The sequence below is a fragment of the Nomascus leucogenys genome, chromosome 3 (genome assembly GCF_006542625.1).
Source record: "Nomascus leucogenys isolate Asia chromosome 3, Asia_NLE_v1, whole genome shotgun sequence".
In the NCBI taxonomy this organism is placed as follows: Eukaryota; Metazoa; Chordata; class Mammalia; order Primates; family Hylobatidae; genus Nomascus; species Nomascus leucogenys.
The window spans coordinates 112,676,105-112,748,193 of NC_044383.1; positions in this window are offsets into that span (position 1 = coordinate 112,676,105).

A 72,089-nucleotide genomic window follows, 5' to 3' on the forward strand; every position below is an offset into this window, starting at 1 on the left:
AAGCTATAAAATCTAAGTTCTGGAGGAGACATCAAGATCAATGATCAAATGCCCAGGCTTTATTTAGCAAAGGTAGAGCCAAGTCATTCAACATGAATTGCTGTCTATTCTATTCCTATTTCTAAAGATCCAGATTATGCCATTTCTTCCTTGTCTGTTTCAGTGCCTAACCACATAATGAAAAATTATACAATAATTATGGCCCCTCCTGCTAAGGTTTAAAAATATTCCTTGTAATGTTTTTAAAATCTTTCATCTTGTCATGATGTAGAACAATTGGTTAACATTCTCCTTGTAACAGCCTTCCACTCAAAGACAGTAGGTAAAGCATCCACTTCTTTGTCTTAAAACATCCAACTTCTTTAACGGTATGTTGTAATAATTGTTTTTCCTCTTTTTAATAGTTATTTCTTGGCCTCTGGAAATTTCATTTTAATAACTCTTTCAAAAGTGGGAAAAATATTTTATAATGCTCTTGAATGAAAATGTGAAAAATGGCAGGTACACTATTTTCTGTCCTCTTTACATAAATCTGTACATTTATGGTTATATTATGCTTACTTTTTTCTATTAAAAGGTTATTTAGTCTCTCAGCCATTGTGATTGACATATGTTTTGTTTTTTCTGCCTTTCTGGTGGTCTACTAGACTTCATCCATCTTATATCTGTTTATATAGAAGGAGAAATTCTGGACGCTTTAGTACAACTTTGTGACTTATCAGTATCCTACGTCTGTTGTGAAACTTAGGTAATTTAAGGCTCATATCCTGCTGTTAAGTAAAAAGATGAATTTAGCATCTTTGTAAGTCCTGCAATCTATGTTACTTATGTAATTAATTTTCTCAGATAACCATTATTATTCCAATTTTACTGCTTGAAAATATTAAATGAGAGGCTGAGTCACTTGCCCAGTGTAATGTCTTATTAGATAGAGGCATCTGAAAACCTTTGGACCACTGCCCTTCCCACAAGACCACATTGCTAATATTTCACTTTATTTGTGTAGATAAAGCCTTGGACTCTTAATGCTTCACTGTTTGTTTTTTGAAAAAGTATGCTATCAAATGCAGTGCAAATTTTGGAGAAATAAATACTATACTGTATTTTTTAATGAAGTAAAAATAATGTTTCAATGCTGTTATGCTTTCATTTAAAGCTTGGCCTATAAATGATTGCATACAGTCAATTGAGATGATACCTTTGAGAACCAACCTTATTATCCAGAGTTTAGCGTTCTGGGTCAGTGTGGGTAAGAAGGTTTATAATGACATAAAAATATTTCCTGGCAATGAAATCTCTGGGACTAGAGCTTATCATAATCAATTTGATGTATTTTCTATATTTTTCTCCCACCAATTACATTTACTAGATAATCTAGGTGCAATCCTACCTAGAATCAGGCAGGTGTACTAATCACCTTTGAAAGACTTTTTTGCCTATGGTTTTGTAAAGCTGAGTAATCAAGGAAATGATAATTTTAACAAAATGCTTTTCAGTCCACCAAAGTTATTTGTTTCCAGGATGTTACTGTTATGCTACATGATGATAAAAGAAAATGATCACAAATCTGTTAGTTGAGACATCACTTCTATGGAATCTATAGTGTCTTTTGAGGTCCCAGCTTTAGTGATGACCTTGGACACAACTCTACTTATTAATATCACCCAGATATGATATTTCCTTCTAAATATAAGACATTGATTGGCATTGCAGGGAAATCTATTTTAAATACTTCCATGATGTTAAGGACACAGTTTAGGGTTGAAGCTCCTGAAATATGAAGCACAATATCAAGGATGAAAACTTACAAATATTTTAGATCAATGACCTCACAAAAGTTTTCACTTTCCTTTAGAATGTTTAAAATCTATTTATTTTTAATAATATCTAATCATAACTCCCCTTTTCACCATGTGTCATTAGCCTAAATAAATAAAAATAAATCAGCTGAATTTTGTTTGCTAATAGAAATAAAAGAAAAATAGAACTTACACATATGCCATCTGATTTCTTTGATTTCTTTTAGGCATATGGCCTGCTTTCTTTCTGGCCCTAGATTAATGTATTAATTCACATGGCTGTTTTTTATTAAGATGTATGAATTGATAGTTTACATTGGAGAGTTAGTTACATTGGAGAGTTATAGTTTGCATTAGATTGTCACATGATGCAAAGGTCTGTAATGGGCATTGAAGCTTTTTTTTTTTTCATTCATAGGGTGTGACTTGCTAATTGGTAAACTACATTCAGTCAACCTGTATATGAGTCATTTAAAAATTTTCATTGATTACGCACAACAGAAAGAGGTCTGTAGATAGTAATTTTTATTTTAATGCCAAACTAAATGGCTCATTTCTTTGAAGCAAAGTTTCTTAAACAAACGTGTTTAAAATTGCCTGGCATGAAAAAAGGAAGCTAAATTTGTCAGAAAATTAAAATATAAAGTAAAGCCAGTTTACACTTAGGTATTTCTCAAAATTAATCTTTCCATACCATATGTTCTTACATAAAACAATCAGATATATCTGTATTATGCTCATTTTTGACTCTGGCCCAGTTGAAGTTGGTTTTCCACCAACTCTGCTGAAGGCCAAGGCCATGGCCCTTATAACTTAAGCCAAATCAGACAACAAGCAGCCTCTTTGGCTCCTTGGTTGGTGGAAAGACTTTGTAATGTTATAACCTCAGTTTGAGCAAAAATACAGCTTGAAATTATAGTGTCTTCTGGATTTCTTCACCCAGTTTTGTCTACAAATGGAAATAAGTTTATATACTTACTGAGTAATGGAGACATACTTTAAGAAAGTGCTTTTTAATGTTTCCAAGAATAAAAAAAATTAATAATTGTGTGGAAGTTACCATAACAATTTTAAGCTCCATGACCTTTTATTTTTTTCAAATTATCAATTTTGCTTTTGTTCTACTCTCATTTTATTCGCATATGAGAGCTAGAGCCTGAAATGCACATTTTCTAGTGTTGCGTGTTTGGTTTATAATGCTAATATTTCTGCAGGACCCAAAACAAAATGAAATCAGTTGATAGTAGAAGGTTAGCTTTAGAAAACATTGTGCCAATTGTCTCTATTTAAGCAGCTATATAGCACTGGAGTATAGACTCTGTAAATAAAATTATAATTAAAATATAAAAACACTTTTATATAACGAATATTTATTGATCGATCGGAAAACCATGGGAGATTGGCTTTTTTTTTCTTCCAACAGAGAGACCTTTAAAATTGCCATGATTTTGTATTTTTCTCTCATTATTAGTAATTACCCTGGAAGAAAATGTGATGTTAATGCCCAGTAAAATGTAGTCTCTCTCTCTCTCTCCCCTCTTCAGACATTCTCTTTGTATTTACTTTTCACATTTTTTTTATAAATTGCAAATTAAATACCTTTCTTAAGGGCTTCTCTTATTATATAAGCCTAAATTGGGCTTAACAAATTAAGAAACATATATCAAGTATTTCATTTGGATATAAACCTTAAATAAAAATGTAGCTGAATGATATGTGACCTATTGAAAACTAAATAAAGTAAGGGCTCCTAATGACTAAAAGTATAGAAAGGGAATTATCTGATCTCAACATGACACAGAAAGAAATCTATTTGTTGATAGAAAATATTAATCACATATTAACATCTGGACTTCATGTGGATACAGTGTTTGTTTAACAATTAGCAGCAGTGCATTTTCAGCTACATTCCTACATCTGGGAACAAAACATCATAGGAACTAAAAATAAAGACAAGGAGAAAATTAAAAATTGCCTGCTGTAAAATAGCACAGTTACTCTACATTATAAATTAAAGGGATCTTGTCACCCTCTTTGGGAGTACACACTTTCTGCAATAGATATACCCCAGATACTACCCAGAGATGCCCTGTAAACTGATATTTTATTGTATATTCAGGGGAAAAGATTATAATTTTATATCATGACGAAATGAGATAGGACTTAAAAGATTCACTGAAAATATTTTAAAGTACTTGCACACTGATACACTTTTAATTAAACAAAATAGAGCAATATCAATTGATAGAATAATTATCTTATGTTTCTTTAAGACATAATACACAAGAACTGTTTAAACTGTATTACATCTTTGAAGAAGATAGCTTACATAGATACAAAAGAGTATATATATTGGTAATTTATGGCTAGCAAAGGTATGTATTTTTGTTATGCTTACAAGGAGAAAAATTCTAGAATACCAACTACATCGGATGATCTGGATTTTTTTTCTCCTATTAAGAAGGGCAAAATAAATATTTACTTATGCCTAAGAACAATCTGATACTGGCAGTTTTCCTGAGACTGTAATGCAGGTTTGTTTTCTCTGTTAAACTGTAGATTCTATGGAAGATACATTCTATAGTTTCTCCAAAGTATTGTAGAATATGTACCACATGTTTTCTGATGCTGCTTATCTTTTAATTGGCTGCATAATAAGCCCATATAGTAAACACAAGCATGGCCTGTAGTTGATCGTAGGGATGAAAATATTCTCCAGAGATTTGAACTTTGCTTGTCAGATCTCTCTGGGCCCACTTGAAAGAGGTTGGTTATTGCCTCTGACATTGGACTGATAACCCTAGAGCAAGAAGGAAGCCTGAAAACTTTGGCCTATCAGACTTGGTTATGCATGTATGAGGGTTTTCTCTGGGACTTCTCAGGGAAAGAGGGGTTTTTTCCTCTTCCTTGGTTTTAGCTATTATTTCTTTATTATATTGAAAAGTTTCAGTCTATCAATCAATTGCTACTGTTCTGAACAACTGACCATTAATATTTGTACATGAATGTTTGTACCAAATTGATTATTTTGGCCACTTGAAGACGGCTATAGTTTATCAAAGCTAAAAAACTTTGAAATATACCTGCTTTAGGCCAATGAAGCCAAAGATTTCTAACCACTCTCTCTAGGCCTTCTTATACTTCAGGCCATTTCCAAATTCTATAGCCAAGATCATGGTATTCCCCTGGAATCATTAAACTATTTGTTCTTCATGACTTTCCATATCATATTTAAACCATTCATCCATAACTTCAAGTAATTCCTAACCTCTACCTTCATCTCTTTCCATACTTCCCTATTCTTCAGCTCATAGGCTTTCACAAATTTTATTTTTCCATTTGATTTCTTTACCATTTTGATTGCAAACAGAATTATGAAATGTCTAAGTTAGATCATTTTTGGTAGTCAACCTTTGATGAGCAGATGCATTTATTAACACATCTACTTCTAGAAGACAAAGTCTCTCGCTCTTCATTGGGTCTACTTATATTTAAATGATTTTACATGTATGTATGTATGGCTGCCTAGGAAGAAGGAAGAAGAGTTTTAAAGAAGGGGATTCATTCATAGGTGAGAGCATGAATAAATATAGTTTGTATAATTTCTTAAGCTCTAAAAGTAGCCATAAGCAATATATAGTTTGTATAATTCCTTAAACTCCAAAAGTAGCCATAAGCAATGAACATTGAACTAGAAAGAGAAAAGACAGTATACCTTCCATCTCAAAGAATGGGAATTTCAGAATCTGACTTTATTGTATTGCAGTTGCCACTAGGGGTTATTATTTTGTTAAAAAGTAATTTAGTAACATTTATGTTGTTTTACCCTTTTTAAAAGTAGCATCTAACATATTCTAAATATTCATCAAAAGATAATTATTTTTCTTAATTTTAATAAATTTAAAAGATAATCTAGAATTCAACTATAGATCTAATTAAAGAAGTATATGCTAATATATAGAGAACATGTTATAGATGTCTACAGAAGAAAAAAGGATCATATCAAACAAACTGAACATGTATCTGCAAAATCAACTTATTTTCATAAAGGTCAGAATATAGTGGGGTATTTTAGCAGATATATACCTTCTAAAAAAGTCATCCTTCTGCTATATTTGGCATTAATTAGATAAATTAGATTATAGGGCCTAGCTTAATAACGTTTTAATAGAGGATTTGAAAGGACTGGAGAAGCCTAGTAAAGATGATTAAAGGTATTCAGAAAGAATGGTCCATTTGAGGAGGGTCAGAAGTGTTAGCTGTGTTTGTATTAGAGAGGGAAAACATAGGTTGCTTTTAAGTACTTTAGACCACAACGGAGGATATTTATTTGAGTTTACCTAGTAAGAATTTGACTCCCTTCTAACATAATTTTTGTACAATAGAAACTAGATTGTATGTCACACTTCTCAGAATCCTTTGTAGTATGGCAGATTCTGCTCACAGTCTACAGTCTACCAAGCAGATATACCCAGTTGAGATTGGCAGGTGGAAGTGAGCAGTAGTGGTTATGTAAATGAGATTTGGTCAGCTGGCAATCCTGATAGTGGAGGCAATTAGTTCTGTTATGGCTAGCAACGATCTAAGTTTCTGGTAACCAGTCCCTGGTGTCTTAGGTGTTAAGCAGCAAGATGATAGCTGTTTAGCTGTCATGTGGACACTAGAATATCATATAGAAATTTGGGCAGTTTCCTTGGATGCTCTGTTCCTGACTCTAGTAACCAAACAGAATTTTTTGTTCTCCTAGAGATTCTGTAAACTACCTAACTTCTCTCCATTTCCTGCTACAATAATCCCCTTTCTTCTAAAACTAGGACAGTGGATTACTTTAAAAAAAGTTTAAAAATTTGTATAGGTTTTCGGGGAACAGGGGGTGTTTGGTTACATGAATAAGTTTAGTGGTGATTTCTGAGAGTTTGGTGCACCCATCATCCGAGCAGTGTACACTGTGCCCAAAGTTTAGTCTTTTGTCCCTCACCCCCTCCCACCGTTTCCCCCAAGTTCCTAAAGTCCCTTTTATCGTTCTCATGCCTTTGCGTCCTCATAGTTTAGCTCCCACTTATAAGTGAGAAAATACAATGTGTCGTTTTCCATTCCTGAGTTACTTCACTTATAATAATTGCTTCCAATTCCATCCATGTTGCTGTGAATGCCATTATTTCGTTCCTTTCAGGGCTGAGTAGTATTCCAGGGTGTATATATGCCACGTTTTCTTTATCCACTCATTGATTAATGGGTATTCGGGCTAATTCCATATTTTTGCCGTTGTGAATTGTGCTGCTATAAACATGCGTGTGCAAGTATCTTTTTCATATAATGACTTCTTTTCCTCTGGGTAATACCCAGTAGTGGGACTGCTGGATCAAATAGTAGTTCTACTTTGAGTTCTGTAAGGAATCTCCACACTGTTTTCCATAGCGGTTGTACTAGTTTACATTCCCACTAACAGTGTAAAAGTGTTCACTTTTTACCGCTTCCATGCCAACATCTATTATTTTTTTATTTTTTGGTTATGTCCACTCTTGCAGGAGTAAGTGGAATCACATTGTGGTTTTGATTTGCATTCCTCTGATAATTAGAGACGTTGAGCATTTTTTCATATGTTTGTTGGCCATTTGTATAGCTTCTTTTGAGAGTTGTCTATTCATGATCTTAGCCCTTTTTTTGATGGGATTGTTTGTTTTATTCTTGCTGATTTGTTTTAGTTCCTTGTAGATTCTGGATGTTAGTCCTTAAATAGAAGGGACATAATTACACTAAAAAGCTTCTGCACAGCAAAAGAAATAATCAGCAGAATAAACAGACAACTCACAGGGTGGGAGAAAATCTTCACAATCTATACATCCAGCATGGATTGCTTTTTCTGTGAATAAGTTTTCTGCTTGTTACCACTATTAATCAAATTTCTTTGCAATAATAACTAATGAATATTTTTTACATGGCACCATTTTAAATACTATTTCACTTAATCTTTACATCTACTTCATGAGCCTCTAAGTTTCCCCAAAACCCCTAGTGCTTACTCACAAAAAGATAGTCAAATCCAGGTCTCTCTTGATATGACCATTTCTAAGAAGGATGAATAAAGAAAGTGGGTTCAAATGTAAGTAAGTCAAAAAGAGGTCATTTTAGGCATAAAAATAAGCAGTTTAACAGAATACTAATTACATCTATGGAATAGACTAATGAGTGAACTCAAAGTTTTATCACTGAACATCCTTAAAATGACAGGGTTGGGGCCAAGGAATCATTTGTTAGACTAGACCTCATTTGACATACTTTTTTTTAGCATTTCAGTTCTTTATTTTTATACATAGAATTTCTAAATTTCTATTTGATCATTGTGATCTGATGTTATTGTCTTCATAGTGCTAATGTAATTTTATGACAATGCGATTATTTAATAGAATGATGAGATTTTTATAGTCAGCTGTTTATTTTTTCTAAGAAACAGAACTACAAAATATTTAAAATTATACCGTAATTCCTTAACATCATTATATATCCAAAAAGTATTAAAATTTTCTCAATTGCTTCATAAATTTTTTTAAGAATTAGTTTTTTCAAATCAGAATTCAAAGTATATATATGTTACAATTTTTTGACATGTATCTTGAGTCTCTATTGATCTGTAAGCCTCCTTCACCCCTAATTCTTCCTCGCAATTTATTTGTAGAAGAAACTGAGTAATTTGTCCAGAAGAATTTCCCACAGTCTGGATTTTGCTCACTGCATTCCTGTAGAGTTATTCAATATGTTATTCTTTTCTCTGTGTTTTCTGTAAACTGGCGGAATTTGGAACCTTTTTCAAATTCAGGTTTGATTTATTTTTGCATAACAAAAATACTTCATAGATGGTAATGTGTACTTTTATCAGGAGGCACATGCCTGGTTGTTTCTCTTAGATCCTTTATTTCATTAAGGACTGGTGATATTCTAACCCTATGGTACCTTCATTTATTATCTAACAACTTCTCTAAGGTAACTAGTAAGTTTATTCTATTTTCTATATTCTCTTTTCTTTCTCCCTGCACTTCTTAATAATTGTGCTATATGAACATCATGACATATAGCCATTGTATACTATAATGCTTTCCTTGCATTTATTATTTAATCTTGGTTCTATAGGTAAATAAGAATTTAATTATTACTACTGCTCCTTATATGTGATCCTTATTGCCTACTCTCCAGTCATTTTGGTGTCTGAAGTTTGTTTTGTAGTAGAATACTATGGAAGAGCTCTTTGGGGCAATATTTCTTGAGTTATTGTGTGTTCACAAAAAGTTCAACACTTTTATTTGTAGGTCACTTAAAATGCATATAAAAAGTCCTTGGCTCACATTTTCTTTCCTTGAGACTCTCAAATATATTAAGATATTTATTTCACTGTCTTCTATCATAAAGCATTGCTGTTAAAAAGCATGACGTCAATCAGGTCTTTTTTTTTTTCTTTATAAGTGACTTGGTCTTTTTGTTTAGACACTGAAAGGATCTTTTTAATTTTTTATTAAAAGTTATTTTTGCTAGAATATGTTTCCCTGTGGTCTCTTCTGGTTATTTTTTTTTCTAGGTGTATGGTTTGTTCTTTCTGTACATATGTAGCTTAAAGTTTTTATTTATTTCAGAAAAGTTTTCCTGAATTTACATTTTGGTTTGGATTCTATTCTATTGCTGTAGGTGTCTTCTTTGGAGACTTCTACTACATACGTGTTTGATTTTGCTTGCGTTTTTCTATCTGTCATCACTTTCTTTTATTTTTCTATACTTACTTTTATATTTTACTTAAATTTTCCTTTTTCTATATTCTGTTTTATAAGGTGCTATCCATGTATCCAAATGCTTTTTTCACTATTCAAATCCATTTATTTGTTCTTGTATTCCTTTAGGTTTAGTTATCATTTCTGAAATGATTTTTCTTTTATTTCTAAGTCTTTCTTGGGTTTTGTTCCCTTTGTTTACAAATATTCTTTTTTCTTCCCTTCAGCTTGTTTCTGACTGCTTCTAATTTTTCTGCTATTCTTTCATGGTTTCTATTATTTTATAAAATTCTTTTAGATTGTTTTGAAATATTAGGAAATATTTTTATCTGTTTTATGGGATGTTTCCTGGCATGCCTCTATTATCTACATGAATATTATCCTTTTTCCTTACAAAAACTTTACATGTGATCTGTCCACAATACATTCCTCTTCCTGATTTTAAATGAAAAGGATTTTCTTGTATTCAAAGAAAGGGAGGGTCAGATGAGCCTGCCCAGTTTTGTGGCTCTGGACTTCTCCATACTTCTATCCTGGAGCTTCTCTTTCCTTTGCTCTTAATGTTTCCACCCTGCTTCTACTTAGATTTTCCCCCAAGGCATTTCTTCTTAGGTTGGGCACTTGTTTTGAAAGGGTCCTTTCACAGCAAATTATGTTGGTCAAGACTCCCCTGTATGATCTTTCTGTTCTATGGTCCCTTGAACTCACTCATGAATCGTAGCCTTCGAATGCCTTCAAATTGACTCACTGAGCTTTCACCACTAGAGAGGACACTTTATTTTGAGGGTAAATATCTGTTAGAAATTTGGTTTCTGGATCTCAAGCTCACCAGAAGTACTTTTCTCTTCTCTGCTTTCTCCCATACAGGAGCTGATACCATGTGTGTCTGATATAAGGTCAAATTTTGGCATTGTAGGAACACTCATTTTGTGAATTCAGCTACAGATGTTGGCCATAAAATTTTGTTTTGTCATTCTAGCTTCTTTGTTTTATTGAAGGTTTGGAAAGACTAAAATACCAGGCCAGTGTAGCATATACTATCCTGCTAGAAACCAGTAATCGGTTTATTCTTAATCTTATTTCATGACTCTAAGAGGATTTGAACTCTTTTCCTTGAAGATTTAATTAACAATCATTTTGCGTATTTGGGGCAGGAGTCTATAAATGTAACTATCTGCTTTTTTTGAGGTCTTTGCCATTGTTATATCCTACCATACAATTTAGTCATTTCAGAAAAGCAATTACCTAAATAAATTCTTAACTAATAGAAAATGTGCTCTTTGTAACTGTGTATGTATACACAGAAATTTACAATATATAATACATATCTATGCAGTATATATATATTAAGAAAAACACATTAAAATTGATTTAGCTTACAAATTATTTTAAAGAGTTTCTTTAAATTAAAAAAATGTGAATTTATTTTACTTATAAAAGACTCAGGAATGCATTCCCATTTTAATCGTTTTGCTTTTATCCTAAATGTTTTCTTCTCACCTAATAAAAAGGGAAGGAATGTTTTGCCAAGCTCAAGACCCATTTGGATATGTGGTTTCTAAACATCAAGCCCAAATTCAACACTTTGGAGTTTAACCTTGTTTGGTTTTAGCTAAAATGGCTTCCTGTTTCTAAGAAAGGATAAAAAAAAAATTCCAAAACTCAGTTGAAATGATAACAATTCTTTTCCAAGACCCAGTGGCTCACATGACAAAACACTTTGATGAATTAAGTAGAAATGAACTGGAAAATGTAAATTAAATTCACCTGTAAAATATAGTTGGTTTTATAAATTCATAAAGGGGGTAGTAAACTGAGACAAATGTCCTTGGGAAAACGGCTGCTAGGACTTGGCCAAAGAGTGTTTGAAAAACACTGCTGCTGGAGATATTATAATGAACCCAGAATACGTGCAGTTTTTGTGTTTTTCCTTATTATAATTTTGTTGTACTTATTCCCACAGCCAACTTCAAATGACCCCCTCCCTGCCCCCCCAAGATAAAAACAGGGCAGCTGAAAAGTTTGCTTAAACTTCTTAATACTTTTAATCCTTACTTGTTATAATTTGATTACTGAGACAGATTTTCTCTGTGGGCCTCCTATTAAATCACTTTCAAGTTGAAACAAACCAGAAATCCTTTTAAATAACAGAGCTAGTATTCACTTTAAGCTGCTCAGAATTTATACAGAAACTGTAGACTGTCTCTTCTAAAATGTTGTAAATATGCCCAGAGGCTACTGTGATGGGTTTATCCTTCCAACCTAACCAAAACTAAAATAAGTAAATGAAGGTACTTGATGTTCTGGGTTATAAAGTAGAGGACGATGTTACTCAGGCTTATATCTGATTTTATTTATTTCCATATTATTATATATCAACATAGATAAAGTTACTTCAAATTAACATTGTAGGTAGTTTTTTCCTATGTGCTCAATAGTATGTCATTTGGTTTGATATTGTGAGGATCTGGTTCAAAATAATCTTTATATTATATATTTTAACATGAAAATAAACGTTTAATCATGTTTAAATGATTTTTTCTCTCTATTTTGGGCTAGTGTCAGATCAGAATATCCAAGTTTGATACAGATCTTATGCCTCTAAGAAGCTATTTTGAATTATTCACCTGGAAGGAGTAACCCAAACTAGAAAATTTATAACAGCTGAGGCCTACCTGCTGTTATAGGGCGATATGGGGTGTGGAGTGGAAAGAACAATAGGTACAGTAACTCTCAACCTTTTTTGTGCATAGATATTTTCAGGAGGACCTCTTAAAAATATAGAGGCTTAGCTCCAGAGATTCAGATTCAGTAAGCTTAGAATAATGCCCAGGAATCTGCATTTTTTACATGTGATCCTGCAAGCTGTCTTCAGACCTTAATTTGATAAATAACTTTATTAGAATTTTAGATGCCAGGTAAAGAATCCAAGCACAATTTGTGAACTTTAGTGGTCAGGAGAGAATTGTTTTTTGAAAAAGAAAATTATCAATTGTGCTGTAAACAGTGGCAAATAAAAAGTTGGGACAAATAGAAGCAAAAATTATGAAAATGACAGGTAGCTTGATGGTTGAAGAAGACTGATTAAATAGAGAATGGAAGTATGTATGGTAAACAATAAGGAACTTACACTACTTTCACGTGAAACAGAAAGAGGGATTTGTAGATATTAGTATTGAAATAGATACAGTGTTTTAAATGTCCATGTTCACTTCACTCAGTTCTTCCAGGTATGATGTCAGACCAGCCACTACAGTATCAAATTGGGCCTTTGTCCTGAGCAGCTTGCTCTGACTGCTTTATACTTTATGTTCCTGATTTCCTGGCTTGTCACTCCATGTCTCATTTCTCTACCGACTGCTCTGGCTCTATGATTGCCATACATTGCCTTGGTCAAATCCTGCTTCCTCTATCCACCACTCCTGAACCAAGTAATACCTTGAAGAGCTAGGCCTCCTGGAACTGGAATCAAGGTTGGTCCTGTTCCTATGTGTTTACAACCACCTCTTATCTGCATTCACTGTTCCACTTCTTGTGTTGCTCCTCCGGACATTGACTGAAGGAAAACTTTGCGTTCATGAATATGTATTATTCGCTTCCTGTTCCAGGGTCAGCCCCCTATAGCCAGGTGAGTCTCTATTGAATTTTATGGTCCTCAAATTTTTATGTTCACTATAATTATCAGCAGAGTATGTTAAAAATAAGATTGCTCAGACTAGCAGTTATGGAGAGCAAAGGAGATTAGTGCTACCCCAAGTGTCATCCTTAGACAGGTAGCATCAGCATCACCTGGGCGCTTGTTAGGAATGTAAATTCTTGGGTTTGATCCAAGACTTACTGAATCAGGATCTCTAGGGGTGCAGCCCAGCCATCTATGTTTTATCAAGGTAAGCCCCAGCCTAACTTACTGATTGTGAGTGATACCAGTGCCAGCCTCTGGTACTTAATATGTAGTCTGATCTCAGACCTACTGAAACAGAACCTGTATTTTAACAATATATGTGGGCTTTCAAAAGTACTGGCCTGATAACTGTATTTTTAATAAGTTGTTTCCATGGATTTAGACATCAGAAAGTTGGAGAACATGTGCACTAACACATGTTCTACAATCAAGTGTGGGGTAGTACTGTTCTGTCTCAGCTTGATGTTTCTTGAAACATTCTCTGTTTAAATATATTTATCCTAGTGCCCCATGGTTCATAGCACCAACTCTGGGTAATATCCATGTTTCAGAGCTGATCTGAGGCTTGACTACTTAATACCTATAAAATCTGTTGAGATCTTCCGGTAAATCCTAGGGTCAAGGAAGCATCCATATATTTGAGGCTTTGCTGTCACTGGTACTGTAATAGGTTTTTTACCATGACATTCATATAACTCCCTGCAAAGGATAAATCCACTCTCAAATCAGGTTCTATGACAAAAGAAATAAACCAAAAAAAACAGAAATAAAACAACACTAAGCCTATACCCACCTGTCTCCCCCAAAAGTAGGTTAAGAACCAACGAAGTGTTCATATATATTCTTTCATTATTCATTCAACCTAAATATTCAAACTGAATATTCGCTCAAACTATCTTGCTGCTAACCAAGAAACTCCGCTCTTTGCCATGTCTTATCTGCCATTACCATAAATTCCCGAGCATGAACTATAATTTCTGAATAATGGGTCAACTGATGCCATGTTGTCTTTAGAGATATTAATACAAATATTTACTTCACAATATATGTAAAAAAACAAACCTTTGATCTCTTTTAAAGATATCTAAACCTTTTATTACATTTTCTTAAAAACAGAAATGAGACCAAATATACTCCACCTCCACTGGGTGCTGTTTGGATGAGTAGACATATTCATTTCATTAGAGATGATATTAAAGTTATAACCCTTATCACACCATCTACCTTGTAATGTAATTACTTGTGCATGTATCTGTTTTCCCAAAAATTGTTAGCGTCTAGAGAACAAAGACTGGGACTTATTTATATTTGAAATTCCCACAGTGCCTAGTGGTGCCTTGCAAAACCTTGATAAATATTTACAGAATGAAAAAGTGAATAATCTCCTTACTCCTTCCTAATACTGGAAATTGGTTCATTCTGTGTCTCTTTAGTGTATTGCTAACCAAACTTCTGGCCAACCAGTAAGACAACTCAGAGCTCAAATCTTAAGAAGCTACTTGACTGCTATGACAGGGACCAATTAATCCCTGCAGATTTACCCATTTTCTCTTCTCTGTCAGAAGAGACTGTAGATTAGGTGAAACTAGTAAATAGTTTCACAAAGAAAATGACTAACGTTGATTTTTATCGCCAGCACAAACATAACCTTCTCAACTCTTAAAATTAATGACCTAAAAACCTCATAATAATTTCCTATCCATCAAGCCTTCTATACATATCCTTGCTCACAACATAGGGAACAGTACAGAAATACTGAAAATAATTATGCCAACTAATCTATGGGAAAGGGTAAACTAAAAGAAAATGAACTTAGTTAAACAATAGGAAATTGCAGTTTTGTAGGTGAAAAATGATTGAATATTAACAATTTCCTATGTTTCAACCTAATAGCTTTTTGCACTTCCCAAACACATTGTATTTGAAATTTCCACAGTGCCCAGTAATGTCTTTCAAGTAAAAGTAGTTCTTTCAAGTAAAAGTTTCAATTTATGTCACCTCCAACTGTTCAGGAGATTCATGAGTTTTGTAAACCAAGGTTTAAAGACACCAATAGTTAAAAGCTCTCTGGATTAAAAATTGAGTTCTGCTTTTATTTGTTTTCTAATGAAAAGGTTCAAGATAAGACCAAATGGAAATTGGAATATTTTTATATCTTTTAAGTTGTAGTTGTTAAACAATATGTATTAAATCACTTTCGGCATTTGTTAAAATGTAAATGTGTAAGACTGACTTACTGAATCAGAATCCTGGGGTAAAGCTCCTGAAGTCATAATTTTTACTAAGTATTAAAGATGAATCTTATTATACCAAATCTGGTGAGAAACACTGAATTATAGAGCAACCTTTCCATGGATGAGATAATTGAAGTCTGAAGACATTAAGTGATATATTCTGATGTCATACAACCAGTAAGTACTAGAGTTGGTTGTCTCATTCAGGCCTTTTGATTGATAGTTCCATTTTTTCTTCCACCACATGAACTAAACAGAAAAAAGCTTTTTGACTTACTAATTTCTCAGATATCCTTTGCTTTTTTTTCATTTTATTGCATTTGTTACACTCTAAATGAAAATGAGAAGCAACTCATGGAAAAGCATGCTCATGTAGTTATTTTTCCTGTAAAGGCATGAATTTTCCACAGTATTATTCAAGTTTGTTTACTATTAGATTTACAGAATGTTATATATTAATTTACATAATCCACTTTGTAGTTTTAGTGGCTGCATCTAACAATTGTCAAATTTATTTTTCTCCTTATAGGTAAGGAGAAAAACTTATAGGTAAATTTTAGAAAAATTAACAATACAACATTTAACCTAGAAAGTTTTAATGGTGAATTCCCATTTTCAGTGAATGAATAATTCATGTTATTTGAACTTCCAAAAAATGAGATATATAAAAAACAGTATATAAAGCTTCCACAATTCTATGTAACCCAGAAGAAAAAGAAGAAAACTATGGAAGCAATTATACTTATGAGTATAAATGCAAAATTTCTAATTAACATATTAGTAATTCTGTTTCAGCAAATATTAAGAGAGTAATGCACCAACTTTGAATGCGATTAATATTAGGAGTATAGTCAAAGTTAAATATTAGAAATTTTTCTACATCTTTATTTTAAAATTTAATGGATTCTGCTTTGGGGCAGAATAGAGTAGGCACACCCTACCTGTCTCTCCCACTGATTGCAACTATAAAACTTTGACAGAATGCATGGAAAATAATGGAGTGCTCAGAAGGAAATATTAGCAAGCAGAGTAGGGGAAGAAGACTAGAATTCAATATACCAAGAAAAAGCCTACAGGTTTATCATTTTTCTCCCATTGGTGTTCTCAGGCCTGAACGTACATCCTGAAACCTGGATGTGGGCATATGTGCAGAAAGAGAGATCTCTAGGAAAAGCCCTCTAGTTCCAGCTTGAGGAAAAGGAAATTAAACTTCTTAATCTCAGAAAGATAATTTAAGATTCTTGAGTTATTTTTTCTCTATTTTCCTGCACACTTGTCCCCAAACAAACTTGTAGGGTGGATAAAGAAGCATCAATGGGAACCTGCAAGGAGACTAAATTTGGGAGAGAGGAAACCTTTTGATCAGTGGAGGCATGACCTCCAATATGGTGAGATAAACACCCTCTTCCCCTCTTGCTCTCTTCTCCCCTTTCCTCTTGCCATTTAGCTCTACATATGGGTTCAGTCACACAAGTGTGTGACAGGAGTAAATAAAATTTCAGCTTTTTGGTAGGAGGTATGAAAACTGGAGCCCAAGAAATTTGGTTAGTATTGTGGCAATCATGGAGAGGATGGAGCTCAGGGAAATGAGTCCACAAATAGAACATTAATTCCTGAGCTCATCTTTGAGATGCACATATGTGGATCTGATCCTAATAACTATACGAAAGACTTTCAGACATGAACTAACCAATAGACCACCACCCAGGTCATAGACTGATACTGGTTGGTGCACAAGTGGAACAGGTACAAATAGAAATGCAAAGGCTTTGACAACTGAAGTGACATTGAAATCATAGACTGCAAAAGATGGGTTAGAACTTACAGCCTAAACTTAACCAAATTGATTTCCTACTGAAAGAAGAATATCAACATTTTCAATGAGATTTAAATAGGACCTACTATCTCATAGTGTATTATTCAAAACATCCAGGATTTAATTCAAAATAACATGATATATGAGAAACTAAGAATATTTCAACTTGCATAGAGAAGAACTGGATTCCAGAACAAATGACACAGGTGTTGGCATCATCAGACACAAATTTAAGCATCTTATTGTAGAAATGCTACAGCAAGCAATTGCAAACACTTCTGCAATGAATGTAAAAATAGAAGATTTTACAAAAGAAACAGAAGATATACAGAAGAACCTATTGGAAATTTTAGAGCTGAGAAAAGAGTAGCAACAACCACAAATCAAACCAAATTCTCACTGAATGGGGTCAAGAGCAGAATGAAGATGACAGATGATAGTCAGTGGACTTGAAAATGGGTCAATAGAAATTATATAAGTGGAACAACAGAGGAAAAAGATATTTTTAAAAACTAAGAACAACCCCAGGAACCTGTGGAACAATGATAAAATGTCTAAAATTTATGCTATCAGAGTGCCAAAGAGAGAAAAAGTGCAGTACTGAAAACAACCTTTTGAAAATAATGTCTAAAAAATTATCAAGTTTGGCAAATGACATAAACTTAGAGACTTAAATTTAGGCAACCTCAAGCATGATGAAGCCAAATAAATCCATGACCAGACACATCATAATCAAGCTGATGAAAGCTAAAGACAAAGAAAAATTATTAAAATAATCCAGACAAAAATGATCCATTACTTATAGAGGAATGATGATTTGACTTTCTGTAATTTCTCATCAGGCATATGACAGGCCATAAAGAAGTGGGACCATATATTTAAAGTGCTAAAAGAAAGTAAAGAAAATTATTGTCAACTCAAACTCTTTATTCAGCAAAAACTTCCTTCAGATATGAAATTACAGTAAAATAGACATTCTCAGATGAAGGGAAACTAAGAGATGGAGAGAAAGCAAGCAACTTGGAAAACATATTTGAAGATATCATTCATAAAAATTTCCCCAACCTTGCTAGAGAGGCCAACATTCAAATTCAGGAAATGCAGACAACCCCTGTGACATAATATAGGAGATGACCATCCCCCAGACACATAGTCATCAGATTCTCCAAGGCTGAAATGAAGGAAAAAATGTTAAAGGCAGATAGAGAGAAGGGGCAGGTAACCTACAAAGGGAACCCCCTTCATGCTAACCACAGACCTTTCTGCAGAAATCCTGTAAGTCACAGGAGATTGAGAACCTATGTTCAGCATTCTTAAGAAATTTCATTCAAGAATTTCAAATCCAGTCAAACTAAGCTTCATAAGGGCAGGAAAAATAAGATCCTTTTTAGAGAAGCAAGTGCTAAGGGAATTTTCTACCGCTATACCTGCCTTGCAAGATGCCCTTATGGGAGTGCTAAATATGGAACAGAAAGACTCCTACTAGTCACTACAAAAACACACTTAAGTACATAGACCAGTGACACTGTAAAGCAATCACACAAATAAGTCAGCATAATAACCAGGTAATGATATGAGGACAGGATCAAATCTGCACATATAAATATTAAGCTTAAATATAAATGGGCTAAATGGCTTAATTAAAGGGCACATATTGGAAGGCTGGATAAAGAAGCAAGACCTGATGATATGCTGTCTCCAAGCAATCCATGTTACAAGCAATGACAACCACAGGTTCAGAGTAAAAGGATGAAGAAAAATCAGCCAAAGAGAAAACAGAAAAAAGCAAGGGTTGCAAGTCTAACTTCAGAAAAAACAGACTTTAAACTGGCAAAGATAAAAAAAAAAACCAAAACAAAAAACAACAACATAAAGAAGGGCACTACATAATGGTAAAGGGTTCAAATCAACAAGAAGACCTAACTATCCTAAATATATATGCATGAGCACAGGAGCTTCTACATTCATAAAGAAAGTTCTTAGAGCCCTACAAAGAGACTTAGATAACTACACAATAATAGTGGGAGACTTCAACACCCCACTGACAGTTTTAGGTACATCATCAAAGCAGAAGACTAACACAGATATTTGGGACCAGAACTTGAAACCTGACCAAATGGGCCTAATAGACATCTATAGAACTCTCTATCCCAAACCAACAGAATATAGATTCTTCTCATGTGCACATGGCACATACTCTAAAATTGACACATGATCAGCCATAAAACAGTCCTCAGCAAATTCAAAAACACTGAAATCATACCAAACACACTCTCAGACCACAGCTCAGTAAAAATAGAAATTAATACTAAGAAAATTGCTCAAAATCCTAGAATTACAAGTAAATCGAACAATCTGCTTCTGAATGACTTTTGAGTAAACAATGCAATTAAGAGAGAAATCAAGACATTCTTTGAAATTAATGAGAACAAAGATACAACATACCAGAATCTCAGGGACAGAGCTGAAGCAATGTTAAGAGGGAAGTTTGTGGCACTTTATGCCTACATCAAAAAAGTTAGAAAGATCTCTAATTGGTAACCTAACGTTACTCCTACAGGAATGAGAGAAACGAGAGGAAAACAATCCCAAACCTAGTAGAAGAAAAGAAACAATCAGAATCAGAGCTAAACTGAAGGAAACTGAGACACAAACAAATCATACAAAAGTTCAATGGATCCATGAGTTGGTTTTTTGATAGAATAAATAAGATTGATAGATGACTAGCTAGACAAATAAAAAAAAGAAGATCCAAATAAATGCAATTATAAATGACAAAGAGGACATTACTACTGATCCCACAGAAATAAAAAAAAAAACCCTCAAAAGTACTATGAACACCTCTAGGCACACACATTTGAAAACCTAGAAGAAATGATAAATTCCTGGAAACATACAACCTCCCAAGATTAAACCAGGAAGAAATTGAATCCCCGAACAGACCAATAATGAGTTCCAAAATTGAATCAGTAGTTAAAAAGTCTACCAACCAGAAAAACCCCAGGACCAAATGGATTTACAGCCAAATTCTAGTGGATGTATAAACAAAAACTGGTACCATTCCTATTGAAACTATGCTAAAAAATTGAGGCATGACTTCTCCCTAACTCATTTTATAAGGCTAGCATCATCCTGATACCTAAACCTGGCAGAGACATAAAAAAAAATCAGAATATTCTTGATAAATATAGATGCAAAATTTCTCAACAAAATACTAGCAAACTGAATCCAGCAGCGCATCAAAAAGCTAATCCTGCATGATCAAGTAGGCTTTACTCTTGTGATGCAAAGTGTTTCAACATATGCAAATCAATAAATGTAATTAATCACAGAACTAAAACCAAAAACCACACAATCATCTCAATAGACACAGAAAAGGCTTTTGATAACATTCAACATCCATTTATGTTAAAACCCCTAAACAAACTAGGTATTGAAGGAACACACCTCAAAATAACAAGAGCCATCTATGACAGACCTACAGCTAGTATCATACCGAGTGGGGAAAAGCTGGAAGCATTCCCCTTGAAAATCAGCACAAGACAAGGATGCCCACTTTCACCACTCCTATTCAACATAGTAATGGAAGTCAAAGCCAGAGCAATCAGGCAAGAGAAAGAAAGAAAAGCATCCAAATAGAAAGAGAAGAAGTCAAACTATCTCTTTTTGCAGATTACATGAATCTATATCTAGAAAACCCCATAGTCTCTGCCCTGAAACTCCTAGATCTGATTAAAAAAACTTCAGCAAAGTTTTTGGATACAAAATTAATATACAAAAATTAGTAGCATTTCTATATGCCTACAGTGTCCTAGCTGAGAGCCAATCAAGAATGCAACCTCATTTACAACAGCCACAAAAAAACAGGAATATATCTAACGAGGGGGGCAAAAGATGTCTACAATGAGAATTACAAAACTCTTCTCAAAGAAATCAGAGATAACACAAAGAAATGAAAATCATTTTATACTCATGGATAGAATCAATATTGTTAAAATGGCCATATTTCCCAAAGCAATCTACAGATTCAATCCTATTCCTATCAAACTATGAATGGGATTCTTCACATAATTAGAAAAAACTTTTAAATTCATATAGTACCAAAAAAGAGCCTGAATAGCCAAGGCATTCCTAAGCAAAACAAACAAAGATGGAAGTGTCATGTTACCTGACTTCAAACTATACTACAAGGCTACAGTAACCAAAACCGCATAATAGTGGTACAAAAACAGACATATAGACCAATGGAACAGAATAGCGTGCCCAGAAATGAGGATACACACTTACACCCATCTGATCTTTGACAGAGTCAACAAAAACAAATAATGAGGGAACAATTCCCTTTTCAATACATGGTGCTAGGGTAACTGGCTAGCCATATGCAGAAGATTGAAACTGGACCTCTACCTTACATCATACACAAAAATCATCTTGAGATACAATAAATATTTAAATGTTAAACCAAAACCATTAAAATCCTGGAAGATAACCTAGGAAATAGCATGCTGGTCATAGACCCTGACAAAGATTTCATGACGAAGACACCAAAAGCAATTGCACCCAAAACAAAATTGACAAATAGGACCAATCACACTGAAGAGGGTCTGCACAGCAAAATAAACTACCAACAGAGTAAACACAAAACCTACAGAATGGGAGAAAATATGCAAACTATGCAACCGTCAAAGGTCTAATATCCGATAGCTATAAGGAACTGAAACAAATTAACAAGCAAAAAACAACCCCATTAAATATGGGCAAAGGACATGAACAGACACTTTCAAAAGAAGACATACCTGTGGCCTACAGGCATATGAAAACATGCTATGCACCACTAATTTGAGAAATGCAAATGAAAACCACAAACGTGATACCATCTCACACCAGTCAGAATGGCTACTATTAAAAATCAAAAAAATAACAGATGCTGGCAAGGTTGCAAAGAAAAAGGAATGTTTATACTCTGCTGGTGGTAATGTAAATTAGTTCAGCCATTGTGGAAAGTAATGTAGCGATCTCCAAAAACTGAAAACAAAATTGCTATTTGACCCAGCAATTCCATTATTGGGTATATACCAATATAGGAGTATATAACAATAAGGAATAGAAATCATTTTCTTATAAAGACACATGCACATGTATGTTCATTGCAGCACTATTCACAATAGCAAAGACATGGAATTGACCTTAATGCCCACCAATAGTAGACTGAATAAAGAAAATGTGGTACATATACACCATAGAATACTACGCAGCCTTCAAAATGAACAAGATCATGTCTTTGCAGCAACATGAATGGAACTGGAGGCCATTATCCTAAACAAACTAACGCCGGAGCAGAAAACCAAATACTGTTGTTCACGTTTATGAATGGGAGCCAAACACTGATTACACATGAACACAAAAAAGGGAACAACAGACACTGGGGCCTACTGTAATTATTCTGCTAATAGCAAGATCTAGCACTCAGAAGAGACTTTATCAGCTGTCATGACATCGCTATATTATTGTGTCTGATCAGGGAACTCATTTTACAGGAAAGCAGGTACAGCAATGAGCCCACTCATGTCTATGAAATTAACTGGTATTATCACTAAAACCACTGCTTGGTATTGGCTGGCCTAATGGAAAAGCAAAATGGCTTATTGAAGACTCAGGGCATTAGTAGGAACACAGCACTCTGAAAGGATGGGATTCTCTCTTACAAGAGGCAGTATATACTTTAACTCACAGATCATTCTATGGTATAGTCCCCCTCATGGTAGAAATATTTGGGTCCCAGAATCAATGATGGAAGTACCATCCAATAATCTAAACTTCATGCATGGGACTCTCTGTTTATCACCATCATCTTTCTAGCTCTCACCTTCTAGAATCTTTATCTCAACTTACTTTTGACTTCATTGAGAATGCCAGTCTATATTATCATCTCATCGTCTTCTATTTCTTCTATTGAGCTTACACTTTCTGGCCAATGATAATCATTTCCTTGGGTATACTTTTGGCTTTCTTTCACTCGTTTTACTTTCCTCTTCTGGTATAACTGAACTCCTGTTTTAATCCAGTTCTCCACCCATTTCCCATCAGCACATGTACAGCTGAATGTGGCTGGATAAAAATATAAAGTTATCCTGAGTGATCTCAGGATAATTCCTGGCTATGATCCTCAAAGGGGATCTTACTGCTTTTAGGAAATCATACTATATGTCCCTAGTCAAATTGCTCTCTCACTCTTTCCCCAAAATATTTCATATATTCCCCTCTCTCCTCAAACTACAACATTTCTTCTTCCTGTTTTTATTCAACTTTCTAATTTACTGAGAATATTGAAACAATTAAATGAGAATTTTTCCAGGCGTCTACCCCACATCTGCCATTTGTCAGCATCTGTACTTTTTCTACCAGCCTGTTACCATAGGTAAGCTTTCCATGCCCCTATTTAAGGGTAATTTCTCTGTTTGTGTACTGAGGAAGAAAATAATGAATTTTCAGGAAGACACTGAGAAACTTAGTAGAATCAACCTACTGAGGGAATAAATTTGCTTATAATGAATACTTATTAATGGCGTTGCCTATATCATGATAGAAAGGAGGTCTGCCTAGATAAAGGAGTCATCATCATTTTCAAACAATTATTAAAGACAACTACATGTAGTAATGTAGTTTTTGAAGATTTTAAGTAACAGATCTTGATGTCTCAGGGAATTAGAATAATAATAAAATGTACCTTATGTGTCTTGCTTAATTTTACATTCTCAGATCCCTTTTGGTCTGTGTAGGAGGTAATAAATGGTCTATTTTCCTTACCTGTGTGAAAACCTGCCTACAATTTCTTCATGGACCAGTAAAACTAAGTTCTCTAGGGCGTGTTCTCTGATTATTCTAGTATGCAGTCATCTTCATTGTGTATAAATTTCAAGTTTTATTATCTGTACCATAATTTTTGTCACTTATTTATAAATAGTCTTTCATTGTTATTTAATTATTTTGTATCTCACCTCCAAGTGCCTATTTCTGTTCTGATTTTCATTGATCCAATGCTAATGGATTTTTTTAGCTTCTCTGTGACCTGCTATTCTCCATTCAGATTTTTGATCATTACATGAAGAAACTTTGCTAGAGAGTCTATATTTTAGACAATTAGTAACAATGAAAAAGAGAAGATAAAGAATTAATAAACTCCAGAATGATGAGAAGTAAGGATTAAAAGGCTGGTAATAATTTGTAAATGCAAATACGATTTACCTAAAAAGATGATTTACAAAATAAGATTAGAAAGTATCTATTATGGTTAATGTATTTAAGGCAGAATGACAATTGTTTACCTTACAAAAGGATTTGTAAACACAGAATTCACATAGTAATTTGTGAATTGAGTCATCAAGAAAATCTTATCAAAAGTGAAATTATTATTATTATTATTATTATTTTTTTTTGTTTTTTGAGACAGAGTCTCGCTCTGTCGCCCAGGCTGGAGTGCAGTGGCGCAATCTCCGCTCACTGCAAGCTCCGCCTCCTGGGTTCACGCCATTCTCCTGCCTCAGCCTCTCCGAGTAGCTGGGACTACAGGCGCCCGCCACCACGCCCGGCTAATTTTTTGTATTTTTTTAGTGGAGACGGGGTTTCACCGTGGTCTCGATCTCCTGACCTCGTGATCCACCCGCCTCGGCCTCCCAAAGTGCTGGGATTACAAGCGTGAGCCACCGCGCCCGGCCTTATTTTTGAGGTAACACCAGTTGGGTAAAATATGGCGTGGTGTCTTAAAAACATCTTGTATATTAGCTTGCAACATTCCATATTGGAGAAATCAAATGTTTTGGTGTTTTCAAGAACAAGTCAGTGAATTAGCTGCATTGGAAAGAAAATTAATTTAAAAAATCAGTATTAGAAGAGATCACTCAACAGACCATTAAACAGCTTCTTTTTCTCCCTAACTTTGTGCTCCTCACTAATTCTCTTGTAATTCGGGGACAAACAGAAACACTGTTTGTAGTATTAACAACTGTTACATGTCTCAAAATAATGTCCTACAATATTTTTTCTTCCATTTTTTTTTTTAAGGAAAGCCTTTTTTCTTTGGTGGTTACATTTTAATTATTTGTTTTTGAACAAATAAATTCTATTCTTGTGGGTAATTTTGTGTTTTTAATAAGCAAAGATGCAGGATTGCTGTTAACATTCAAATTGGGGAGAAAATATACTCAAGTGATGACAATTCTCAGTTTAAAGCTTACACCAAATTTTCGGTAACTTAGTTCATTATTTATCTTGAAAGTCTCTAAGCCTGCAACCGCATGTGTTAATGTGGAAACAATTTGGATCAGGGGGTGAGGATTTGTTTTAAATTTACTTGAAGAAGAGAGAATCCTGAATTACATTTGGGACCCTTAATTTAAGATTTGTAAGTATTTCTTGTCGTGTACTAATGTAACCAATATTGTTCACTAATACTCAAATTAAATTGCTCTCAATTTGATACTCAAATTGATGGTTCTGAGAACTTAGCCTGAAAATCACGGGATTTTTGACTTTATTATTCATGTTTGCACAATTGCTTTCCTGTTTAATGCAAGCACTTTAAAGAAGGAGAGCATTCTATCTTTTTAGCCTCAAATGTCAACACTGTGCCCTAACATCTTACCCCGTCCTGATTTCAGTGTCCTTAAAAGTGCCATGATTCTCCCTCATCACCAGTTATTACAGTGTATTGGTTTGTGTCCATGTTTTTCTACTTACTAGTATTAACGAAAACCAGAACTGGACAGTAGTTAAAGCAGTAAAAATAAATTTTATTCAGAGCTATTGCAATAGGGGAAAAGAGACCTCAGCATAGAACCTGGCTCAGTTTCTAATGCAGCATGGGCAAGTAGGGATTTGTCACCAAGAGGGTGACAAGATGGTATCAAGGGTGGGAAATGGTCTGTAAACTAAGTTAGCAAGATTCTTACTACAACTGGGCCATGCAGGCCCAACAAGGCAGACATAAAAGTTGAAGACTAGAGGGCTTAGAGGAGCCTGACTAAAGTTTAGTCAAGGAGAAAGTCTGTGTCACTAGACAGGGGATTACTTAAAGGCACAGACTATATCTATTTTCTGTATTCTCAGTTCTTAACATACTGGCTGGCAGATAGAAGATGTTGACTAAATGTTTTTGAAGTTATACATTAGGGGGAGGGTGTCAGGATTAACTAAATTGCAGATATGACCTGATACGGTTTGGCTCTGTGTCCCCACCCAAATCTCATTTTGTACTTCCCATAATTACCACGTGTTGTGGGAGGGACCTGGTGGGAAATGATTGAATCGTGGGGCGGGTCTTTCCCGTGCTGTTCTCATGATAGTGAATAAGTCTCATGAGATCCGATTGTTTTAAAAATGAGAGTTTCCCTACACAAGCTCTCTTCTCTTGTCTGGCCTCCCCGGCCATGTGGGACTGTAAGTCCAATAAACCTCTTTCTTTTGTAAATTGCTCACTCTTAGGGATGTCCTTATTAGCAGCATGCAAATGGACTAATACGTGTCCCAAATACTAAGTTATTTCAAAGAAAATGTGCTAGCCTTGGAGTCTTACTGAAGGCTAAGTATGTCCCAAATACTAAGCTATTTCAAAAAAAGAGCACTGACTTTGGAGTCAGACAGAATTGGGTTTGAATCTTGAAGCTAACACCAGTCGTGACCATGTGCAATTTTCTGAGGATTAGTCTTCTCATCTTTAAAATGAGAATAGTAATTCTTAGCTAAAAATTTTGATATGAGAAATAAATGTACATAATACGTTCCAGTGTCTGTATTCTAGTCACTTTACCATATTATCTCTTTTGGCACATTTTCCATCATGTAAGGCTTCTTCCCAAACAGAGAATGATGATACAGCTTTGATGTATGTTGTAAGTAATAATAGAGAATTATAATGCAGTGAAAAGTTTTCAATATGTGACATTAAAATAGTCTCTTAATATATAGGTTTTCTCAATTATAAAATTAGAAGGCCCAACTAGATGATCTCTAGGGTTTCTAGTGGTAACAATCCTGAATTATGCTCTTTAGGAATCATTGTCTAGAAGTAGATTCATTTCTAACAACATTGTAAGGTGAGTAAATTGACCAGTAAATTACTTCTCACTAAAATATTAGAAAGTTAGTATGCTATTCTCCTAGGAGAATTTTTCATTTAAAAGAAGAGAGTTGGGATATTGAAAACATTGATAGAGTGGATTGTTCATAAATATTGAGATATCAGTAGGAGAAATGATTTTGAGCAGGAAGGACATCTTTATTTTTTATCATATTTATTTAAGCTGTGCAACATGATGCTTTGACGTATTTGTACACAGTAAAATAGTTACAGTCTAGCAAATTAACATATCCATCATCTCACAAGGAAGGACAGGTTTCTAGTGTTCCTGTCATGCCACTTTACTTATGTAACTTATAACTAAGTTTCAACTGATAGACATATCACCCAAGATTTTTTAGCTTTTCTCAAGATACAGTGATTTGGTTTAGATTCTTTAGAAGATTTAAGAACATTTTTCAGTTTTTTTTTTTTTTAGTTTATGTAGAAAGCTGAGGAGAAAATGAAAACTTTTATCTCTTATTCCCTCATTTCCTTCACCTCTTCTCTTCTTTCTCTCTCTCTCTCTCTCTCTCTCTCACACACACACACACACACACATACACACGCTTCTTCTCTTACTCTCTTTCTTCCTTTTTCCATTCCTTTAACTTACATAGATAGTAAATTCCTTTGAGCACTACCAGACATAAAATAAGACTGTGTCCCAGACTGAGACCAATATACAAAATACTTGACTACACTCAAAATTATTTATTTAAAAAAACAACAATAATTACCCTTCTATTGTAATGTATACAGGCATTGGTGTCTTTGCCTGTAACTGATGTAATGAGCTCAGCTATGTGGCAGACTTGAAAGGACAAGTGCTTATAAAATCAACTGCTGGATTAACTGGCTGATGTGTATTTAAATAGAGGGCATATAAATTGAAGGCATGAAATACAATTTTTAAAATGTGATAAATTTGTATTTTGCAAATTAGGATATTGATTTATCTAAAACATATCATTTTGAAGTAGGATATTACATTTAGTTCACACTATGACAGCTTAATGGGACAAGTTTAGGAAATAGCATAAGATAGTGAAAAGAAGATTAAGTATAAAGTTCTGGAATCACGAGTTTTAACTGTGGCTCTGTTCCTAATTTACTGCGTGACATTATACAGACACATTCCTCTCTTATGTTAAATTACATGATCTTTGAATACTTTTCTTCACTGACATTATTCTACGTGGGAGTGCACCCACAAGAAGACCAAAGTCCTGGATGTTTGTAGAGTGGCTTGGAGACCCTAGGATATACCTAGAGGCAGGGAGGCTATCTATACATTATGAAAAATGTAAGTGTCTTCTTATTGATGAAATAAATCTGACTTTTAGAATCACAGTTTAGGAAATAAGGACGAGATAAGCCATCTCCTTTAAAAGACTATAAATTGTTTATTCCCATCTTAAGGAAATGAAAATGTAATTAAACCCAAATTAAGCAAAACAAAGAAAATAACATCAAAGTACAAATCAATGAAATAGAAAGCATAAAGACAACAGAGAAAGTCAATAAAACCAAAAGCTGATTCCTTGAGGAGGTAAATAAAATTGATAAAGTCAAACTGATCAGGAAAAAAAGGAGAAGACATAAATTACTAATATCAGGAAAAAGAGAGATTATATCACTGTGATTTACAGATCTTAATAGGATAAATACTTGAGCAATTTTATGCCAATACATTAGACAACTTCAATAAAATGGATGCCTGTGAAAGACACAAATACCAAAAGGTCACTCAAGAAGAAATAGAAAACAGGAATAGCCCTATACCTATTACACAAATTGATATTGTAGTTAAAAGCTGTCCATAAAAATCTTTGGGTCCAGATGGCTTCACTGGTGAATGTCACAGAATATTTAAGGAAGAAATAGTGCCAATTTTTCATAAATGCTTCCAAAAATTTTTAAATAGGATACCTCTTAACAGAATTGTGGCCTATTCTATGAGGCCAAAATTACCATTATATCAAAACCAGACAGATATAATAATATCTTTCTTGTAAGAAAAACAAACTACATATTGATAACTATGAACATATATGTTATTGTTATCAAATTGTAAACAAAATTTTAGCAAAATCATCCAATAATATGGTAAAAGGATAATACATCACGATCAAGTGGGATTTACCCTAGAAACATAGGGCTGGTTTAACATTTGAAAAACAATCAGTAGAACTCTCCATATTAAAAATTATAAAAAGAAAACCACCTGAATATCTCAATAGGTGCTGAAAAAGCAGTTGTAATGTGAAATGTCTTATTCATGCCTGGTGAAAACTCTCAGTAAAGTCAGAATAGAAATGAATTTTATCAATCTGATAAAGGGTAATGTGATGGTGAATACTGAGTGTAAACTTGATTGGATTGAAGGATGCAAAGTATTGTTTCTGGGTGTATCTGTGATTAAAAGAGATTAACGTTTGAGTCAGTGCACTGGGAGAGGTAGGCCCACCCTCAATCTGGGTGAGTACCGTCTAATCAGCTGCCAGTGTGATAGAATAAAGCAGGCAGGAGAAGATGGAAGAGTAGATTTACTGAGCCTTCCAGCCTTCATCTTTCTCCCATGCTGGATGCTTCCTGCCCTCAAACATCAGACTCCAAGTTCTTGAACTTTTGAAATCTTGGACTTACACCAGTGGTTTACCAGAGTCTCTTGGGCCTTTGGCCACAGACTGAAGGCTGCACTGTGTGCTTCCCTACTTTTGTGATTTTGGGACTTGGACTATCCATCACTGGCTTCCTTGCTTCTTGACTTGCAGACGGCCTCTTGTGGAACTTTATCTTGTGATCATGTGAGTCAATTCTTCTTAATAAACTCCCTTTCATATATGCATAGGTCGCATTAGTTCTATCCCTGTAGAAAACCCTGACTAACGCAGGCACCTATGGAAAACCTACAGCTAATATTATAATAGCAAAAAACCGAATGCTTTCTTTCTAAGATCAGGAACATGACAGGGATGTCCAGTATTACCACTTTTAGATAATATTGTACTGGAGGTTCTAGTGAGTACAATCAGGTGAGAAAAAGAAAATAAAAGGCGTCCAGACTGAAAATAAAGAAGCAAAACTATTTTGTTCACAAGGGATATGATCATTTATATAGAAAATCTGATGGAATCTATAAATAAACTGTAAGAAATAATGAGCTTAGCAATGTAATAAGACACAAAGTCAATATACAAAAGTCAATGGTATTCCTACAATCAAAATTATTAAAAATTTTAACTAAAATTTAATTTCAGTTAAAGATTAAAATTAAAAACAGAGTTTACAATAGCATCAATAAATATAAAGTACCTGAGAATAAACCTAACAAAACATATGAATCACCTGTACCTTTGAAACTATAAAATATTTCTGAGAGAAATTAAAGGTTATTTTAATAAATGGATAAAATACGTATTGCATGGGTTAGAAAACTCAATACTATTGAAATTTCCAGTCTGCCTATTGATTTACAAATTCAGTATAATCCCAATCAAAATCAAACTGGCATTTTTGCATGTTTAGAAGTTGACAAACCGATTATAAAACTCACATGAACATTAAAAATATCTAAAATAGCCAAAATAACTGAAAATTGGAAGTGAAATACTACCTGATTTCAATAATTATTATAAAGCTACACGAATCAAAACAGTATGTTTTTGACATAAAGACAGAGAAATCAACTGATGAAAAAAATAATGGAATCCAGAAGTAAACCCATATACACATAGAGAATTGATTTTGACAAAGGTATGAAGACATATAGCGGAGAATGGGAAGATTTTTCAACAGATAATGCTGGAAAATTGTTAATATTAGTGGTGAAAATGATTCTAGATTGAAAATAAAGAAGTAAAACTTATATTCACAGACAGTATCATCTAGATCATGTGGGGATATGAGTCTTTTATTTTACACCATACATAAAAATTGTCTGAAAATCAATCATACACCTAAATGTAAAACCTAAAACACAAAGCTATAGTGACAGTAAAAACATTAGTTGATACAGATTCTAGGATGCATAGTGGAAGGTTTGAATAGGTGAAGAACAGAGGATGTTTAAAGATGGCAATAGTATTCTGTATATAGTAGTGCTGAATACATGACCCTATGCATTTTCAAAACCTTTAGAAATTTATAGCCCAAAGAATAAAAATCATTAAGGTACGTAAATAAAAAGAAAATAATTTGGGATCAAGGGTATTCCAAAGTGGAGTGTATAATGTGGTAAAACAATCTAACTATGTTACAAGTGTATAAAACAACCTCGTTAAGGGAGGTGAGGCTAAGTAACTGTAAATCACTGGGGTCTATAAAACTGAAGGCAAAGGAAACTGTATATAAGCACTGAACTTTAGTTGATATAAGTGTTTCTCAGAGATGTATGGGTTACAATTCTGATACCGCTCTATATGTGTACTAGAATTGAACAATTCAGTAAATCTATGCTGAATAGTGGAAACCAGATTTCTCATTTTTGGAGTTTAGATTTACAGATAAGCAGGGCAGGAGACAAGAATTATCCATGTGGTAATGGTATAAAGATGGAGCCATTGGTATGAACTCATGTTTAATTTAATATAGATACAGACACTTGCATATAGATGTATTTATAGGTGTGTGCATGTGTGTGTGTGCATCCATATTTTTGGGGGGTTTTACATTTAAGTCTTTTATCCATATTGAGTTGATTTTTGTATATAATATAAGGAAGGGATCCAGTTAAACACCATAGTCTTGGCCCAAAAGCTCTTTCAGCTGATAAACAAATTCAGTAAAGTTTCAGGATACAAAATCAATGTACAAAAATCACTAGCATTTCTATAGACCAACAAGAGCCAAACCAAGAGCCAAATCGGGAAGTCAATCATATTCACAATTACCACAAAAAGAATAAAATACCTAGGAATAGGGGAAAAACAGCTAACCAGAGAGGTGAAAGATCTCTACAATGAGAATTACAAAACACTGCTCAAAGAAATCAGAGATGACACAAGTGAAAAAACATTTCATGCTCATGAATTAGAAGAATTAATATCATTAAAATGGCCATAATTCCCAAAGCAATGTACAGATTCAGTGTGATTCCCATCAAACTACCAATGACATTTTCCACAGGCTAGAAAAAAACTATTTTAAAATTCATTCAAAACCATAAGGGAGCCCAAATAGCCAAGGCAATCCTAAGCAAAAAGAACAAAGCTGAAGGCGTCAAGCTACTGGACTTCGAGCTATACTACAGGGCTAGAGTAACCAAAACAGCATGGTACTGGTACAAAACCAGATACACAGACCAATGGAACAGAATAGCCCAAAAACAAGGCTGCACACCTCCAACAATCTGATCTTCAACAAAGCTAACAAAATCAAGCAATGGGGAAAGTACTTCTTATTCAATAATGGTGCTGGGAAAACTAGGAAGTAAGGAAATGCTAAACAATCTAAAACACAAATAAATACCACAAAACCCAGAAATAAGGGAGTATGTCAAAGGGAAAGAAGAGCCTACTGAAAAAGCTTCCAATGGCCAAAGCTGGAACAATTTGATCAACAGACAAAGTACATTGGATTATAATGTAAATGTAAATTAAATATTCATGAGTCTATACTGATATAAATGATTGAATAAATAAATAAATAAATGTGGGAGATGAGAGAATCTCCCGGACAGAAAAATTGTCAATAATTTATGCAGCTACTGCACCTTCAAGGGGCATAACTTGTTAAGGCGGGTTGCACACAGCGACTTTCTTCCAAAAAGTACAGTATAAAAAGGGGCAAAAATGTAGTTTTATAGTGGAGAAGTCTGACAAATATTAGCTTAACTATTGATCAAAATCAACATCAATAATAAGTATGTTGATAATAGTGACCCTTGATATGATGTAATGAAAATTGTCCTTTACCTGTGTGATTTTCCTTCCCCAAACTCGTAATCGCAATATAATTATAAGAAAAACATGTGACAAATTCCAATTATGAAACATTGTACAAAATACACAACCAGTACTAAAATGTCAAAATGTCCAGGTCATCAAAAACAAGGACACTCAAAAAGAAGAAACTGTCACAGCCAAGTGGAGCCTAAAGAGATAAGGCAACTAGTAAGAAATGTGGTAACTTGGGCCCAGTGCTCTGGCTCAAGCCTGTAATCCCAGCACTTTGGGAGGCTGACGGGAGGCAGATCACCTGAGGTTGGGAGTTTGAGATCAGCCTGACCAACATGGAGAAACCCCAACTCTACTAAAAATACAAAATTACCTGGGTGTGGTGGTGTATGCCTGTAATCCCAGCTAATTGGGAAGCTGAGGCAGGAGAATCGCTTGAACCTAAGAGGCAGAGGTTGCAATGAGCTGAAATAGCGCCATTGCACTCCAGCCTGGGCAACAAGAGCTAAACTCTGTCAAAAAAAAAAAAAAAAAAAAAAAAAAGGAGAAAGAAATGTGGCAACTAAATATGCAGTATTTTAAATAGAATCCTGAAACAGAAAAGTAACATTAGAGAAAAACTAAAGAAATCTGAATAAATTATGGGTTTTAATTAGTGATAATGTATCATTGTTAGTTTATACAATATAAGTACCAAACTAATGTAAAGATATTAATAATAGGGGAAATCGGATGCAGGGTGCATGGAAACTCTCTATACTATTTGCAATTTTTCTGTAAATTTAAAATTGTTCTAAAAATGCTTATTTTAAAAATACAGTGAGATATTGTAAGACTTACATTGGAATAACTATAATGTAAAGATGGAATATGCTATAAATTGTTGCTAAAAATGTGGAGCATATCCTTTTTTATTTCGTGAGATGGAGTCTCTGTCACCTAGGCTGGAGTGCAGTGGTGCGATCTTGGCTCACTGCAACCTACACTTCCTGGGTTCAAGTGATTCTCCTCCCTTAGCCTTCTGAATAGCTGGGACCATAGGCACACACCACCACGCCTGGATAATTGTTTTATTTTTGGTAGAGATAAGGTTTCACCAGGCTGGTCTCAAAGTACTGACTTCAAGTGATCCACCCATCTTGGTCCCCCAAAGTGCTGGATTATGGGTGTGAACCACTGCACTCAGCCAAGCATTTCTGTATCTATGTATCTATGTTATATGGTTTGGCTCTGTGTCCCCACCCAAATCTCACCTTGAATTTTAATCCCCACATGACAAGGGAGGGACCTGGTGGGAGATGACTGGATCATATGGGCTGTTTCACCCATGCCGTTCTTGTGACAGTGAGGGGGTTCTCACAAGATCTGAAAGTTTAAAAGTGGCAGTTTCTCCTGCATGCAGGCTCCCTCTGTCTCCTGCTGCCTTATGAAGAAGGCGCCTGCTTCCCCTCCATCTTCTGCCATGATTGTAAGTTTCCTGAGACCTCCCCAGACATGCGGAACTATGAGTCAGTTAAACCTCTTTTGTTTATAAATTATCCAGTCTCAAGTAGTATCTTTATAGCAGTGTGAAAACAGACTAATTAATACAGAGTATTGTTACTAACAGAGTGGAGTACTGCTATAAAGGCAGCCTGAAAATGTGGAAACAACTTTGGAACTGGGTAATGGGCAGAGAGGTTGGAACAGTTAGGAGGGGTCAGAAGAAGACAAGAAGATGTGGGAAGCTTGAAACTTCCTGGAGACTTGTTGAATGGCTTTGATCAAAATGCTGACAGTGATACGGACAATGAAGTCCAGGCTGAGGTGGTCTCAGATGGAGATAAGAAACTTCTTGGGAACTGGAGCAAAGGTCATTCTTGCTATGCTTTAGCGAAGAGAATGGCAGCATTTTGCCCCTGCCCTAGAGATCTGTGTAACTTTGAACTTGAGAGAGGTGACTTAGAGTATTTGGTGGAAGAAATGTCTAAGCAGCAAAGCATTCAAGAGGTGACCTCACTGATTCTGAAAGTGCTCAGTCATATGCATTCACAAAGAGATGGTTTGATATTGGAACTTATATTTCAAAAGGAAGCAGAGCATAAAAGTTTAGAAAACTTGCAGCCTGACCATGAGGTAGAAAAGAAAAACCCATTTTCTGGGGAGAAACTGGCTGCAAAAATTGGTAAAATAAGGAATCAAATGTTAATTGTCAAGACAATGGAGGAACTGTCTCAAGGGCATTCCAGAGATCTTCAAGGCAGCTCCTCCCATCACAGGCCTGAAGGCCTAAGAGGGAAAAGTAGTTTGTGGACAGGGCCCAGGTGCCTGCTCCTCTGTGCAGCCTTGGAACTTGGTGCCCTTCATCCCAGCCACTCCAGCTCCAGCTAAAGCTAAAAGAGGCAAACGTACATCTCAGGCCATTGGTTCAGAGGCTACAAGCCCCAAACCTTGGCAGCTTCCATGTGGTTTTGGGCCTGTGGGTGTGCAGAAGACAAGAGTTGAGGTTTGGGAACCTCTGCCTAGATTTCACAGGATGTATGGAAATGCCTAGATGTCCAGGAATAAGTCTGCTGCAGGGGTGGAACCCTGATGGAAAACCTCTACTAGGGCAATGCAGAGGGGAAATGTGGGTTTAGAGTCCCCATACAGAGTTGCCATTGGGGCACTGCCTAGCGGAGCTCTGAGAAGAGAGCCACAATCCTCCAGACCCCAGAATTGTAGATCCACTGACAACTTGCCCTGTGCATGTGGAAAAGTTGCAGACAATAAACACCAGGCCATAAAAGCAGCCACGGGGGCTGTGCCCTGTACAGCCGGAGGGGTAGAGCTGCCTAAGGCCTTGGGAGCCCACCTCTTGCGTCACCATGTCCTGGGTGTGAGACAAGGAGTAAAAGAAGATTATTTTGGAGCTTTAAGATTTAATGATGGCCTCACTGAATTTTGGACTTGCGTGGGGCCTGTGGCCCCTTTGTTTTGGCTAATTTCTCCCATTTGTAATGAGAACATTTACCCATTGCCTGTACCATCATTATATCTTGGAAGTACCAGCTTGTTTTTGATGTTACAGGCTCATGGGTGGAAGGGACTTCCCTTGTCTCAGACGAAACTTTGTACTTGGATTTTTGGGTTAATGCTGGAATGAGTTAAGAATTTGGGGGACTGTTGGGAAGGCATGATTGGTTTTGAAACGTGAAAAGGACATGAGATTTGGAAGGGGCCAGGGGCTGAATGATATGGTTTGGCTTTGTGTCCCTACCCAAATCTTATCTTGAATTGTAATCCCATGTGTTGAGGGAGGGACCTCGTGGGAGGTGATAAAATTATGGAGGCCATTTCCCCTATGGTATTCTTATGATAGTGAGGTAGTTCTCATGAGATCTGGTGGTTTAAAAGTGACAGATTCCCTGCATGCACTCTCTCTCTCTCGCCTGCCACCATGTGAAGAAGGTGCCTGCTTCCCCTTTGTCTTCTGCCATGATTGTAAGTTTCTTGAGGCCTCCCCAGCCAGGCAGAACTGTGAGACTTTCCTTTATAAAATACAGTCTCAGGTAGTAACTTTATAGCAGTGTGAAAATGAACTAATACACTATGTATCCTGAATACATTTAGTCATCAAAATATATGTATCAAAATGTACATAGCAGCACTATTTTAAATGGCCAAAAATTGAAAACAACCAAAATGTTCATCAACACTGGAATGGATAAATATATATTCTCACCACTGAAAACATCACAGTAATCAAAATGAACAGTCTAGAACTAATCACAAAAATATGATAAATCTCAGAAATATAAAGTTGGTAGAAAAAACCAGATATACAAAAAGGTACATCCCATGTGATTTATTTATATATTGTACAATAGGCAAAACTAATGCATGGGGAAAGGGTGCAATAATTAGAAGGAAGCAAGAGTGGGACCTATGACGGTTTGGTAATGTTCTGTTGCTTGATCTGGGAGTGCTCATCACATGGGTGTGTTCAAGTTGAGAAGTGTTTTTATCTGTGTAAGTTGGAATATAAATATATTTTGCACATGAATCTAATGTCAGTTATTGGGCTATAAATCTCTTTGCTAAGTTTTTCAATTTCTTTATATTTTTCAACAAAAGCTCATTTTAAAATAACTATTAATAGTAAATTTTTTTCAAATGTGCAGAAAGGGAGATAATATGATGAAACCTGTGAACCTATTATAAAGCTTCAATAATTATAACCTTTGCCAATATTATTTAACCTTCCTTTTTCCCTGGTATATTTTTAAAGCTCTTTAGTATGTTACAATTGACTTACATGAAATTGCATATAATCATTGTATAAAATTTGATAAGTTTTGGCATATGTATACACCCATGAAAACCATAATACATAATCAAGAAATGTAAATATTCCTCACCACCCTAAATTTTCTTGTGCCTGTTTGGAATTCTCTCTGCTCTGGCCCAACCATACCAGCTACTACTGATTTGCCTTCTGTCACTGTAGATGAAATTGCATTTTCCACAGGTTTATATGAATGGAATCATATAGTATGCACTCTTTCTTTTTCTGGCTTCTTTTACTCTGCATAATGAATTTTGACTTACCCATGCTGGTGCATGTATCAATAGTTCATTCCTTTCAATTAATAAGTAGCTTTCCATTGTATAGAAATGCCAAAATCTGCTTATCCATTCATGTGTTGAGGGACATCTGGATTGTTTCCAGTTTGGGCCTATTAGAAATAAAACTGCTATGAGCAGTTTGTATAGACATAGATTTCCTTTTCTCTTTGATAAATACATAGGAGTAGAATGAGCAGACTATATGGTAAGTGCACATTTTAATCTATAAGAAACTGACAGGCTGTTTGCCAAATATTTTACCATTTTACAGCTGTTCAGCATATGAGAGTTACAGTTCCTCCACATCCTTGCCAACACTTGGTAAGGTCAGTCTTGTATCATTTTAGTCATTCTGCTAGGGGTACAATGTTATCTCTTCATGATTTTAATTTCTGTATCCTTAACTTTAAACAAATCAACAAAAGATTTGAGTAGAATTTTTATCTAATAGAATATACTAGTGGCAAATAAACACAAGAAAGATGCTCAACATTATTAGACATATAATTAAAATATTGTAATATGCCTTCTTTTCAGATTGGCTTCTTTCACTTAAGCATTATGCGTTAGAGATTTCTCTGTGCCTTTTCATAGCTTGATAGCTCATTTATTATTATTGTTAAATAGTATTTCATTGTATGGTTATGCCAAAGTTTGCATATTCATTCACCTACTGAAGGACATCTGGGTTGTTTCCAGCTTTTGGGAATTACAAATAGAACATCTATAAATGTTCACATGTAGGCCTTTTTGTTTTGGTGGATGTAAGTTTTTGAATCTCTTAAGTAAATACCTAGGAATGAGATTACTGGATTGCATAGTAAAACTATGTTTAGTTCTATAAAAAATTGGCAAACTTTCTTCCATAGTGAATTTGATATATGGCTTTTAAATTATAGAATTCTAAGTATTTTTATCTTAACTTTTTTTCCTCTTTAACCCATGCTATTTAGAAATATCTTTATAGGCTGGGCACAGTGGCTCATTCTGGTAATCTCAGTGCTTTGGGAGGCGGAGGCAGGTGGATCATCTGTGGTCAGGAGTTCAAGACCAGCCTGGCCAACATGGTGAAACCTGTCTCTACTAAAAATAAAAAAAATTAGCTGGGTGGTAGTGGCACATGCTTTTAATTCCAGCTACTTGGGAGGCTGAGGCAAGAGATTCGCTTGAGCTTGGGAGGCGGAGGTTGCAGTGAGCCAAGGTCACACCACTGTACTCCAGTCTGGACGAGAGTAAATCTCTCTTTCTCTCTCTCTCTCTATATATATATGTATAGAATATATATATAGAATATATATGTATAGAATATATATATAGAATATATATGTATAGAATATATATATAGAATATATATGTATAGAATATATATATAGAATATATATGTATAGAATATATATATAGAATATATGTATAGAATATATATAGAATATATATATATAATATATATATAGAATATATGCAGAATATATATATAGAACATATATATAGAATATATATAGAATATATATAGAATATATATATAGAATATATATAGAATATATACAGAATATATATAGAATATATATAGAATATATATAGAATATATATAGAATATATATAGAATATATACAGAATATATATAGAATACATATATAGAATACATATATAGAATATATATATAGAATATATATATTCTATGTATATATGGTCAGTCTTTTATCATTTTAGTCATTCTACTGAGGGCACAATAAGAATAGAATATTTTATATATATATAGAGAGAGAGATACACATATATATCTTTATAATTACTAACTGTATGGACTTAATTTTTTTCTTTTTCTCATTAATTTTTTATTTAGTTAGATTGTGGCAACAGAACTTGATGCGTCTTTGAAATTTATTGGGACATGTTTTACAAAATAGTATGTGGTAAATTTTTATAAATGTTATGTGTGTATACATTCTAATCATTTGTAGAATTTTATATATTCTAATCATTTGGTGTAGAATTTCAATACCATTTAGTATATATATGGTGTTGAATCAAGCTTGGTACTTATACTAAATACCATATAATATATATATGGTGTTGAATCAAGTTTGGTACACCACATAATATATATATGTTGTTGAATCAAGCTTGGTACTTATGTGTTTTCATTTTTTATATGCTTACTAATTTCTAAAATCTATGTAATCTATCAATAATTAGGAGATGTGTTTTGAAACCTAATACTATAAAGGTAGATTTTTTTGTTGTTGTTTTTGAGACGGAGTCTCGCTCTTTCACCCAGGCTGGAGTGTGGTGGCACGATCTTGGCTCACTGCAGGCTCCGCCCCCCGGGGTTCACGCCATTCTCCTGCCTCAGCTTCCCGTGTAGCTGGGACTACAGGCGCCCGCCACCTCGCCCCGCTAATTTTTTGTATTTTTAGTAGAGACGGGGTTTCACCGTGTTAGCCAGGATGGTCTCCATCTCCTGACCTCGTGATCCACCCGCCTCGGCCTCCCAAAGTGCTGGGATTACAGGCGTGAGCCACCGCACCCGGCCAAAGGTAGATTTTTTAATGTCTTCTTAATGTCTAGCAATTATTTTCTTTTCCTATTTCAGTATTACTAATTTATTTCAAGCTATTTTTATTGGCACACTCTAATTTGGAGTTGTTATATTTTCTGAGGAGCTGAACTTTTAAACATTATATAGTGAGCCTATATTTTTTCCTTAATATTTACTTGGATCAGCAATATAGGCAGTTTGGCTTTCTTTTTGTTAGTATCTGCCTGTTATATGTTTTCCTATTTACTTTCAAACATTTCATGTCCTTATGTTTTTAATACATCATATAAAAGCATATAAATGGATTTTTTCACCTTAACTATAATTCTTCTTTTCAAATTTAGTCAATTTATAATTGTTGTGGCTATTTATATATTTGGATGTATCTTCTATTTGATTTTTATTTCTATGTTGCTCTCTCTCTGCTGCAGTATTGTTGCTTATATTTTCTTACCTTTTATTTTTGAATCAATTGCATTTTATTTTTATTATGTCTATTCCCTTTTTCCTCCTTACTGGTTTAGAATTTACACTTTATTTCAGTCCTTTTAGTGGACACTATTGAAAATTTACTGTGCATATTGAAGACTCTGGCCTTACCCAGGGGCGTCTCAGGTCCAAGGCTCAGTGTCCTAATTGCTATGTTGCTACAGTAACTGTGGTTATTGTTCACTACCCCTAACTCAGGCCTCAGTTTATAGAATTACCTTGGGCTAGTTATGACACATTATTTGCCCAGATTTTTTTTTAAAGAAAAGAGAATATCTTATGAAGGTGAGTATGGGATCTTGCCAATTCCCCTTGAACATTTGATACCGTTAAGAAGAACATTTACTCTGAGCAAATGAAAACTCAAGCAGCCATACCTCAGCAAAACTGGTATGCAAAATTGCATTCTGCGGTGTTTCATTAGTTAAAGGTAGTGTTATTAGGGACTGTCTCTTGGGCAAACCACCATGTGCTACTAGAGATGGAAGCAATTAATAGATGCTTTATTACATGGCATTTGTGCCCTTCTCAATCAACTGTAGACATTCTTGATTGAAGAGAACTTGGTCATTAGCTATGAAACCACTTGACTTTTTTTTCTGCCAATATTTATAGTGTTTATTTCTTCTTCTTGTCTGCTCATATTAACATTTCCAAAGAAACATTAAATAATTGTGTTGATCATGAATATCTTTGACTTGTTCCAGATTATAGAATTATCATTGATATATATACTGTTGGCTCTTGGGTTTAAACTAAATATAATATTAAAAATGTATGATTTTTAAGTAGGAGACCATTCTTGACATTTATTTTTGTGCTACTTTGGTTACTTTTTAAAAAAAATCAATTAATTGATTATTTTTATTTTGGTAAGAACATTTAACATGAGATCTACCATTTCAACACATTTTTAAAAATATAATACAGTATTTTTAACTATAGGCATGATGTTGTACAACTGATCTCTAAAATGTATTCATCTTGCCTAAGTGAAACTTCATACCCACTGAATACTATCTCCCCATTTACCCCTCTTTCCAGTCCTCCGCAACACCCCCATTCTACTCTTTCCCCTAATTCTACTCTCAATAGACTCTATGAGTCTATTTTATTTTGCATATAAGTGGAATCACACAGTATTGGTCCTTCTGTGACTAGCTTAGAATCATGTCCTCTAGGTTCATTCATGTTTTTGCATATTATGGGATTTTCTTCACTTTTAAGGCTGAATAATATTCCTGCATACGTATGTACCACATTTTTTTTAAATCAATTCATGACCAGGTGGTTTCACTGGTAAATCTACCAAACATTTAAGGAAGAATAAACACCAAGCCTTCTCAAACTCTTCTAAAAATATTGAAGGAAAGAGAATACTTTCAAACTTATTTTGTGAGGCCAGCATTATCCTGATACCAAAGCCAAATAAAGATACTAAAAGAAAACTATAGGCCAATATTCCTGACTAACCTATGTTAGTTTATAATAGATAAAATAACCTACGTTAGTTTATAATTATAGATGCAAAATACTCAACAAAATATTAGCAAACTAAATCCAATTGCACATTAAAAGGATTATGCACCATAATCAAAGGAGATTTATCTGTGGGCAGTAAGGATTCTTCAACATAGGAAAATCAATTAATATGATATACCACATTAATTGAACCCCAGAACCACTCATTAGCTCAGTGTACGCAGAAATCATGTGGAAAAATTCAACACTCATTTATGATAAGAAAGAAAACCTCTCAATAAATAAGGAATGGAATAAAATTACCTCCACATTATAAAGACCATATATGAAAAGCCCACAGCTGACATTATACTCAGTGGTGAAAAACTGATAGCTTTTCCTGTAAAGATTGGGAACAAGGCAAAGATGCCTATTTTTGTTACTTTTATTCAACATGGTACTGGAAGTTCTAGCCCAAACAATAAAGCTCTTGTTTTTTTGTTTTGTTTTGTTTTTACATTTCTTGCTAAGGATTCAGAATAATATAATTTTCCCCATGTAAACCTTGTGGGTTTAAAGGGTCAGAAATTTAGAGAGGGCTTGAACCGATTACCAGGCACCCACACTGTGACCTGAGGTTCTTTCATATTCCTAAGGACATGGAGATTTGTTTATATGTGACCAAGAGCAAAGAGGTTTAGAATATTTTAATAACAGGTATTTCCCAGAAGAGTTATTAGGGCCAGTGGAATGTTTTCATCTTTTATCTGCTATGACAATTATTTCTCCTAGGTTCTACCTCTGCTGTAAGCCACTATCATTCTTAAATTGGCCAGAATATTTTATCACTCTTTGAAGCAAACACTTTGTGTGTGTGTGTGTGTGTGTGTAATGCCAATTATTTTATTTTATTTTTTTATTTTTTTAATTTTTTTTATTATACTTTAGGTTTTAGGGTACATGTGCACAATGTGCAGGTTTGTTACATATGTATCCATGAGCCATGTTGATTTCCTGCACCCATTAACTCGTCATTTAGCATTAGGTATATCTCCTAATGCTGTCCCTCCCCACTCCCCCCACTCCACAACAGTCCCCGGAATGTGATGTTCCCTTTCCTGTGTCCATGAGTTCTCATTGTTCAATTCCCACCTATGAGTGAGAACATGCGGTGTTTGGTTTTTTGTCCTTGCGATAGTTTACTGAGAATGATGTTTTCCAGTTTCATCCATGTCCCTACAAAGGACACGAACTCGTCATTTTTTATGGCTGCATAGTATTCCATGGTGTATATGTGCCACATTTTCTTAATCCAGTCTATCGTTGTTGGACATTTGCGTTGGTTCCAACTCTTTGCTATTGTGAATAGTGCCGCAATAAACATACGTGTGCATGTGTCTTTATAGCAGCATGATTTATAGTCCTTTGGGTATATACCCAGTAATGGGATGGCTGGGTCAAATGGTATTTCTAGTTCTAGATCCCTGAGGAATCGCCACACTGACTTCCATTCAGGACATAGGCGTGGGCAAGGACTTCATGTCTAAAACACCAAAAGCAATGGCAACAAAAGCCAAAATTGACAAATGGGATCTAATTAAACTAAAGAGCGTCTGCACAGCAAAGGAAACTACCATCAGAGTAAACAGGCAACCTACAGAATGGGAGAAAATTTTTGCAACCTACTCATCTGACAAAGGGCTAATATCCAGAATCTACAATGAACTCAAACAAATTTACAAGAAAAAAACCAACAACCCCATCAAAAAGTGGGCAAAGGACATGAACAGACACTTCTCAAAAGAAGACATTTATGCAGCCAAAAAATACATGAAGAAATGCTCATCATCACTGGCCATCAGAGAAATGCAAATCAAAACCACAGTGAGATACCATCTCACACCAGTTAGAATGGCCATCATTAAAAAATCAGGAAACAACAGGTGCTGGAGAGGATGTGGAGAAATAGGAACACTTTTACACTGTTGGTGGGACTGTAAACTAGTGAAGCAAACACTTTATAATGTAAATCATATGCAAACAATATCATTACCCTTCAGCACACCAGATCTATTTCTTCTTATTCACTGGTTTTACACTCAACTCACCTGTGATCTCTATCCTAGGGTGGAACATCAAGATTTCTAAAAGTAAATGTGGAATCCATTGAAGATTTTATTAGTTTTTGCCAATAAAATAAACTAGTTTGAAATAAAGCCACTGTATCATCCAGTTCCATAAATTTTACTTTGCTACATGTGAAAGCAGATTTTAGGTGCCTGCTATGAAGAGAAAGGTTGTATTACACCAGCGTGTACATTCACAAGGCTCATAATCACATTCAAATACTTTGCAGCAGCCACCAGTTAGCTCTTTGAAACTTCTGTTTCTGAAAAAAAAAATTAAATATTCTGAATTTAAAGATCTTCAAAATTTCTTATTTCTATTTCTAACTTAAATTTATTTTAACATTTGTTTTGAAAATTCAAAACTTGAGTGTCACCCCAATAATAACCAATTATGTAGACACCCACCTTTATATTATTACAAGTATTACCAGGGGATTTTATATCAAGAAATAAAAGGTTGCTTCCAAATCTTAGCTATTGTAAACAGTGTGGATAATGGATTATTTGTAACCCAAATTATAAGTGTTTGAGGGGATGAATACCCCATTCTTCATGATTTCACATTTCATGACTTTATCAATACATCTCTTGTGCCCCATAAATAGATACAAATTTTTTTAAAAAGTTTTTTAAATAAAAAATTGTAAAAATGAAATGAAAGCTTATATGAATTTATGAATTGCAGTTCATTTTCTCAAAATATGAAGGCAAGAATATTCATTTTTAGTTAGCCCTTATAAACAAACTATAACCTAGGTAAAATATTTGGTTTGTTGAAAAGAACAATGGCTTTGCATCTAGGAGTATCAAGGTTAAAGCCTGGTTTTGCTACTTACCAGTCATCTCTGGTAAGTCACTTAACCTTTCTTATGTTTACATTTCCTCATTTGTAAATGTGGATGATGAAAACTACTCTGCAAGTAGTTTAAAAATTTATAATAATATATGTAAACATTGACATAGGGTCTTTGAAAACACTGAAAAATACTGTTATTATATATGTGTTTATGATATCTGAGGTTGCTTATGCATTCTTCAGTTTACACCACTCTTGATAGGTTTGGCATCTTTGTACATGGAATGCCAGAGCTAAAAAAGACCTTAGAAATTATCGAGTTGCCACTAACTCCCTAATTTTTCAGTTGGGGAAACTGTCTCTGTCACATTAGAGCTATTGAAGGCCACTTATAGTGAATTAATGGTACAGCTAGTAGTAGCGGTAGAACTCAAATCCCTAGCTCTAATTCCTCCACTCTTTCTACCAGACTGCCAGTACATTTTTCTAGTTTTCCTATAGAAAAAAAAAAAATCAGGTGATTAATTTTTTCCCCTCATAGCCTCCTCCACTGTTTCTACTTAGTAGAATTATATTCAGGTCAGCCAGCAGGGACAGTTGGATATTAACTAGAAGATAGTTTTGTGGTTGTTTTATTGTTTTTTGTGTTGTGGTCAGTTGAAGCTCAAAGATTACATTTTGTGATGATTTTCCTATTTTTACTTTTTCTTAAAATATTAATTTGGAAGAATTTAAACATGACAAAAATCAGTATGCCCTCTAGCTTTCTATTGAAAAATTTTTAAGTATTAGTGATCAATTTTCTAAAATTTCATTTTGACTGAAAATCATGAGAAAATCAATGCTTTTATTCAAGATCTTTAGTGTGGCTCATCTAGAGATAATACTTTATTACTGTTTTTTGATTTCATAAAGTTAAACCTGCAATGAAAATACAGTTTGAATGTCCTTTTACTAGAGGAGTCACATTATGTGTTGAGTATTACAAAATGGCTTTTGTTAGAACCCTATTTCTATTCCCAAAGACCTTGTAATCCTGATACGGGATTGTAAGGCTTCCCATCTGTTTGCTAACTCATTGTAACATTTAAAATATCTCAGTATGAGAGAATATCAATGCATATGAACCTTTTTTTAAGGAGACATACCACAAATTAGATAATCATTTCCCATTTATAAAGACAGATGCTCTGAGAGGTTGATTGTAGCTGTCCTTGTATATCTACCTGTGTGATCATAAAGAGAAGAATTGTGGGAGTGTCTAAAACCAGATGGGTTAATGTCTAAAACCAGATGGGTTAAAGAATGTAAACTGAGCCTTACCAATTCAAATGGGTGACTGTTCTAGCTTAATTCTCCCTATCTAGTAAATGAGTAAAGGAAATATACTTCATTAAAAAACAAACAAATCTAAATTTATTAGAGAAATAAAAGCTGAAGAAATTAATATTACCACATTCAAAACATGAGGATAACACCATATTGGGATTCAGAGAAAATTCAAGTCTACTGTTAATAGTTTGGATCATATTTTCTACATTAACCTTAATTTTGCTAACATCCTCTGTCTCCAACATATTGTTGAAGAAACACCAGTTGCCTATTAAGAGAGTACAATGTCAATATATAGTTTGCTTACTTCCTAATAGTATCACTGACAGAATTGAAAACTAGATCGATGGTAACTATTAACATTAATAATATGGCAGAACTGTAAATCATTACAACCAAAAGAGGTTGGCATGAGAACAAATGTAAAAAGAGCTTGAACAAATGAAATTCTAACAGGTATTTTTAATGCTCTAATTTTAGCTTCTGAACCGATGACAATTACATTCACCTGAGAAAATTTATAATCGTTGTTGAACCAACCATTTTTAAGAGATCTCTGCCAGCAAATAATGTATTAATCTCATTTAATTCTCACACACTCTGTGATAAGCACTATTCTACTTTACAAATAAAGGAACAGACTCGAAGAGCTCAAATGACTTACTCACTTTTGTGCATGTAGGATTTGAGCAAAGTCTAATGAACCCTGTAGCCCAAACAGTAAAAGTTTGAATTATGTAAAGAAAATAACTGTGTGATAGTAAGATGGCAAGTAGTTTAATTAACTTTTAAGCGATAACTTTTTAAAATTCCCCCAAATTCCAACAAATTGTCTTGCTATCTTGCACATTATTTTTGCTTTCTTTTCTTTCATAGCTAAGCTTCTAGATTCTAGAACATGTCCTGTCTAGTGTTGTTTTCACTTCCTCACCACCAGTTTACTCCTCTTCTTATTGCCATTAATCTTTTGTTTCTGCCATCACTTGAAACTGCTTCATCTGCAGATGAGCAGTGATCATTAATTGCTGGATGCTACCAGCTCTTTTCAATTCTTATTCTTGCCTAACTTGACCTAAGTAGTACTTAACTCTTGAGATCCAACTTCCTCTGGCTTCACCAGTCTATGGATGCCAATTGGTCAAATTCATAAGAATAATCTGTATTTTATTTTTATACATTTTATACAGGATTTCTTCTTCCTTATTCTGTTTACACCCAAGCTATTTCTTTGGTGGAATAGCTTCTCCCTGACTTAATTGACTTTGGGAGTTGAGTTTACCCAGTCAGACAATCACAGTGATTGGTCTAAGAAGTGGCCAATCTGAGTGAATTGGTGTTTTCTTTGAGATTTTTAAATAATGAAGCGAAAAGAAAGCACTTCATTTTTCCTCCAGCCCACTAAGCTGGAAAAAAAGTCTAGGTCTGCCAGCAGTCATCTGTCACCACTCCCTCCAAATAGAAGTCTCTCTTTATCTCTCTCTCTCTCTCTCTCTTTGTGGGTGTGTGTAGAAAGAAAGCCATTTGCAGATCAACAGAATAAAGCCAACATATAGAGAAAGCTGAAACTAGAATTGTAGAGAGAGTAGAAAATGTGCGCTGGACACAGTATTTGGCACTGAATCCTTTTCTGCCCATCCTAGTTTTGTCAGTGACAAAGCCCATATTTGCTTAAACTGTCTGCAGTTATGTTTCTTTATTTGCATTTTGAAGAGATTTGACTCACCTACCTACTACTTACTGCTACTGGTGTCCTTCTTAGGCCCTTGATATCTATAGGGAGGTGATAGTCCCAAATATCCCAGAACACTGGAACTGCTAAAAATGTCTCACGGCTATGCTGTGATGTGTGAAGGAGTAGGAGAATCTTCTTGGCTCTTTCATACTCTCTTGTCTGGACACGAAAAGAAACAGCTGAGTTCTCGCTCTGCACAAAGTGGACCTAATAGACATCTACAGAACTCTCCACCCCAAATCAAGAGAATATACATTTTTTTCAGCACCACACCACACCTATTCCAAAATTGACCACATAGTTGGAAGTAAAGCTCTCCTCAACAAATGTAAAAGAACAGAAATTATAACAAACTGTCTCTCAGACCACAGTGCAATCAAACTAGAACTCAGGATTAAGAAACTCACTCAAAACCGCTCAACTACATGGAAACTGAACAACCTGCTCCTGAATGACTATTGGGTACATAATGAAATGAAGGCAGAAATAAACATGTTCTTTGAAACCAACGAGAACAAAGACACAACATACCAGAATCTCTGGGACACATTCAAAGCAGTGTGTAGAGGGAAATTTATAGCACTTAATGCCCACAAGAGAAAGTAGGAAAGATCCAAAATTGACACCCTAACATCACAATTAAAAGAACTAGAAAAGCAAGAGCAAACACATTCAAAAGCTAGCAGAAGGCAAGAAATAACTAAAATCAGAGCAGAACTGAAGGAAGTAGAGACACAAAAAACCCTTCAAAAAATTAATGAATCCAGGAGCTGGTTTTTTGAAAAGATCAACAAAATTGATAGACCACTAGCAAGACTAATAAAGAGGAAAAGAGAGAAGAATCAAATAGATGCAATAAAAAATGAAAAAGGGGATATCACCACTGATCCCACAGAAATACAATCTACCCTCAGAGAATACAAACACCTCTATGCAAGTAAGCTAGAAAATCTAGAAGAAATGGATAAATTCCTCGACAAATACACCTTCCCAAGACTAAACCAGGAAGAAGTTGAATCTCTGAATAGACCAATAACAGGCTCTGAAATTGTGGCAATAATCAATAGCTTACCAACCAAAAAGAGTACAGGACCTGATGGATTCACAGCCGAATTCTACCAGAGGTACAAGGAGGAACTGGTACCATTCCTTCTGAAACTATTTCAATCGATAGAAAAAGAGGGAATCCTCCCTAACACATTTTATGAGGCCAGCATCGTCCTGATACCAAAGCCTGGCAGAGACATAACCAAAAAAGAGAATTTCAGACCAATATCCTTGATGAACATTGATGCAAAAATCCTCAATAAAATACTAGCAAACCAAATCCAACAGCACATCAAAAAGCTTATCCACCATGATCAAGTGGGCTTCATCCCTGGGATGCAAGGCTCGTCAACATATGCAAATCAATAAATGTAATCCAGCATATAAACAGAACCAAAGACAAAAACCACATGATTATCTCAATAGATGCAGAAAAGGCCTTTGACAAAATTCAACAACCCTTCATGCTAAAAACTCTCAATAAATTAGGTATTGATGGGACAGATCTCAAAATAATAAGAGCTATCTATGACAAACCCACAGCCAATATCATACTGAATGGGCAAAAACTGGAAGCATTCCCTTTGAAAACTGGCACAAGACAGGGATGCCCTCTCTCACCACTCCTATTCAACATAGTGCTGGAAGTTCTGGCCAGGGCAATCAGGCAGGAGAAGGAAATAAAGGGTATTCAATTAGGAAAAGAGGAAGTCAAATTGTCCCTGTTTGCAGATGACATGGTTGTATATCTGGAAAACCCCATCGTCTCAGCCCAAAATCTCCTTAAGCTGATTAGCAACTTCAGCAAAGTCTCAGGATACAAAATCAATGTGCAAAAATCACAAGCATTCTTGTACACCAATCACAGACAAACAGAGAGCCAAATCATGAGTGAACTCCCATTCACAATTGCTTCAAAGAGAACAAAATACCTAGGAATCCAACTTACAAGGGATGTGAAGGACCTCTTGAAGGAGAACTACAAACCACTGCTCAATGAAGTAAAAGAGGATACAAACAAATGGAAGAACATTCCATGCTCATGGGTTGGAAGAATCAATATCGTGAAAATGGCCATACTACCCAAGGTAATTTATAGATTCAATGCCATCCCCATCAAGCTACCAATGACTTTCTTCACAAAATTGGAAAAAACTACTTTAAAGTTCATATGGAACCAAAAAAGAGCCCGCATTGCCAAGTCAATCCTAAGCCAAAAGAACAAAGCTGGAGGCATCATGCTACCTGACTTCAAACTATACTACAAGGCTACAGTAACCAAAACAGCATGGTACTGGTACCACAACAGAGACATAGATCAATGGAACAGAACAGAGCCCTCAGAAATAATGCCACATATCTACAACTATCTGATCTTTTACAAACCTGACAAAAACAAGCAATGGGGAAAGGATTCCCTGTTTAATAAATGGTGCTGGGAAAACTGGCTAGCCATATGTAGAAAGCTGAAACTGGATCCCTTCCTTACACCTTATACAAAAATTAATTCAAGATGGATTAAAGACTTAAATGTTAGACCTAAAACCATTAAAATCCTACAAGAAAACGTAGGTAATACCATTTGGGAGATAGGCGTGGGCAAGGACTTCACGTCTAAAACACCAAAAGCAATGGCAACAAAAGCCAAAATTGCCAAATGGGATCTAATTAAACTAAAGAGCTTCTGCACAGCAAAAGAAACTACCATCAGAGTGAACAGGCAACCTACAGAATGGGAGAAAATTTTTGCAACCTACTCATCTGACAAAGGGCTAATATCCAGAATCTACAATGAACTCAAACAAATTTACAAGAAAAAAACAACCCCATCAAAAAGTGGGCGAAGGATATGAACAGACACTTCTCAAAAGGAGACATTTATGCAGCCAAAAAACACATGAAAAAATGCTCATCATCACTGGCCATCAGAGAAATGCAAATCAAAACCACAGTGAGATACCATCTCACACCAGTTAGAATGGCCATCATTAAAAAGTCAGGAAACAACAGATGCTGGAGAGGATGTGGAGAAATAGGAACACTTTTACACTGTTGGTGGGACTGTAAACTAGTTCAACCATTGTGGAAGTCAGTGTGGCGATTCCTCAGGGATCTAGAACTAGAAATACCATTTGACCCAGCCATCCTATTACTGGGTATATCCCCAAAGGACTATAAATCATGCTGCTATAAAGACACATGCACACGTATGTTTATTGTGGCACTATTCACAATAGCAAAGAGTTGGAACCAACCCAAATGTCCAACAACGATAGACTGGATTAAGAAAATGTGGCACATATACACCATGGAATACTATGCAGCCATAAAAAAGGGTGATTTCATGTCCTTTGTAGGGACATGGATGAAACTGGAAAACATCATTCTCAGTAAACTATTGCAAGGACAAAAAAACCAAACACCGCATGTTCTCACTCATAGGTGGGAATTGAACAATGAGAACTCATGGACACAGGAAGGGGAACATCACACTCTGGGGACTATTGTGGGTTGTGGGGAGGGGCGAGGGACAGCATTAGGAGATATACCTAATGCTAAATGATGAATTAATGGGTGCAGCAAAACAACACGGCACATGGATTCATATGTAACAAACCTGCACATTGTGCACATGTACCCTAAAACCTAAAGTATAATAATAAAAAATAAAATTAAAAAAGAAAGAAACAGCTGAGTTATCCTGTTTCAGAGTTCCTAATGAAGGAAACTTTGGCTTCTGTAGCTGCCTCTCTCTTGATAGGATGTATTTGTGAAGAAAGGCCTCTTTGGCCAAAGCCCTTGGATAAGCCTTCTCATATACCTCCTACCAGACTCCTCAGAGAGTGCTGCATACATTTGAGTCCCAGCCCTGCTACACAATATTTATTCTTTACTCCTTCTTTGAGCAATCCTCCTTCTGTTTATGTGGCACATTACTTGGTTTTCTCTTTCTTCTCTGGGTTCTTCTTCCTAGGGAACTATAGTCTGTTCTTTCATTGCTTTCCTTTAAAGGCTATTGTCCCAGGGCTCTATGTCTTTAATCCATTTTTATTTCCACTTGGCCTCCTAGCCGGGCAAACTCTTTGTGCTCTATGTTATTAGATACTTCCTATAAACAAATATCTTACACATTTTTTTTTTTTTTTGAGACGGAGTCTCGCTCCATCGCCCAGGCTGGAGTGCAGTGGCACAATCTCGGCTCACTGCAAGCCCCGCCTCCCGGGTTCATGCCATTCTCCTGCCTCAGCCTCACGAGTAGCTGGGACTACAGGCGCCCGCCACCATGCCCGGCTAATTTTTTGTATTTTTAGTAGAGACGGGGTTTCATCGTCGTCTCAATCTCCTGACCTCGTGATCTGCCCGCCTCGGCCTCCCAAAGTGCTGGGATTACAAGCCTGAGCCACCGTGCCCGGCCATATCTTACACATTTTTATCTACAACTCAGATCTCTGTCCTGAGCTCCAGACCCTCAAGTTTACCTACTTGCTGTACATCACCTCCTGAGTATTCTATGAGTACTTTGATTCTACCCTCATTAAAAGTGAGATCATCTTCACCTTCTTTCCATCAAATTCCCCCTCCCAGCAGTAGACCATGCAGTTCATTCAAAACAAAACAAAACTTGAGGGACACATTCTGGATTTTCTTCTCCCTTCAGATTCATAGTCTATGTGTCTCGAAAATGCATCTTTTTCCTGAATATTCTTCAGCATAATAAGAAAAGCTGGTGGTGTCGGAAGTAAGGGATCACAGATGTCTTTCACATATATTTTCAGATCCCATTTTCTAGATTAATTTTCTTTTTAGCAGGGAAGTGTTTACATTTGGATCTTTAATTTCTCTCAGTTTTTTTCTATAATATATAACCTTCCACTTGTTATATGAGAACACTATAATTTTAAGAGGTATCTTGCAGATTCTATAATTTTATTTTGCTTTTACTCTTTTTTTTCTTAACATTCTGGGAACATTTTCCCAATGCTTTTCCTAACTGCTTACACAACCACTTAATATATGGCTTTCCATGTCTTAAAAATAAGTACTCTTCTGACCAAACTGACCTCCCACCATGCATGGAGGACATGGGTGTGAACCCAAGGCCCAACCCAAGTGTATAAGGTTTAGTGCATGTTATAGTCCTTTTCCCATCCTCCTACTTCCCCTTTCCATATTTATAGTACAAAAATTGGACAAAAATACATAGTTTATTATTTAACTTTGTTTTTTAAAGTCTTTTTTTCTATACACACACACACAGAGAAATGAAATAGAAATAATGTTAATATAAGAAATTCCAGAGGGTCAAGGAAACGGTTAGAAGAAATAAAAAATGTTATTTTACTTTGCAATACTTAATTTCATCATTTTGGGTTATGAGGCATGGTGTTGTGGTCTATGAACATGGGACAGAGAATAAGGAAAGTTTCTTAACTAATGCTGGCTTTGAAAATTAACTCTGTGGGTGGCCATGGACAAATTACCTGATATCTTCATTTCACTTACTTTATGACTTCTAGTCTACTTGGAGATCATTAATTTGATTGACAGTGCAGCTAAATAAATAATACACCAAGGGTTAGTTGGAAATCTAAGAAATGCTGAGCTTTTTAGAATCATAATATATTTAATTTGTTATTGATAGGTCACCTCAAATACCACAAAATGAATGGGAAGATGAACACTATGCAAGTACTCATTAAAAACATCCCAAAATGCTGGAGGAAATGCCATGGAATTAAGGAATGACTTCTTTTGTGGTAGAAAATTTTTATTTCAGAGTATAGACACTGCTTGTGCTGGGTCTCTTAATTTTACTGGATATTATAATTTTCTTGGGCTGTTAGATTTTTCTCAATGCAACATTTCTGAGAGCAAATATGTTCTGCTCAATTAAATATCTTCTAAAGCTAGATAAATGCCTTCCAGCAAGCACATTAACATTCAATATGTTATATTTTACCGGAGGGAAAACATTTATATTCTAAAATTTTTTACCCCAGGGAAAATAAAATGCCAAAAATCTCAACTACCACACATAGCTTTGTAATAAGATCAATGGGCAAATGGAATCAGCTTCAGTTTGCACTCATCCTACATATATGTATTAAGGATATGTCTAATGAACTTTGGCCATAATAAATTATAACTAATTTATTTATTTCATCAGTTCACTACTATATTTCTTTCTTGTTTGCTTCTCCTCTTGTCGTCTCTTCATATTTGGTAGAATATATGTTATGGAATATCTAGTTTCAGATTACCTGAGTTTCAGATTACATGGAATTTTGGACTGTTGAATACTTTTGATTGTGTAGTGGATGTAACTAAGCAATTTTTTTTTTATTGGGTGCATACTTAGAATGTAATTTCTGGATCTTTTGATAGGCATATTGTTTTAGTTTGTTTTCTGCTTCTATAACATAATACTGTAGACTGGGTAATGTATAAAGAAAAGAGATTTATTTCCCTCAGAGTTCTAGAGATTGTCCAAGATCAAGGGGCTGCATATGGTGAAATCCTTCTTGCTGTGTCCTATATAGTGGAAAGCATCACATGGCAAGGAAGCATGCTTGTGACAGAGAGAATGAGAGCTGAACTTCATCTTTTTATCAGCAACCCCCTCCAGTAATAATTAACCCAATCACACAATAATGGCCTTAATGTATTCATGTGGGCAGAGCCCTTATAACTCAATCACCTCTTGAAGGTCCTACTCTTAATTCTGTCACAGTAGCAATTACATTTCAACATGAGTTTTGGAAGAGCTATTTAAACCATAGCATATAAGTTGGCTATAAAAACGTCAGTTTTCCATGTGAGTGTACCCGTTTTAAACACCCACCAGAATCATTTGTGAGATCTAATTGTTCAAAATCTTACTACACTTGGTATAGTCAATTATTTTAATTTTAGCACCATAATGAATATGTACTGATACTAAATTTGGTATTACTTTGCATTAATGACTCAAAATTAGATAACATGATATTGAACTTACTTCCACATGCTTATTGATCATTTGGATATATTACTTTGTGAAGTTCCTTTTGAAGCCTTTTGCCCATTTTTTATTTGTGTTGTATTTATTTCCCATACTCATCAAAAACATCCCAAAATGCTAGAGGAAATACTCTAGAATTCAGGAATAACTTCTTTTGTGGTAGAAAATTTTTATTTCAGAGTATAGACACTGTTTGTGCTGGGTTTCTTAATTTTACTGGATATCATCATTTTCTTGGGCTGTTTGATCAAGTTTGATTTTCCCAGTGCAACATTTCTGAGAGTAAATACAATAAAATATCTTCTAAAGCCAGGTAAGTGCTTTCCAGCAAGTACAATTTTCCTTCCAGCAAGTATAATACCTGGTTTATAAGCATTACATATATTAATATTATTATTTTGTCAGATAGATATAATAAAAGTTTAATATTTCATTCTTTTTTCTGATAAGTGCTATTTATATACTGTTTAAGAAAGAGGCACCCATCATGACAATAATGTTCTATATTTTCCTGTGAAAGTCTTGTTTTACATTTCACATTTAGGTTTTGATGGTCCTTAAATATAAGATTTTTATGCATGATATTATTTATGGATTTAGGTTAATTTATCTTTATATGGATATCCAATTGACCCAGAACCACTTATCAAAAAGACATGATTGGGGGGTGGAGCCACAATGGCTGAATAGGAACAGCTCCAGTCTACAGCTCCCAGCATGGGCGGCACAGAAGACGGGTGATTTCTGCATTTCCATTTGAGGTACCGGCTTCATCTCACTAGGGAGTGCCAAACAGTGGGTGCAGGACAGTTGGTGCAGCGCACTGTGCGCGAGCCGAAGCAGGGCAAGGCATTGCCTCACTCGGGAAGCGCAAGGGGTCAGGGAGTTCCCTTTCCTAGTCAAAGAAAGGGGTAACAGATGGCACCTGGAAAATTGGGTCACTCCCACCCTAATACTGCGCTTTTCCAACGGGCTTGGAAAATGGCACACTTGGAGATTGTGTCCGGCACCTGGCTCGAAGGGTCCTATGCCCAGGGAATCTCGCTGATTGCTAGCACAGCAGTCTGAGATCAAACTGCAAGGTGGCAGCAATGCTGGGGGAGGGGCACCCGCCACTGCCCAGGCTTGCTTAGGTAAACAAAGCAGCCAGGAAGCTCGAACTGGGTGGAGCCCACCACAGCTCAAGGAGGCCTGCCTGCCTCTGTAGGCTCCACCTCTGAAGGCAGGGCACAGACAAACAAAAATTCAGCAGGAACCTCCACAGACTTAAATGTCCCTGTCTGACAGCTTTGAAGAGAGTAGTGGTTCTCCCAGCACGCAGCTGGAGATCTGAGAATGGACAGACTGCCTCCTAAAGTGGGTCCCTGACCCCCAAGCAGCCTAACTGGGAGGCACCCCCCAGTAGGGACAGACTGACACCTCACTTGGCCAGGTACTCCTCTGAGACAAAACTTCCAGAGGAACTATCAGACAGCTGAATTTGTGGTCTCACGAAAATCCACTGTTCTGCAGCCACCGCTGCTGACACTCAGCCAAACAGGGTCTGGAGTGGACCTCTAGCAAACTCCAACAGACCTGCAGCTGAGGGTCCTGTCTGGTAGAAGGAAAACTAACAAACAGAAAGGACATCCACACCAAAAATCCACCTGTACATCACCATCATCAAAGACCAAAAGTAGATAAAACCACAAAGATAGGGAAAAAACAGAGCAGAAAAACTGGAAACTTTAAAAAGCAGAGCACCTCTCCTCCTCCAAAGGAACACAGTTCCTCACCAGCAATGGAACAAAGCTGGATGGAGAATGATTTTGACGAGTTGAGAGAAGAAGGCTTCAGATGATCAAACTACCCTGAGCTACGGGAAGAAATTCAAAACAATAGCAAAGAAGTTAAAAACTTTGAAACAAAATTAGATGAATGGATAACTAGAATAACCAATGGAGAGAAGGGCTTAAAGGAGATGATGGAGCTGAAAGGCAAGTTTCGAGAACTACGCGAAGATTGCAGAAGCCTCGGGAGCCGATGCGATCAACTGGAAGAAAGGGTATCAGTGATGGAAGATGAAATGAATGAAATGAAGCGAGAAGGGAAGTTTAGAGAAAAAAGAATAAAAAGAAATGAACAAAGCCTCCAAGTAATTTGGGACTATGTGAAAAGACCAAATCTACGTCTGATTGGTATACCTGAAAATGATGGGGAGAATGGAACCAAGTTGGAAAACACTCTGCAAGATATTATCCAGGAGAACTTCCCCAATCTAGCAAGGCAGGCCAACATTCAGATTCAGGAAATACGAAGAACGCCACAAAGGTACTCCTCGAGAAGAGCAACTCCAAGACATATAATTGTCAGATTCACCAAAGTTGAAATGAAGGAAAAAATGTTAAGGGCGGCCAGAGAGAAAGGTCAGGTTACCCACAAAGGGAAGCCCATCAGACTAACAGCTGATCTCTTGGCAGAAACTCTACAAGCCAGAAGAGAGTGGGGGCCGATATTCAACATTCTTAAAGAAAAGAATTTTCAACCCAGAATTTCGTATCCAGCCAAACTAAGCTTCATAAGTGAAGGAGAAATAAAATACTTTACAGACAAGCAAATGCTGAGTGATTTTGTCACCACCAGGCCTGCCCTAAAAGAGCTCCTGAAGAAAACATGGAAAGAAAGAACCGGTACCAGCCCCTGCAAAAACATGCCAAATTGTAAAGACCATCGAGCCTAGGAAGAAACTGCATCAACTAACGAGCAAAATAACCAACTAACATCATAATGACAGGATCAAATTCACACATAACAATATTAACTTTAAATGTAAATGGGCTAAATGCTCCAATTAAAAGACACAGACTGCCAAACTGGCTAAGGAGTCAATACCCATCAGTGTGCTGTATTCAGGAAACCCATCTCACGTGCAAAGACACACATAGACTCAAAATAAAGGGATGGAGTAAGATCTATCAAGCAAATGGAAAACAAAAAAAGGCAGGGGTTGCAATCCTAGTCTCTGATAAAATAGACTTTAAACCAACAAAGACCAAAAGAGACAAAGAAGGCCATTACATAATGGTAAAGGGATCAATTCAACAAGAAGAGCTAACTATCATGAAAATGGCCATACTGCCCAAGGTAATTTATAGATTCAATGCCATCCCCATCAAGCTACCAATGACTTTCTTCACAGAATTGGAAAAAACTACTTTAAAGTTCATATGGAACCAAAAAAGAGCCCACATCGCCAAGTCAATCCTAAGCCAAAAGAACAAAGCTGGAAGCATCACGTTACCTGACTTTGAACTATACTACAAGGCTACAGTAACCAAAACAGCGTGGTACTGGTACCACAACAGAGACATAGATCAATGGAACAGAACAGAGCCCTCAGAAATGATGCCGCATATCTACAACTATCTGATCTTTGACAAACCTGACAAAAACAAGCAATGGGGAAGGGATTCCCTATTTAATAAATGGTGCTGGGAAAACTGGCTAGCCATATGTAGAAAGCTGAAACTGGATCCCTTCCTTACACCTTATACAAAAATTAGTTCAAGATGGATTAAAGACTTAACTGTTAGACCTAAAACCATTAAAATCCTACAAGAAAACCTAGGCAATACCATTCAGGAGAGAGGCATGGGCAAGGACTTCATGTCTAAAATGCCAATAGCAATGGCAACAAAAGCCAAAATTGACAAATGGGATCTAATTAAACTAAAGAGCTTCTGCACAGCAAAAGAAACTACCATCAGAGTGAACAGGCAACCTACAGAATGGGAGAAAATTTTTGCAACCTACTCATCTGACAAAGGGCTAATATCCAGAATCTACAATGAACTCAAACAAATTTACAAGAAAAAAACAAACAACCGCATCAAAAAGTGGGTGAAGGATATGAACAGACACTTCTCAAAAGAAGACATTTATGCAGCCAAAAAACACATGAAGAAATGCTCATCATCACTGGCCATCAGAGAAATGCAAATCAAAACCACAGTGAGATACCATCTCACACCAGTTAGAATGGCCATCATTAAAAAATCAGGAAACAACAGGTGCTGGAGAGGATGTGGAGAAATAGGAACACTTTTACACTGTTTGTGGGACTGTAAACTAGTTCAACCATTGTGGAAGTCAGTGTGGTGATTCCTCAGGGATCTAGAACTAGAAATACCATTTGACCCAGCCATCCCATTACTGGGTATATCCCCAAAGGACTATAAATCATGCTGCTATAAAGACACATGCACACGTATGTTTATTGTGGCACTATTCACAACAGCAAAGGGTTGGAACCAACCCAAATGTCCAACAACGATAGACTGGATTAAGAAAATGTGGCACATATATACCATGGAATACTATGCAGCCATAAAAAAGGGTGATTTCATGTCCTTTGTAGGGACATGGATGAAACTGGAAAACATCATTCTCAGTAAACTATCGCAAGGACAAAAAACCAAACACTGCATGTTCTCACTCATAGGTGGGAATTGAGCAATGACAACTCATGGACACAGGAAGGGGAACATCACCCTCCGGGGACTGTTGTGGGGTTGGGGGATGGGGGAGGGACAGCATTACGAGATATACCTAATGCTAAATGACGAGTTAATGGGTGCAGGAAATCAACATGGCACATGGATACATATGTAACAAACCTGCACATTGTGCACATGTACCCTAAAACCTAAAGTATAATAAAAAAAAGAAAAAAAAAAAAGAAAAGAGAGAAGAATCAAATAGATGCAATAAAAAATGGAAAAGGGGATATCACCACCGATCCCACAGAAATACAATCTACCATCAGAGAATACTACAAACATCTCTACACAAATAAACTAGAAAATCTAGAAGAAATGGATAAATTCCTCGACAAATACACCTTCCCAAGACTAAACCAGGAAGAAGTTGAATCTCTGAATAGACCAATAACGGGCTCTGAAATTGTTGCAATAATCAATAGCTTACCAACCAAAAAGAGTCCAGGACCTGATGGATTCACAGCCGAATTCTACCAGAGGTCCAAGGAGGAACTGGTACCATTCCTTCTGAAACTATTCCAATCGATAGAAAAAGAGGGAATCCTCCGTAACACATTTTATGAGGCCAGCATCGTCCTGATACCAAAGCCTGGCAGAGACATAACCAAAAAAGAATTTCAGACCAATATCCTTGAAGAACATTGATGCAAAAATTCTCAATAAAATACTGGCAAACCGAATCCAGCAGCACATCTAAAAGCTTATCCATCATGATCAAGTGGGCTTCATCCCTGGGATGCAAGGCTGGTCAACATACACAAATCAATAAATGTAATCCAGCATATAAACAGAACCAAAGACAAAAACCACATGATTATCTCAATAGATGCAGAAAAGGCCTTTGACAAAATTCAACAACCCTTCATGCTAAAAACTCTCAATAAATTAGGTATTGATGGGACAGATCTCAAAATAATAAGAGCTATCTATGACAAACCCACAGCCAATATCATACTGAATGGGCAAAAACTGGAAGCATTCCCTTTGAAAACTGGCACAAGACAGGGATGCCCTCTCTCACCACTCCTATTCAACATAGTGTAGGAAGTTCTGGCCAGGGCAATCAGGCAGGAGAAGGAAATAAAGGGTATTCAATTAGGAAAAGAGGAAGTCAAATTGTCCCTGTTTGCAGATGACATGATTGTATATCTGGAAAACCCCATCGTCTCAGCCCAAAATCTCCATAAGCTGATTAGCAACTTCAGCAAAGTCTCAGGATACAAAATCAATGTACAAAAATCACAAGCATTCTTGTACACCAATCACAGACAAACAGAGAGCCAAATCATGAGTGAACTCCCATTCACAATTGACTCAAAGAGAATAAAATACCTAGGAATCCAACTTACAAGAGATGTGAAGGACCTCTTGAAGGAGAACTACAAACCACTGCTCAATGTAATAAAAGAGGATACAAACAAATGGAAGAACATTCCATGCTCATGGGTTGGAAGAATCAATATCGTGAAAATGGCCATACTACCCAAGGTAATATATAGATTCAATGCCATCCCCATCAAGCTACCAATGACTTTCTTCACAAAATTGGAAAAAACTACTTTAAAGTTCATATGGAACCAAAAAAGAGCCCGCATCGCCATTCAATCCTAAGCCAAAAGAACAAAGCTGGAGGCATCACGCTACCTGACTTCAAATTATACTACAAGGCTACAGTAACCAAAACAGCATGGTAGTGGTACCACAACAGAGACACAGATCAATGGAACAGAACAGAGCCCTCAGAAATAATGCCGCATATCTACAACTATCTGATCTTTGACAAACCTGACAAAAACAAGCAATGGGGAAGGGATTCCCTGTTTAGTAAATGGTGCTGGGAAAACTGGCTAGCCATATGTAGAAAGCTGAAACTGGATCCCTTCCTTATACCTTATACAAAAATTAATTCAAGATGGATTAAAGACTTAAATGTTAGACCTAAAACCATAAAAACCCTAGAAGAATGCCTAGGCAATACCATTCAGGACATAGGTGTGGGCAAGGACTTCATGTCTAAAACACCAAAAGCAATGGCAACAAAAGCCAGAATTGACAAATGGGATCTAATTAAACTAAAGAGCTTCTGCACAGCAAAAGAAACTACCATCAGAGTGAACAAACAACCTACAGAATGGGAGAAAATTTTTGCAACCTACTCATCTGACAAAGGGCTAATATCCAGAATCTACAATGAACTCAAACAAATTTACAAGAAAAAAACAACCCCATCAAAAAGTGGGCAAAGGACATGAACAGACACTTCTCAAAAGGAGACACTTATGTAGCCAAAAAACACATGAAAAAATGCTCATCATCACTGGCCGTCAGAGAAATGCAAATCAAACCACATTGAGATACCATCTCACACCAGTTTGAATGGCAATCATTAAAAAGTCAGGAAACAACAGGTGCTGGAGAGGTTGTGGAGAAATAGGAACACTTTTACACTGTTGGTGGGACTGTAAACTAGTTCAACCATTGTGGAAGTCAGTGTGGCGATTCCTCAGGGATCTAGAACTAGAAGTACCATTTGATCCAGCTATCCCATTACTGGGTATATCCTCGAAGGACTACAAATCATGCTGCTATAAAGACACATGCACACGTATGTTTGTTGCGGCACTATTCACAATAGCAAAGAGTTGGGACCAACCCAAATGTCCAGCAACGATAGACTGGATTAAGAAAATGTGGCACATATACACCATGGAATACTATGCAGCCATAAAAAATGATGAGTTCTTGTCCTTTGTAGGGACATGGATGAAACTGGAAAACATCATTCTCAGTAAACTATCGCAAGGACAAAAAACCAAACACCGCATGTTCTCACTCATAGGTGGGAACTGAACAATGAGAACTCATGGACACAGTAAGGGGAACATCACACTCCGGGGACTGTTGTGGGTTGTGGGGAGGGGCGAGGGACAGCATTAGGAGATATACCTAATGCTAAATGACGAGTTAATGGGTGCAGCACACCAACACAGCACATGGATACATATGTAACAAACCTGCACATTGTGCACATGTGCCCTAATACCTAAAGTATAATAATAAAATTTTAAAAAAAAGACATCCTTTATACATTGAATTGCAATAGTGTTTTATCAAAGCCAGCCAAGTATTTTTGAGTGTATTTCTGAACTCTCTAATTTGTTTCATTTGTTTACCTTTTGTTGTATTATTTCCTCACCATCTTAATTATTTTTAGCCTTATAAAAGCTTTGATATTTGGTATTAGAAGTTTTCCTGTTTAGTTTTTCGTCTGTAATATTTTCTTGGCTATATAAAGTCCTTGCATTTCTATGTACATTTTAGAATAAAACTGTCGATTTGCACAAAATAAGAGGCTGGGATTTGGATAGAGATTATGTTGATTTGAGGGAGACTGGCATTTTATCAATGTTGTGTCTTTCAGTCAATATACAGAGTGTATCTAGTTATTTTGATATTAATTTTTCTCACCAATGTTTTATGGTCCTCAAGGAAAAAGCCTTGCAGTGTTTCTATTTATGTAATCCTAGGTAATGGACCCTTTTAGATGTTATTATAAATGATTTTGCTTTTTAATTAAATTTCATTTTTCAGTTATTTCTAGTATAAAGAAATGGAGGTGACTGATTATTGGAAACATTTATTTGTAAATTTTCTTATTTTTAATTTTTTGTAGATTCTTGTAAATTTTCTGCAGAAAATTTATACTTTTTTCTGGCTTTATTGAACTGCTTTGAAACTCCAGTGAAATGTTGAATAAAAGTGCTGATAATTGATATTATTTCCTTATCCTTGTTCAGTTGCTTTAAAACTTTACCATTAACTATATCTTTTTAGTATACCTCTTTATCAGATTAGGAAAATACCCTCCTGTTCCTAACTTACTGAATTAAACAAATCATGAACAAGTGTAGAATCTTATTAAGAGCGTTTTATATACTAAAATCATCAAATGGGTTTTCTCTTTTATTAACAGATGTAAAATTTTACTAAGTGCTTTTTTCCACATTCCTTTGAAATGTTCATAAAGTTTTTCTATTTTTTCTAGTTTGATGAATTACACTGATTCATTTTTAAAATATGAAACCAAACTTCCAATCCTGGCAAAAACTCCAATTAGTTTTATATAAAATCTATGATTTTTAAATATACCACTAGGTGGAATTTGATAATATTTTGGGTAGGATTTTTCCATCTAGATTCCTGAAATATATTGGGCTGTACTTTTCCAGTCCTACATTGTTATTGTAAGGTTTGGGCATCAGGGTTATGCTGGCCTCATAAATTAAGAAATTTTTCCCTCTGTTTTCTGTTTTCTGGATAATTTTTTGTTAGAATGTATTTTTTTCTCTTCATTACATATTTGAAAGCATTTTCCAGAGATGTCATCTAGGTCTGAATATTTCTTTGTAAGAAAAGCTTTAAATTACATGTTTTTTGTAGATACTGGAGTGTTCGTATTTTTTATTTTTGTGAGTTATGACTTGTAGTTTTGCAAGCAATTTGTCCTTTTTTTCCAAATTACCAGCATCAAAGTGTTAATAATGTCCTTTATTCTCTTCTAAATTCTGTAGGACCTGTAGTGATATATAATATTAATATATTAATGTATCACAATAATATTTTTAAAGTTTTTGTTTTTGTTAATTTTTTGTATGCTTATTTTCTAGTGAATTGACTTTTGGGGCTATATTGATTATCTGTTTTTCATCTGCTTTCTTTGTACTTGCTCTTCTGTCACTAGCTTTTTGAAATGAAAGATTAGATCAATAATTATCAATATTCTTTCTTGCCCAAAATATTTACTTCAATTCTTATTATATCTTCTTGCTTGTAACTGGGACCCTTTTCTTTTTAGCTGAAAGACCTAATTTTTATTTCCTTAGCACAGGTCTGGGGTGAAGAATTTTCTCAGCCATTGTCTTCAAAGATATCTTTATTGTACCTTCATTTAAAAACAATTTTTAGGGGAGAAGATGGAGCAAGATGGCTAAATAGAAGTCTCTGCTGGTCGTCTCCTCCACAGGAACACCAAATTGAACAACTATTTAAACAAAAAACCACCTTCATGAGAACCGAAAATCAGCTTAGGTACCAATTTGGCCACAATGGGTTAGAACGCTATTCCACTGTGTTCTTACCCACCATGGCCAAAATTGGGCCTAAGGGGTCCCAATTCCCGGCCTCAGCTCTTGGATGGAATTTCTAGACCTGCCCTGGGCCAGCGGAGAGCCCACTGCCTTAAAAGGAGAGTACCAGCCTGGCAACATTCACCACAAGCTGACTGGAGTGTCCTTGGGCCTTAGGTGAACATCAGGAGTAACCAGAAAGTACTTGCTGCAAGCCTGGGCTGGTGGTGGCCAAGGGGAGAGACTCTTCTATTTGTTGAAGAAATAGGCAAGGGTGGGAAAGACTTTGTCCTGTGGCTTAGGTGCCAGATCAGCTGCAATAGAATAGAGCACCAGGTAGATTACTAAGGTTTCTGAGTCCAGGCCCTGGATCCCAGCTGGCATCTCTGGACCCACCCAGGACTGGGGGAACTCACTGCCCTGAGGGAAAGGACAAATGCCTGGCTGGCTCTACCATCTGCTGATTGTAGAACTCTAGGGCCTTGAGTACACATAGATGGTAGCTAGGCAGTGATTACCATGAGCTTTGGGTGAGACCCAGTGCTGTGCTGACTTCGGATCTGACCCATTGCAGCCCCAGTGATGGTTGCCACAAAGAGGCTTGTGTCACCCCCTCCCCCAGCACCAGGTAGCTCAGCACAGAGAGAGAGAGAGAGAGAGAGAGAGACTCTGTTTGAGAGAAAGTAAGGGAAGAAAACAAGAGTCTCTGCTTGTTAATCCAGAGAATTCTTTTGGATTTTTTCCAAGACTACCAAGGTAGTACCTCTACAAGTCTGCAAGAGCCACAGGAAAAACCCTGCCTAATGCAGATATGGCTGCAGTGACCAAAAACTTGGATAACAACACCCAACACTCTTTGAATGCCTGTAAAGCCTTCCCAAGAAGGATAGATGCAAAGAAGCCCAAACTGTGAAGAGTACAATAAATAGTTGAGTCTTCAATGCCCAGGCACCAATAAACATCCACAAGCATAGAGATCATCCAGGAAAACATGAACTCACCAAATGAACCAAATAAGTCACCAAGGAAAAATCCTGGAGAAACAGCAATATGAGGACTTTTCAGACAGAAAATTCAAAATAGCCGTTTTGAGAAAACTCAAAGAAATTTGGGTAACACAGAGAAGGAATTCAGAATCTTATCAGATAAGTTTAACAAAGAGATTGAAATAATTAAAAATAAGTAAGCAGAAATTGTGGAGTTGAAAAATGCCATAGACATACTGAAGAAATCATCAGAGTATCTTAATAGCAGAATTGATCCAGCAGAAGAAAAAGTGAGTGAGCCTGAAGACAGGCTACATGAAAATGCACAGAGGAGCCAAAAGAAAAAATAATAAAAAAATGAAGCATGCCTACAGGATCTAGAAAACAGCCTGAAAAAGGCAAATCTAAGAGTTATTGGCCTTTATAGAGCAGATAGAAATAGTGGTGGGGATAGAAAATTTATTCAAAGGAATAATAACAGAGAAACCTAAACAAAGATACCAATATTCAAGGAAATCATTCATGCCCCTATTTCCCCTATCCCCAGCCTCTGTAACTACCATTTACTACTCTCTTCTATGAGTTTAGTTATTTTAAATTCCACATGTAATTGAAGTTATGGAGCATGAAGCAGATTTAGCCCAAATAAGAAAACTTCAAGATATTTAATAAACTCCAATGGTCAAACATAAGGAAAGTATCGCAAAAGCAACAAGAGAAAATAAATAACATACAATGGAGGTCCAGTATGTGTGGCAGCAGACTTCTCAATGAAAACCTTACAGGCCAGGAGAGAATGGCATGACATATTTAAAGTGCTTAAGGAAAAAAACTTTATTCTGGAATAGTATAACTAGTGAAAATATCCTTAAAACACGAAGGAGAAATAAAGAATTTCTCAGACAAAAGATATCATCTCACTTCAGTTAAAATGGCTTATATCTGAAAGTCAGGCAGTAATAAATACTGGTAAGAATGTGGAGAAAAGGAAACCCTTGTATGCTGTTGGCGGGAATGTAAATTAGTACAACCTCTATGGAGAACAGTTTAGGAGTGCCTCCAAAACTAAAAATACAGCTATCATATGATCCATCAGTCCCACTACTGGGTATATACTCAAAAGGAAGGAACTCCATATATCGAAAAGATATCTGCACTTTCATGTTTATTGCAACATTATTCATAATAGCAAAGATTGGGAAGCAACCTAAATGTCCATCAACAGATGAATAGATAAAGAAAATGCGGCAGATATACACAATGGGGTACTATTCAGCCACAAAAATTATATCCTGTCATTTGCAACAACAGGGATGGGACTGGATGTCAGTATGTTAAGTGAAATGAGCCAGACACAGAAAAACAAACTCCACATGTTCTCACTTATTTGTGGGAGCTTAAAATTAAAACAAGTGAATTCATGGAGATGGAAGTCTGGTTGAAAGTATGGTTATCAGAGGCTGGGAAGGGTAGTTCAAGGGTAAGGGGTGGGGGAATGTGGGAATGGTTAATGGGCATGAAAATATAGTTAGATGCAATGGATAAGATCTACTATTTAATAGCACAACAAAATGACTACAGTCAACAATAATTTACTGTATATCTGAAAACTACTTGAAGAGTATAATTGGATTTTTTTTGTAACACGAAGAAAGGGAAAATGCTTGAGGTAATGGGTACCTCATATACCCTGATGTGATTATTATGCATTATATGCCTGTATCAGAATATATCATGTACCGCATAAATTCATATCCCAACTGGGTACCCACAAAAATAAAAAAATAAACAATATGATTTTTGTTTTATTGTAAATTGTTATTTTATTATTGTATATGTTTATGGGGTACAAAATGTTTTTATGATTTATGAGTTTATATTACGTTTTATGAATACAATGTAATATAATTACATCAAGATAATTAACATTTCTACCACCTCAAATACTTATCATTTTTCATTGTTAGAATATTCAGTGTATTCTCTTAACGATTGTGAGATGTACCATATATGAATATAGTATTATTAATTATATTAAGCATGCTGTGCATTACATCTCAAAATAAAGTTGATTCCTTCTGTTTAACTGAAACTTTGTATTCATTGACCATCATCTCCCTATTTCCCTTAGCCCCAGCCTCTGGAGCTACCATTCTATACTGTCTTCTATGAGTTTAATTATTTCAAATTCCTCATATAATTGGGAATCTTTTTTGCCATTTTCTATGGAAAATTTAATTCTGGCTATTTGGCATGGATACATTAACAGATTCTTCAATTAAGCATGAATATAGAACATTTAACATTACAATCAATGAATTATAGAAGGCTACTCCTACAGGAAAACCTTTTTTTAAGCTTTTTTTTTTCTTTTTTAAAATTATACTTTAAGTTCTGGGATACATGTGCAAAAAGTGCAGGTTTTTTACATAGGTGTACACGTGCCATGGTGGCACCCATCAACCTGCCATCGTATTTCTCCTAATGTAGGATTTCTCCTAATGCATCTACATTTGCTGCCCCCATCAACCTGCCGTCTACCTTAGTTATTTCTCCTAATGTTGTCCCTCCCCTAGGCCCCACCCCAAGACAGGCCCCAGTGTGTGTTGTTCCCCTCCCTGTGTCCATAGTATTTGGCTTTCTGTGCCTGTCTTATTTCACTTAACATAGTATTTTCCGATTCCAATCACATTGTTGCAACTGACAGAATTCCCTTCTTTTTGAAGGCTGAATATTTTTCCATTGTGTATATATAGCATATTTTTCTGTTTTTCTTTTCTTTTTGAGATGGAGTCTCGCTCTGTTGCCCAGGCTGGAGTGCAGTGGCGCGATCTCGGCTCATTGCAAGCTCCGCCTCCCGGGTTCACGCCGTTCTCCTGCCTCAGCCTCTCAAGTAGCTGGGACTACAGGTGCCCGCCACCACGCCCGGCTAATTTTTGTATTTTTGGTAGAGACGGGGTTTCACCGTGTTAGCCAGAATAGTCTCGATCTCTTGACCTTGCGATCCACCCGCCTTGGTCTCCCAAAGTGCTGGGATTACAGGCGTGAGCCACCGCACCTGGCCTATATAGCATATTTTTCTTACCCATCTGTCTGTTAATGAATATTTACCATGGTTTCATGACTTGGGTGTTGTGAATAGTGCTTCAATAAATGTAAGAGTGCAGAACTTATGCATTGCATCTAACTGACAGCTGATCCTAAACCTTTCGAGTAGATACCCAGAAGTGGGATTGCTGGGTCATATGGTACTTCTGTTTTCAGTTTTTTGAGGAATCCTCATACAGTTTTCCATAATGGCAATTTACCTTCCTACAAACAGTGTACAAAGGTTCTCTTTTCTCCACATCCTTGCCTACACTTTTATCTTTCATATTTTTGATAATAGCTATTCTGACAGGTGTGAGGTGGTAGCTTATTGTGGATTTAATTTGTATTTCCCTGATAATTGGTTATGTTGGAGTTTTTATGTATACTTGTTGTCTGTTTGTATGTGTTCTGAGAAACGCCTGTGCCAGTCTTTTGCCTATTCTTAAAAATTGAGTTGTTTTGTAGCTATTGTGTTAAGTTCTTTATATGTTTTAGATACTAACCCTTTATAGAATGTATGGCTTGCAAATATTTTCTCCCAATTTGAAGGTTGTCTGTCTCCTTACACTGTTACTTGTTTCCTTGTCTGTGCAGAAGCTTTTAAATTTGATGTAATTGCATGTATCTATTTTTGCTTTTGTTGCCTGTGTTTTGGGGTCAAATCCAAAAATATTATTGCCCAGGCCAATATTCTGTAGTTTTCTCTCTGTTTTTGTCTTGTAGTTTTAGAGTTTCTGATCTTAAATTTACATTCTTAATCTATTTTTAGTTGATTTTTGTACATTGTGTGAGATAAGGGTTCAATTTTATTCTTTTACATTTGGATATCCAGTTGTCCCAGTGCCATTTATTAAAGAGACTGTTCTTTTCTTTGTATTCTTGGTATCTTTGACAAAAATCAATTGAGCATATGTGTGGGTTTATTTCTGCACTCTTTATTCTGTATAATTCTCAATGTGTCTCAATGTGATAATTTAATGCCAGTATCATGCTGTTTCAATAAAGTCTCAATGTGATACTTTAATGCCAGTATCATGCTGTTTCAATTGCTATAGTTTTGCAGTGTAGTTTGCAATAAGCTAGTGTCATGCCTCCAACTTTGTTCTTTTTGCTCATGATTGCCTTGACTATTAGGGATTTTTTGTGTAATTTTATATGAATTTTAGCATTTTTTATTGATCTGAAAAGTGAGACTGGAAATTTTATAAGAATGGCATTGAATTTGTAGATTGCATTATATATTATTGCATAGACATTTTAAAAATATTAATTTTTCCAATGAATGAATAGGGGATATCTTTCTATGTATTTATGTCATCTTCAATTTCTCTCAATGTTTTATAATTTTCTAGTATTGTTTCTTTCTCTTAGTCTCAAAAGTCACATTGGAAATTTGAGAAGAATCACATTGAATTTGCAGTTTGCATTGTGTAATATTGTATAGACATTTACAAAATATTAATTCTTCCAATCCATGAATAGGGGGTATCTTTCTATTTATTTGTGTCATCTTCAATGTTTCTCATCAATGTTTTATGATTTTCCACGTATAGGTCATTTACCTCATTGGTTAAATTTATTCCTAAGTATTTTATTATATTCTATTGTAGCTATTGTAAATGGGATTTTTCTTTTGTTTTCTTTTTATGATAAATCATTGTTAGTGTATAAAAATGCAATTGATTATTTCATGTTGATTTTGTACCCTGCAACATTTCAAAATTTGTTGAACAGTTCTAACATTTTTTTTTTTTTTGGTGAAGCATTTTAGGTATATCATTAGAAAACAGTGACAGTTTTTGCTTATTTGCATGCTTTTTATTTATTTCTCTTGCTTAATTGCCCTGGCAAAGACTTCCAATGGTATGTTGAATAGAAATGGCAAGAGTGGGCATACTTGTCTTGTTTCAGATCTTGGAGGAAAGGCTTTCAATTTTTCACAATTGAGTATCGTGTTATCTGTGGTCTTCTCATATATAGCCTTTATTGTTTTGAGGTACACAATGACACCTAACTTGTTGAGATTTTTTAAATCATAAAATGATGTTAAGTTTTGTCAAATGTACATCTAATGACATGATCACATAGTTTTTGGTCTTAGTTCTATTAATCGATCACTTTCATTTACTTTCATATGCTCAAACAACCCTGCATCCCAATAACAAATCCCACTAGATTGTTGTATATGATCCTTGTAATGTGCTGTTTGATTTGGTTTCCTAGTACTTAGTTATGGATTTTTACATGTATGTTAATTAACAGCATGTAGTTTTTCATTCTTGTAATATTCTTTTTGGTCTCTGATATCAGGGTAATGTTCACCTTGAAAAATGTATTTGGAAGTATTCTCTCCCCTTCAATTTTTTGAAGACTTTGAGAAGGATTGATATCAGTTATTTATTAAATGTTTGATAAAATTCAACAATAAAGCTATCAGGTCTGGGCTTACTTTGATAGGAGACATTATTTACTGATTGAATCTCCTTGATGATTATTGATTTGTTCAGATTTTCTATTTCTTCATGACTCAATCTTGGTAGGTTATATGTGTCTGGAGATTTATCCATTTCTTCTAGGTTATCCAATTTGTTGGCATATAATATTTTATAGTAGTCTCTTATGGTCCTTTGTGTTTCCGTGGTATCTGTTGTAATGTTTCCTCTTTCATTTCTGATTTTATTAATTTGAATCTTCTCTCTTTTTTTGTTAGTCTAGCTAATGAGTAGCTGATTGTTTATATCTTTTAGAATAACCAACTCGGTTTTGTTGATCTTTTTTTTTTTTTGAGATGGAGTCTTGCTCTTGTTTCCCAGGCTAAAGTGCCGTGGTATGATCTCAGCTCACTGCAACCTCTGCCTCCCGGGTTCAAGCGATTCTCCTGCCTCAGCCTCCTGAGTAGCTGGGATTACAGGTGCCTGCCACCACCCCCAGCTAATT